The sequence below is a fragment of the Protomyctophum bolini genome (assembly GCF_963924005.1).
Source record: "Protomyctophum bolini genome assembly, chromosome: 9".
In the NCBI taxonomy this organism is placed as follows: Eukaryota; Metazoa; Chordata; class Actinopteri; order Myctophiformes; family Myctophidae; genus Protomyctophum; species Protomyctophum bolini.
This window is the reverse complement of record NC_137870.1, coordinates 7,979,726-8,051,814: the sequence shown is the minus strand read 5'-3', so window position 1 is coordinate 8,051,814 and position 72,089 is coordinate 7,979,726. Positions and strand designations below refer to the sequence as shown.

At 43.9% G+C, this 72,089-nt stretch overlaps 2 protein-coding genes across 2 annotated transcripts in view; both read left to right on the top strand.

Moving 5' to 3' along the window:
- LOC308321974 (myelin protein zero-like protein 2) overlaps positions 1–25,118 on the top strand; it is a 38,096-nt gene extending 12,978 nt beyond the window's left edge. Inside the window, exons 2-6 of the mRNA XM_080773129.1 lie at positions 11,327–11,496; positions 15,331–15,541; positions 18,155–18,335; positions 23,074–23,398; positions 23,432–25,118. Of these exons, the coding sequence (XP_080629255.1) occupies positions 11,327–11,496; positions 15,331–15,541; positions 18,155–18,335; positions 23,074–23,233 (722 nt within the window). The 3' untranslated portion in view covers positions 23,234–23,398; positions 23,432–25,118. The remainder of the gene's footprint in view (positions 1–11,326; positions 11,497–15,330; positions 15,542–18,154; positions 18,336–23,073; positions 23,399–23,431) is intronic.
- Positions 25,119–37,491: 12,373 nt separating this feature from the next.
- Positions 37,492–63,997, top strand: mpzl3 (myelin protein zero-like 3). Its single transcript, XM_080771904.1, has 6 exons — positions 37,492–37,718; positions 43,259–43,425; positions 60,532–60,745; positions 61,734–61,890; positions 62,385–62,454; positions 63,843–63,997. The coding sequence occupies exons 1-6, from the start codon at positions 37,520–37,522 to the stop codon at positions 63,921–63,923; spliced, it is 888 nt and encodes a 295-aa protein (XP_080628030.1). The 5' UTR covers positions 37,492–37,519; the 3' UTR covers positions 63,924–63,997.
- The last annotated feature ends 8,092 nt before the right edge of the window (positions 63,998–72,089 follow it).

Here is a 72,089-nt window from a genome sequence, read left to right as displayed (position 1 = left end):
ATCTCTTCTCCACTAGTCCCTCTCTAACATTTAGTTCTACTGGATCTCTTCTCCACTAGTCCCTCCCTGACATTTAGTTCTACTGTATATCTTCTCCACTAGTCCCTCCCTGACATTTAGTTCTACTGGATCTCTTCTCCACTAGTCCCTCCCTGACATTTAGTTCTACTGGATCTCTTCTCCACTTGTCCCTCCCTGACATTTAGTTCTACTGTATATCTTCTCCACTAGTCCCTCCCTGACATTTAGTTCTACTGGATCTCTTCTCCACTTGTCCCTCCCTGACATTTAGTTCTACTGTATCTCTTCTCCACTAGTCCCTCCCTGAAATGTAGTTCTACTGGATCTCTTCTCCACTTGTCCCTCCCTGACATTTAGTTCTACTGGATCTCTTCTCCACTAGTCCCTCCCTGACATTTAGTTCTACTGGATCTCTTCTCCACTAGTCCCTCCCTGAAATTTAGTTCTACTGTATCTCTTCTCCACTAGTCCCTCCCTAACATTTAGTTCTACTGGATCTCTTCTCCACTAGTCCCTCCCTAACATTTAGTTCTACTGGATCTCTTCTCCACTAGTCCCTCCCTGAAATTTAGTTCTACTGTATATCTTCTCCACTAGTCCCTCCCTAACATTTAGTTCTACTGTATATCTTCTCCACTAGTCCCTCCCTGACATTTAGTTCTACTGGATCTCTTCTCCACTAGTCCCTCCCTAACATTTAGTTCTACTGGATCTCTTCTCCACTAGTCCCTCCCTAACATTTAGGGAGGAACAAAAATTGGCTGTCAAAATGAACACTTGCGTGTGCGTGTGCTCGTGCATGTGCGTGCGTGTGCGCGAGCGCTCTTTCCCTTTCTGTTCATGAAAAGATAGGATCTTGAATAGGTCGTAAAATGTGATCTTGTGTTTTGTTCTTTGTCCACTTTGGATCGGTCCGTGCCAAATGTCTTCTGCACGCTTCTTGTAGAGCAGCAGCTATAATTTACATAATAATATGAATATTTTAGGGCTGGGACTCTATTACAAAAACATATCTAATTAATTTCAGGCATTGTAATGAATGAATCACATTTTAATCGCATATCAATATTTGAGCTGAGAAGCATTCTTTTTCAGTTAAAACATTTTGTGGAGATTCACTGAACTGTAGTCATCAATATCACATCAGATATTCTCTGGTGGAGATCTGCACTGTGGAACGCCGATTCTTTGGTGCTATAGTTTTGAAAATAGTTTTTTATAAAACAATAGTTTTGAAAATAGAATATATGAATTATGACCCAAAGAATGCAAGTTATGGTTCTGTGTTTTAGCCAACAGACCTCAGGTTCTGTAGATGTGGACACCAGTTCAGTAGAGTTCACAGACCTCAGGTCAGATTGTGTGCTGTAGATGTGGACACCAGTTCAGTAGAGTTCACAGACCTCAGGTCAGATTGTGTGCTGTAGATGTGGACACCAGTTAGAGTTCACAGACCTCAGTATAGTTCACATAGTGTAGAGTACTATGGACTGATGCCGACCATAGTAGAGAGTGTAAGGTTCAAGGTTACTGTGTATGGGTCTCCCAGGGGGGGAGAGAGAGACACACACACACACACACACACACACACACACTCTCTCTCTCATGTCCACACGGTGTATATATAGAGTACAATAGAACATAACATTTTATAACCTATTCAAGACAATCTGTAAGGTTCAAGGTTACTTTATTATGTCTCCCAGGGGAGCGATACACACACACACACAGACCCACACACACACACACACACACACACACACACACACACACACACACACAGTCACACACACACACAGTCACACACACACACACACACACACTCTCATGTCCACACGGTGTATATATAGAGTACAATAGAACATAACATTTTATAACCTATTCAAGACAATCTGTAAGGTTCAAGGTTACTTTATTATGTCTCCCAGGGGAGTGAGAGACACACACACACACACACAGACACACACACACACACACACACACACACACACACACTTCTCCAATATGTTAAATCACTTACATGTTCTCTATAACTAACATAACGGTACGCGCGCCTGAGGCCTTTTCAGACGGGGAGCGACTGACGCGCCTAGTAATTCATTCATTTTCAACGAGAGGCGTGCATTTATTTTGGACGCGCAGAGAAGTCGAGGGGGTGCCCGCCAGCGGCCATACAGTCCTCTCTTTCCTCTCCTCTGCTCATAAAGCTGTGTCTTATTAAGCCGTGAAGTGTATCTCTCTCTCCCCCCTCCCCCCCCCGCGGGTGTGTCCGCCAGGATATCCAGAAGTAAACAGACCCTCCGCTCACATAAACACTGATGGACAAGAGGAAAACAAGCAGAATGATTCGTTCACGGAGGAAACGTAAAGAAAAATAACCATAAGCCATTGAACTAAAACTATATATTTAGTCCTAAAACTAGGACTAAATATATTGACAATTCCATCAACAGATTGAAAACAAAAATAGACTCAAATGTTTATGGGGGGACAAGTGGAGTATCCAGTGGAACTAAAAGACAAGCCATTTTATATTCGGGTTTTGCACTTTGTAAAATCATTCGGCCATCACGATGCCATCAAGGCTAAAATCACTGAATATTTAGCCGATTTCAGACTAAATGACCAAATTATGACCAAAAATAAATTGAAATGTTATTCCAAAACTAAATCAAGAGGGTCGGGACTCAGAAGTAGGTCACGGGATGCTTTTAACCCTTTACAAGTTACGACTGAGGCCGATTTTTTTTTAATGTCTCAAATCCTAACATTTTCTGAAAATGTTTCTGTCAGTGGTGCCCAACCTTTTCTATGTCAAGGACCCCCGAGAATTTTCTGTATTTGGCCGCCGACCCCCATCTGAAAATATGTTTGTTCCAGGGACAAACATATTTTCAAACATATTTTCAAAAGCAAAGTTTTTAGTTAAAAACGTTGTCTCTGAAATAATATATATTCAGCAAATGGATCTCTTCTCCACTAGTCCCTCCCTGACATTTAGTTCTACTGGATCTCTTCTCCACTAGTCCCTCCCTGACATTTAGTTCTACTGGATCTCTTCTCCACTTGTCCCTCCCTGACATTTAGTTCTACTGTATCTCTTCTCCACTAGTCCCTCCCTAACATTTAGTTCTACTGGATCTCTTCTCCACTTGTCCCTCCCTGACATTTAGTTCTACTGTATCTCTTCTCCACTAGTCCCTCCCTGACATTTAGTTCTACTGTATCTCTTCTCCACTAGTCCCTCCCTGAAATGTAGTTCTACTGGATCTCTTCTCCACTTGTCCCTCCCTGACATTTAGTTCTACTGGATCTCTTCTCCACTAGTCCCTCCCTGACATTTAGTTCTACTGGATCTCTTCTCCACTAGTCCCTCCCTGAAATTTAGTTCTACTGTATCTCTTCTCCACTAGTCCCTCCCTAACATTTAGTTCTACTGGATCTCTTCTCCACTAGTCCCTCCCTGAAATTTAGTTCTACTGTATATCTTCTCCACTAGTCCCTCCCTAACATTTAGTTCTACTGTATATCTTCTCCACTAGTCCCTCCCTGACATGTAGTTCTACTGGATCTCTTCTCCACTAGTCCCTCCCTGAAATTTAGTTCTACTGTATATCTTCTCCACTAGTCCCTCCCTAACATTTAGTTCTATACTGTATCTCTTCTCCACTAGTCCCTCCCTGACATGTAGTTCTACTGGATCTCTTCTCCACTAGTCCCTCCCTAACATTTAGTTCTACTGGATCTCTTCTCCACTAGTCCCTCCCTAACATTTAGGGAGGGACAAAAATTGGCTGTCAAAATGAACACTTGCGTGTGCGTGTGCTCGTGCATGTGCGTGCGTGTGCGCGAGCGCTCTTTCCCTTTCTGTTCATGAAAAGATAGGATCTTGAATAGGTCGTAAAATGTGATCTTGTGTTTTGTTCTTTGTCCACTTTGGATCGGTCCGTGCCAAATGTCTTCTGCACGCTTCTTGTAGAGCAGCAGCTATAATTTACATAATAATATGAATATTTTATGGCTGGGACTCTATTACAAAAACATATCTAATTAATTTCAGGCATTGTAATGAATGAATCACATTTTAATCGCATATCAATATTTGAGCTGAGAAGCATTCTTTTTCAGTTAAAACATTTTGTGGAGATTCACTGAACTGTAGTCATCAATATCACATCAGATATTCTCTGGTGGAGATCTGCACTGTGGAACGCCGATTCTTTGGTGCTATAGTTTTGAAAATAGTTTTTTATAAAACAATAGTTTTGAAAATAGAATATATGAATTATGACCCAAAGAATGCAAGTTATGGTTCTGTGTTTTAGCCAACAGACCTCAGGTTCTGTAGATGTGGACACCAGTTCAGTAGAGTTCACAGACCTCAGGTCAGATTGTGTGCTGTAGATGTGGACACCAGTTAGAGTTCACAGACCTCAGTATAGTTCACATAGTGTAGAGTACTATGGACTGATGCCGACCATAGTAGAGAGTGTAAGGTTCAAGGTTACTGTGTATGGGTCTCCCAGGGGGGGAGAGAGAGACACACACACACACACACTCTCTCTCTCATGTCCACACGGTGTATATATAGAGTACAATAGAACATAACATTTTATAACCTATTCAAGACAATCTGTAAGGTTCAAGGTTACTTTATTATGTCTCCCAGGGGAGCGATACACACACACACACAGACCCACACACACACACACACACACACACACACACACACACACACACACACACACACACACACACACACACACACACAGTCACACACACACACAGTCACACACACACACACACACACACACTCTCATGTCCACACGGTGTATATATAGAGTACAATAGAACATAACATTTTATAACCTATTCAAGACAATCTGTAAGGTTCAAGGTTACTTTATTATGTCTCCCAGGGGAGTGAGAGACACACACACACACACACAGACACACACACACACACACACACACACACACACACACTTCTCCAATATGTTAAATCACTTACATGTTCTCTATAACTAACATAACGGTACGCGCGCCTGAGGCCTTTTCAGACGGGGAGCGACTGACGCGCCTAGTAATTCATTCATTTTCAACGAGAGGCGTGCATTTATTTTGGACGCGCAGAGAAGTCGAGGGGGTGCCCGCCAGCGGCCATACAGTCCTCTCTTTCCTCTCCTCTGCTCATAAAGCTGTGTCTTATTAAGCCGTGAAGTGTATCTCTCTCTCCCCCCTCCCCCCCCCGCGGGTGTGTCCGCCAGGATATCCAGAAGTAAACAGACCCTCCGCTCACATAAACACTGATGGACAAGAGGAAAACAAGCAGAATGATTCGTTCACGGAGGAAACGTAAAGAAAAATAACCATAAGCCATTGAACTAAAACTATATATTTAGTCCTAAAACTAGGACTAAATATATTGACAATTCCATCAACAGATTGAAAACAAAAATAGACTCAAATGTTTATGGGGGGACAAGTGGAGTATCCAGTGGAACTAAAAGACAAGCCATTTTATATTCGGGTTTTGCACTTTGTAAAATCATTCGGCCATCACGATGCCATCAAGGCTAAAATCACTGAATATTTAGCCGATTTCAGACTAAATGACCAAATTATGACCAAAAATAAATTGAAATGTTATTCCAAAACTAAATCAAGAGGGTCGGGACTCAGAAGTAGGTCACGGGATGCTTTTAACCCTTTACAAGTTACGACTGAGGCCGATTTTTTTTTAATGTCTCAAATCCTAACATTTTCTGAAAATGTTTCTGTCAGTGGTGCCCAACCTTTTCTATGTCAAGGACCCCCGAGAATTTTCTGTATTTGGCCGCCGACCCCCATCTGAAAATATGTTTGTTCCAGGGACAAACATATTTTCAAACATATTTTCAAAAGCAAAGTTTTTAGTTAAAAACGTTGTCTCTGAAATAATATATATTCAAGCTCGTATGAGCTTGTACTGTACATCTGCTGTTTTTCAATAGCTAAAGTATAGCATAATGCTTGAAACGCCAAAAGGAGTGTCCCGTCCTGAATGCGTTCAACAGGGACAAAGAATGCCCCAACAGAAGGGGAGTGATGGTTGTGTGTTGGATTCTTTCAGAGCTCTTGAGCAACGCTATCTCGTGTCGTTTGTTGAGACTATCTCAGCGCTCCAGTGTTGTCCCGTCCCGTCGCTGTGCTTTGGTTTGGTTTTACAACCACAATCAGGCTGCCTGGAATGTCCCTCATTTTAGGAGCAAGGAGGACACTTTTTGGCCTTTAGTGTTGGTGATGGTTCAGGGTCTTCTGAACACGTGAACGTGTGTGGACACGAAAGACAACGATCCCATCACATCGTGGCCAAATTTGACTGGGGGGGGTTTTGTTTTTTTAGTTAACCTTTTTACCTTTGGAAAACAATATTGAAGAAACTGTTACCTTTAATATGTGTACAGTGAAGTCACTTTAAAAGTAGCCTCGGAAACCCAGACATTTCTATTTCCAGGGAGAACATTTCAATTCGGCATAGAGTAGCGCAAACGTCGCTCACTCTCTGCTGATTTCTGATCGTATACTGCCGGGAGCTGCCTATGCCATAAAAAGCATAGGTGAGTTCCAGTCTACTTTAAAAGTGTAATTTGGTTTATCCGGAGAGCCGCTGGTTGGCAGGAATCAATACACTTTTAGAGACGACATCTTTGTGCCAGCATGGATTACATTTATGTCTTGATCGCCTCTTGTCTTGATTGTTTATACAGTACATGACGTCATGGGCCGCTATGCTCCATAACAGGCTTGATAAGCCCAAAGTTTCAATAAGCTCGTTATCTATTTATTTTTTCGTAGCGTGGCACCAAGTGCCGAGTGTTTTTCAGAAAACTCTTTCGATTTAGAAGACATTCTGGTCTTTTTATGTTAGCACCAACTCAATTCAATACAGTTGGTTTTAAAAGCCAAACCCACGTCTGTTTCCCAGAAGTTACGACATTTTTACTCCCAGAAACAAACAAGTAGAAACAAGAAACGGGAAGGAAAGATTAGTCATCTGAAGGTCATCTGATGCCAGCGAGTCTGACAGAAAACAGATCAGTCCAGGTCAGATCTTTAACTCTGTTGTGGTCAGTAGAATATCAGCCACCAGGGACCTCCAGGGACCATGCAGTGATGCTTTCTCTCTACAGACCATAGCTTTGAGTTCACTTAAACGTTCAGATTATTATTCTCCAATGATATGACAGCACATATCCCCCCCCCCCCCCACTCACTCACTCACTCACTCACATTTGAACTGGGGACCCCCTAAAATAATCATATTTGAACTGGGGACCCCGACGAGCACTTTGAATGTAAGAGTTTAAGATTTAGTTTGAATCAGATATACTTTGTGAAAATAGCGGATCTTTAAGTTTGCGTGTGTGTGTGTGTGTGTGTGTGCGTGCGCGCTGTGTGTGAGTGCATGTTCTCAGCTTGTGTCACATGTAAGAAGGGGCGGAAATGAAGGAATGTGTGTTTTCTTTTTCTTGTTGACATCTCATGTAATGACATCCTTCCTCCACCAATTAACAGCCGTTAACCAGCACTTAGGAGTCGGGACCAATTAACACCTGCTAACGAGCACTTTGTGTATATAAGACACGCTAAGAGTGTTTGGTTTTTATCAGACTGTCTCTGCTCAAATGAATAACTGAACTGAACTGTTTATTTATTTATTTATTTGACAGGGACAAAGCTTATTAATCAACATGTCAGTTTTCACTTCAATGTAAACGGGCCAGAGTTAGCAAAAGCTAAATTTCATCTGTAGTCATCTGTAGTCCCATGTAAACGCATGTTGTCTCATGCCAATAAAGCTCCATTGAATTGAATTGAATTGAATTGAAACCATGGACACTATTGTAACCCTTTGCACTGAAAACGCTCTGTTGAAAAGTGAAAAGGTGTTTGTGCCTCTGTTTTCTTTCTTTCTTTCTTTCACCCATGCACTCTCAACCACATCAAGTGTTATTAGGAAAATAAACCATTATACCATGCGGAATAAATACAGGAATCTCTCTCACAATGTGAAAGTCTCATTCGTTAACAATATTTGTGTTAGATCTGCTTTCCCAAAATACAGATAACGAGAGAGAGAGAGAGAGAGAGAGAGAGAGAGAGAATTTCATAACAAAATGAGAGAAACGGGTTAATGGGTCATTAACATGAGATGTACACGTCCGTGATGTTATCTGTCATCTGTACATCCTAAATACGTGAATACCACTCATTCACCACTCCCTGAAAAAACATAATTTCCTTACATACATAACACACACAACCAGTCTGACTGGAACTGAACACACACACACACACACACACCCACCCACACACACACACAAACAAACACTTGTTCCACCCCTCAAAAAAAACATGGTTTATACTGTGATTGCAAAAAAAACAAAAAAGGCAGATCTGTAAGCTCACAGGTCGTCGCGTTTGCGACACCCTGTGAGCTTACAGATCTGCCTTTTTTTCCTTATTTTTCTGGTGCGTGACAACGTCATATGATGGAGCGGGTAATTAGGCATTACTCACTCTAGTCAGTCAGTCAGTCAGTCACACACACACACACACACACACACACACACACACACACACATACACACAGATTTCATCAGGATCATTTAAAAGGCATTAGGCTGATGGGACTCTGTCAGAACACCATGAGAGAGTAGCCTGTCTGTCTCTCTGTCAGAACACCACACTGCCATGAGAGAGTAGCCTGTCTGTCTCTCTGTCAGAACACCACACTGCCATGAGAGAGTAGCCTGTCTGTCTCTCTCTCAGAATACCACACTGCCACGAGAGAGTAGCCTGTCTGTCTCTCTCTCAGAATACCACACTGCCATGAGAGAGTAGCCTGTCTGTCTCTCTCTCAGAATACCACACTGCCATGAGAGAGTAGCCTGTCTGTCTCTCTCTGTCAGAACACCACACTGCCATGAGAGAGTAGCCTGTCTGTCTCTCTGTCAGAACACCACACTGCCATGAGAGAGTAGCCTGTCTGTCTCTCTCTCAGAATACCACACTGCCACGAGAGAGTAGCCTGTCTGTCTCTCTCTCAGAATACCACACTGCCATGAGAGAGTAGCCTGTCTGTCTCTCTGCTATAGCTCCCCGGCCCACAGGAAACCCACTGCACTCCTGATAAGAACCCCAAACCCCTCTGTCTCCGTCTAGAGCCAAGATTCCCCGCCCCGGCCCGGCCCGGATCCTGTTGCTCCTGTTTTCTCAGCTATAACAGTAGTTAGCCTCCATGCTAACTCCTGTAGGTTCACAGTTTAAATGACCTCACCACGCCACGCCCACCCAAAAGCCTTTCTAGCCTGGCCAGAACGTTGCAGGTGTGTGTGTGCGTGCATGCGTGTGTGCATTGGCGTTGGATGCTGGCATGCTCTCTAGCTCATTCAGTGCAGAGCTATTAGGCTTTTCTTCGATGACATTAAATGTCAGCGATCTCATTGTTTGGAATGAATTAACCCTCAGAGGTCAGGGATGCAGGTGAGGTGAGGTCGTTGGATAAATGTTCATCCTACGATAAATTGCGTCGCAAGTGATTCAATTTAAAGGAGCTTTATTGGCATGAGAAAACGCTAGTTTCCTGTGTGTGTGTGTGTGTGTGTGTGTGTGTGTGTGTGTGTGTGTGTGTTACGAGCAGTTTTGCTTCAAAATACTAAATGTCATCAAATGGAGGTCCGTGGCTCAAATGCTGAGTAAATAATGGGCCTTGACAGGTTAACTGCTGACAATGTACAGCCGTCTTTCAGGCTAGACTGCTTATGTTTAAAGTTACCTTTGAGAACAGCCAGTGCACCGACCGCTGAGTTGGTTAAAGTTACCTTTGAGAACAGCCAGTGCACCGACCGCTGAGTTGGTTAAAGTTACCTTTGAGAACAGCCAGTGCACCGACCGCTGAGTTGCTTCGTCATGAAAATCCACTTTAAAATAGAGTTGTCCCGATACCTGTGAGACTTGAGGGTGGTGTCGGACCGAGTAACCTGTACCAGTAACGGTATCGGACCGAGTAACCTGTAACGGTATCGGCCCGAGTAACCTATACCAGTATCGGTATGTTTTGACAAGCGTATTTTCACAGTCCCGTGCAATTGTCGTGCGTGTGCTGTGTGTGCTCAAGGCCCTCATGAGCAGACCTGTCGCTGATCCAGGCGACAATGCATGCGTCACTCGCTGCCCGTCTGATGAAACACACACACACACACACACACACACAGCTGATCTTAACAAGGAAACGTGACAGGGTTATGGCAGGACATAAAATACACCATCATATTTAATCAGCTGATGGGCGTGAGAGATATATCTTCGGGGCCCCCTGGTGGCCGTTCCATTTGAAACATAATGTGCAGACATTATGGATTGTGTGTGTGTGCAGTGCACGCCTCAGTGTTCTCTCTTTTCTATGTCTATCTGTGTGTGTGTGTGTGTGCGTGCACGTGTGTGTGCGCGTGCGTGTTATATTCAGTGTTGGGAAAGTTCACTTTCTACCTGAACTAGTTCAGTTCATAGTTCATCATTCAATTGATGTTTCCATTCATTTCCATTCGTCTGTTACATGCCTAATGTGTTGTGGACGCGACGCGTTGTGAGCTTGCAGATCGGCTATTTTCAGTGTTTTTGTTGGCCGAGGCGATCATGCATTGTACACACAGCGCTCCTCCATGCAAAATGACAAGCTATTGGAAGCTATATTTCAGTGGCAACATGTTTACCTCCGTGTTTTGGATCGGGACATGTTCTGTGCCTGGCTGTCTGTGTTTGTGTAGCCTGGCGTCCACCTATGCTTTCTATGGCATAGGCAGCTCCCGGCAGGATCCGCCGAATCTAGACACAGCTGTGCGACATGAGACTAATTAATTAGAGTGAAAGAGAGAAAGAGAGAGGAGTGTATGTACGGGTGTGCGTCAATTTAACAAAGGTGCAGACGATCAGAAATCAGCAGGGAGTGATCAACGTTTGCGCTACTCTATGCCAAATTGAAGTGGACTCGTTCACAGTGGGTTTTGTTTCTCCCTGGAAATAAAAAGCAGGAATGCAGTACGTTCTGGTTATGGTTATATGTATTGTACCCTATGTGTACTGCCGTACTACTTGTATTCTTTACATTTTCTAGTAAACATGTTGGCTTTGTTGCAGCATTCATGTGTATTTCAGCGGTGCTGCCAGTAGGGGGCGATACTAAACGTGTTGATTCATGTGTATTTCAGCGGTTCTACCAGCAGGGGGCGGTAATAAACGTGTTGATTCATGTGTATTTCAGTGGTGCTGCCAGCAGGGGGCATGCGCGTCTACACGTCGGGCGAGCTGGAGGCGGTGAACGGGACAGACGTGCGTCTGAAGTGCACCTTCCAGAGCTCCTCCGCCATCAACCCGTCTGCGCTGACCGTTTCCTGGAACTTCAGACCGCTGGGGAGCGGACGAGAAGAGTCTGTGAGTATAAATACTATAAAACCTTTAGACCGCTGGGGAGCGGACGAGAAGAGTCTGTGAGTATAAATACTATAAAACCTTCCGTTGCTGTCGGGAGGCAACCTCATCATTTTGTTTGCTTTGGACAAAACCTCTTAACTCCATTGGACCCTCAAACTGTCTGCTAAAGCAACTAACTCCACCACCGCTTCCCCTCTCATGCAAGTAATTGACAACATATAAACTCGCAACGCCAACTTTGATGGGGCAGTATTGCTTTGTTTTGAAAATATAAGGTTTCCTTAATTACCTGAAAAACGTATAATTTAAGTTTACTGCAAAATTAACAATTTGGTCTTTAGACCGCTGGGGAGCGGGCGAGAAGAGTCTAAATATAAATACTAGAGTATAAATACTATAACTACTATAAAGCCTTTAGATATTATGTAAGGCAAGGGTGCCCAAAAGGTAGATGGTGATCTACCAATAGATCATGACATGGCCCTAAAAATATATTATTAAAAAAGGAACAAACTAGGGGCATCTGCCACTTGAATTATGGTGACTTCATTGATTGACAGACATCAAATAGGGCCTGTCAGCTCAAACCCACAATGAAATACTTTGTTTTCTAGAGTGTTGCGCACAAACATTACATGAGTTATACATAACAAAACAAATCTGTACCAATTACAATTTCCCTCCCTCTATATCTCATTCCGAGTGTGCTTGTCTTATATGTAACGCCAGCACTGCTATTCAAAAGCCCCTTCAGGTACATTTTTAAACTATTTTCAGCAATGGGATAATCTTTTGGTGGGTATATATTGTTTTGCTGGTCATTTCTAAAGTAGCTCTCAAGTCTTTTAGTGTGGGCACCCCTGATGTAAGGGATAATATATGGCTGAGTGGTTATTGTTTATATAGACTAGTCCTTACCCGTTGTGAGATATTCGCCCCCCCCCCCCCCCCCCTTGTGGCCGCGGGGGGTACTGCGCCCGGGCGCATTTTTAATTCACTAATAAATTCATTATTAATCATTAATGTGTGAAAAGTGGGAGTGATTGGTGCAGGCAATGATGAGAACGCGCTGTTTCTGACATTCATTCAGACATTCATTCATTCAGACATTGTTAGAATTATAGTATGATACAGACTTTTGAGCGCATAACACGCCATACACGACATTTATTCCATTGTCTTTCCACGCGCAATATTGTTTAATTGGCCGTTGTTGGATGGTTATTCTGAAGGTCTGGTTTTGTCGCGGACATTGTGAGTGACGAGGCGGACGCGCTATGATGACCTAACCAACTGCCGGTTCGTTAGGTCATCATAACGCGTCCACTCAACCAACCGCCGCGTTGCAAGGGCTTCTGGGAAACTGGCTCCAATGCAAACCCCGGAACTCCCACAAGGACCCCTGGGGGTCCCCGGACCCCACTTTGGGAACCACTGGCGTAACGGGTGTGCCAACGGGCGTACAAATCATTTGAAAACTCTGAGTTAAGGGGGTCCTTGCAAATAAAACGTTTGAGAACCACCAGTACTCCTAATGTGGCATAATGTCATCGTAAATCAGTGTCATACACATTCTGAAGAAAACATTTAGTAATTTGCTCGTTACGACATTATTTTGTATGTAAAGAAAATCTAAAGTTTCCCCACGTGTCTGTGCATGGGCATGTTGATGATGGGTCAAAGGTCAAAGTGTTCCAGAGCATCAGCTGGGCGAAGCTGAAACATAATTAACCCCTGCACCTCTTAGCTCTCATTAGCTATGAAATAAACTGTGAAATAAAATCAGCCACTTTAAACGTGGCGTTCCATGATTTGGGCATCTCGTCGTTATAGGTGAACATAGATGTTGCATCACAATGCGTCGTGAGCTTGTAGATCTGATATTGTTTTTTTCTTTTGTGTGCTATTTTTTATTATTATTATTTTTTTTAATACTGTTTTTATTAGGCATTTTTGTAAGACAATTTCAGATTTAGACAATGATAATAAGTAATTCAGTTAAATAAAAATGAAAAAAATAACAGGCAATGTAAATGTTCCACATACAGTATAATAAAAAAGACATAAGTGTAAAACAAAAAAACAGTTAAACAATGACAAGTGTGAACAGACAAACAAAACAGACAACAGGACAGACACTCTTGCTCTCAAACTTCCAACATGTTGTGAATTAAGTAAGTTAGACATTCTTTTTTAAATAATAAAAAATAAGATAAAGAAAAAACACTCAGTTCCTTTTCTTTCAGTTCCTTTTCTTTCTTTCCAATTTTATATTGTGCTATCTATTGTGTAGGAGGGGTTAGCGTGCACCTATTAAAATATTCAATGAAGGGTTGCCATGTCTGGTAGAACCTATCTTCACTCCCTCTCAATTCAAATTTAATCTTTTCCAATTGTAAGTAATGCATAACATCCTTCATAAGTGAAGTGTGAGTTGGAACCTGTGCTTGTTTCCAATTCAACAGTATCAGTCTGCGAGCCAGTAGAGTCACATACTTTACCATGTTATATTGGAAAGTAGACAGTTTGACCCCGGGCCCTGTGACTCCCATAATTGCTGTTAGTGGATCCGGGTCAAAAGGTCTTTCCTCTTTTTTATTTTCAACTCTAAAGTAGCGGAACACCAACCCAACTGACAACAAGTTGTATACAGCAAGTTTGTGGGTCTGCGTGCGTGCGTGCGTGCGTGCTTGCTTGCGTGACTGCTTGTGTGAGTGCGTGCGTAAGTGCGTTCGTGTGAGCTTGCGTGCGTGCATGCTTGTGTGACTGCGTGCATGCTTGTGTGAGTGCATGACTGCGTGCAAGCTTGCGTGCGTCGTCGTGTGTGTGTGTGTGTGTGCGCCGCAGAATAACCGCCCCCACAGCGGTGCCAGAAGCTGGTGACTCATAGAATTATCTGGGGAACATCTTATGACAGCTGTGTGTGTCTGTGTGTGTGTGCGTGTGTGTGGGAGAAAGGGAGGAACAGAAAGTGTTGTCTATCTAGTATCTGCAGTATTCTCTGAGGTAAACTCAGGTCTCTCCCTAGGCGCTCCCAGACATGTTTTGCGCATCATCCGCGCAGCCGTTCAAATCTTGCTATTCTCTCTGAATCTACGTCGCTTTTTTCATATAGCAGACCTACACGCTTGTAGCGAGCCACTCTGTGGCACACTATGAGCTTCCCGATACCGTGTTAGCCGATACCGATACCGAATACCGACACCAGTGTTGTGATCTCGTGTTGTGTTTATAGCTATATATCTCGTGTTGTGTTTATAGCAGACTCCTCACTCAAATGTGCACTTGTAGTTTGGGAAACTCGAAAGCAAACTCCACATGCCCACAACATTTTATTTACTTGCCATAGTGTCAACCCCTTACCCCCTGTGTCAGATCGGTGGTTAGACTGCCATAGTGTCAACCCCTTACCCCTGTGTCAGATCGGTGGTTAGACTGGCATATTCGCCGATACCGATATGACAAATAAGGGCCGTTACTGATACTACAGTGTCGCGACATCTCTACTAACAACATTAACAACTATATTAATGTTGTTTTTTGTTGTGTTCTTCTACCAGGACCGGCCCTACGATAACAGATAACTACATTTATATTTATATTAAAGATAATAACTATATTAAGTTATTAACGTTGTTTATTCCAGGTGTTCTTCTACCAGGACCGGCCCTACGATAACAGATAACTACATTTATATTTATATTAAAGATAGTAACTATATTAAGTTATTAACGTTGTTTATTCCAGGTGTTCTTCTACCAGGACCGGCCCTACGATAACAGATAACTACATTTATATCAAAGATAATAACTATATTAACGTTGTTTATTCCAGGTGTTCTTCTACCAGGACCGGCCCTACCCTCCCCCAGAGGGCCGCTTCAGGAAGCGCGTCATGTGGGCCGGCGACATCATGGGCCGCGACGCCTCCATCATCATACGGGAGGTGAAGTTCACGTACAACGGAACGTTCAGCTGTCAGATCAAGAACCCGCCCGACGTGCACGGGAACGCCGGGGAGATCCGCCTGCGCGTCGTCACCACAGGTCAGAGGTCACAGCGTAGCCACGTAGACGTTTATTGGACGTCTCCTAATAGAGCACGACTTACTGGTGTCTGTTACACGGCTCGGTTGAGTGGTTGATTCTGATTGGTCAGTCGCTGAATGCAGCGGTGTGTTATTTTTTGATCACAGACCGCTCGGCTCTATAACAGACCGCTGTCTAATCAAAGGCTCAGAGCACCTGATTGGCTCATATCAATCTGTCTAATAAAAGGCTCAGAGCACCCGATTGGCTCATATCAATCTGTCTAATCAAAGGCTCAGAGCACCCGATTGGCTCATATCAATCTGTCTAATCAAAGCCTCAGAGCACCTGATTGGCTGCACTGCTTGGATTTTATGCCGTATCCAACATGACAGCCATTGTAAACAAGCCCACAATGTCATTTACAGCTAAACGTTGCTCTCAAGAATGTTATTAATTTTTAAACATTTGAAGCGAGAAATAGACGACACTGTACCTGAAAATTGATTCCAGTTGATCAACACTCACTGTCAATCAGATAGGACTTTTCTGTGTGGATGTATGGGGCTGTCAATCAGATAGGACTTTTCTGTTTGGATGTATGGGGCTGTCAATCAGATAGCACTTTTCTGTGTGGATGTATGGGGCTGTCAAGGCCAGAAAGTAGTTTTTGCCACTCTCATAACTTCCAGTTATGGTGATGATGTCGCGCGCATAGCCTCTATAATGTCACTAGGGTCAGTGTCATGCAGTTCAAATCATTAATTAATTGCAGCCGACTGTAGAGACAGGTGGCCTTTCTGTGTGCGAGGACAGTTCATAATGCCACCTGTACGCCTGCTTTATTTTTCTCCTACGGAAATATCTCTCATAAGGCGGCTCTGTCGCAGAGTTGCAGTAATATATATATATATATATATATATATATATATATATATATATATTGTTTTAATTAACTCTCAAACTTGCCGACCCCCATTTTAAAATAGGTTCATCAACATATTGTCATTGCCAGGCTTGCAATTAGTAAAAGCTGGAGGTTAGGTTTAGGTTGGGTTGGGTTGTGGTTGGAGTTATCACTAGGGATGGAGCTCGTTAACCCATTCTGAACGGGAACCCATTTTGGTGTTCAGCATCATGTTGTGCTTTAGCTATTGAAAAATAGCAGATCTACAAGCTCGTAGCGCGCCACCGAGTGGCGCGCTACGAGCTTGTAGGTCTGCTATTTTTGGAAAATCGAAGAACGACGGACATTTTTTAGAATCTGATCTCAGGTCAGAATGGGTTGATCGGACCAGTGTGTGTCCCAGTGGAAACCTCGTATGAATCTGATCTCAGGTCAGAATGGGTTAATGTTTATTGATAACGAGCACCTTATCGATCAGGCTTATCGAGCCGCGTTCTCATCGAGACCACTATCGAGCATTTTATGTTGTTTTGTGGAAAGACAATCGACTCTGAACAGAGCCAGTATCTTTTACTAGGGCCTTCAAAATACAGTACTTTTCTAACAGACGAAAGGCAATTGACGTTTTGACCAATAAAATAATAAAGAAACTGGTTAACTGGTTAAAAAGCGTAATTTTGTTTACCCTTGACAGCGCTGGGTGGCAGGTATCGATACACTTTTAGACCGACATGTTTGTGCCAGCATGGATGATTACATTTATTTCTTGATCGCCTCTTCGTCTTGTTTGTTTAAACATGACGTCATGGGCCGCTATGCTCCATAACAGGCTTGATAAGCCCAAAGCGTATTGATACCGGGTACTCAATAAGCTTGTTGCTGATTACTTGGTTGAATGTCGGCGTCACGTATTGTGAGCTTGTAGATCGGCTATTTTGGGCTTTAGGCTTATAATGTCCACTGGCCAGAATGTGAACCCAGGCATGTTGAGTACACCAACGTTATATGTTAGAAATGTTGAGTATGGGTCCCCACTCCCCAGCATGTAGAACCTGCCGGATTCTAACTTGCATATGTTCATGATTGGCATAATATGTGACCATGACTAAGAAAGGATAGAGGCCGCACAGCTCGTAGTCACGATGCTAGAAACTTTATTAAATAATATGTGACCATATAACCTACTGTATAAGGGGGAAAAATAAATCTAAATTTCATCATGCTTTAAGTACCATGTGACGTGTCAAACTAGGGGGTTTTCATGATGCTGAATCCAATCCAAGCATTAATTATGCACAAAAAACACTCCTTGGGCTGAAACGGCCATATTATTTCCTTCAGGAATGAAGAAGATCCCAGTGATTGAAACATTGATTTAATAAACCAGTGGAGCCGAGTTATTCCTTACCAGTGTTGGTTGGACTTCATTTATTTCTCTTGTACTGCCATTTTGTCCTGCAGCACCTGGGCTAGAGAGGATGTGCATACTCCATTACCTTTTCTACACAAATAAAAACCTCACCTTGCCCGCTAAATGCATACATCATGGTAAATTGTAATTCAAACGTGTGTTCGTGTGTGTTTGTCCGTGTGTGTGTCCGTGTTCGTGTGTGTGTCCGTGTGTGTGCATGTGTGTGTCCGTGTGTGTGTGCGTGTGTGTGTCCGTGTGTGTGTGTGTGTGTCCGTGTGTGTGCATGTGTGTGTCCGTGTGTGTGTGCGTCCAGCCTCCTTCTCAGAGCTGCTGATCCTCGCCCTGGCCATCGGAGCGGCCATCGCCCTGGTGGTCATCCTCCTGGTCATCATCCTGTCGTGCAGGAAGTGTCGGAAGAACCGCCAGAGGGGTCACGAGGTCAACACGGACGAGGAACAAGCCCCCCGCCGGGAGCGGAAAGACCCCACCGCCTGGTAAGATAGGGGCCGCCCGCGGGGGATCGAACCGCCACCACCAACCACCACCGCCACCGTGCGCGCGGTGAGAGAGGGGCCGCGGCGAGGGATGGAAGCACCACCGTGCTCGGTGGTGGTGGTGGTGGTGGTGAGAGAGGGGCTGATGTGAGGGGATACCAACTGCACCGAGAGGAGGAGGAGGAGAGGGGAACCAATCAGGAGGAGGAGGAATGCAAATCGGACCTTTTTTTTTGTTTTGTTTTTCTCTCACGTGGACTTTGGAATGGGCTCTGGGATGTTGTTCTGGTGTCTGGCGGCCTTTCACACATGGTAGCGACGAAACGGCAAAGCAAATTTATCCTTATATATAAATTGAAGCGTATTCTAGCTTGCTGCTTGGAACGCACGGATTTCGTAGTAGTTCCACATCTATAAAACATGTGTGAAAGGCCCCATGCTCACTCTCTGTCTTACCCCCCACCTCTGCCGCCGACCGGTACCCCCCCCCCCCCCCCCACCTATGGGACCGGTGGACCCCCCCACCTATGGGACCATGGTCACTGAATTAAGTGCTCTTTTGCTATTGGATGTTTCACTTCCCCGCCTCCTCCTCCTTCACAAACCTGGACCAATCACTGGGCAGCTGTTTCTATTTTTTTATTTTTATTTTTCAGAACAGAATCTTTATAACAAATACGTGCCTTAGAATTCCACTGATACTTAGCCAGACTGATAGAACATAGGCCTATATACAGTATGTATACAGTGTGTGTATATATATATATATACACACACTATATATACATATATGTATATATACATATATGTATATATATATATATATACACGTAATTTATGATGCCACTAAAACACTTTTTATTCCGGAGGGAAACAGCTTGTGTTTTCTGTCCACGATTTCAAAACACATTTCTTGTATGAAGTAGAAGAATTATTAATTGACATACTGTAGATTAGAACGTGGGCTGAATTCACGCTGTTTACTTAATTACCTACTAATTCATTTCAGACTCTGATCACAGCCAAGCGCTTGATCAGTTGTTATTTCACCAAACCATAGAAGCAAATGTTTTTAATTTCAGGGAAACTCTGAGAGTGTACGCATTCCCATTTGTACACAGACCCGTAAGGTTCCATTTGGTTCCATATGTTACACTCTCAGAGTTACAGACCCGTAAGGTTCCATTTGGTTCCATATGTTACACTCTCAGAGTTACAGACCCGTAAGGGTCCATTTGGTTCCATATGTTACACTCTCAGAGTTACAGACCCGTAAGGGTCCATTTGGTTCCATATGTTACACTCTCAGAGTTACAGACCCGTAAGGGTCCATTTGGTTCCATATGTTACACTCTCAGAGTTACAGACCCGTAAGGGTCCATTTGGTTCCATATGTTACACTCTCAGAGTTACAGACCCGTAAGGGTCCATTTGGTTCCATATGTTACACTCTCAGAGTTACAGACCCGTAAGGGTCCATTTGGTTCCATATGTTACACTCTCAGAGTTACAGACCCGTAAGGGTCCATTTGGTTCCATATGTTACACTCTCAGAGTTACAGACCCGTAAGGGTCCATTTGGTTCCATATGTTACACTCTCAGAGTTACAGACCCGTAAGGGTCCATTTGGTTCCATATGTTACACTCTCAGAGTTACAGACCCGTAAGGGTCCATTTGGTTCCATATGTTACACTCTCAGAGTTACAGACCCGTAAGGGTCCATTTGGTTCCATATGTTACACTCTCAGAGTTACAGACCCGTAAGGGTCCATTTGGTTCCATATGTTACACTCTCAGAGTTACAGACCCGTAAGGGTCCATTTGGTTCCATATGTTACACTCTCAGAGTTACAGACCCGTAAAGGGTCCATTTGGTTCCATATGTTACACTCTCAGAGTTACAGACCCGTAAGGGTCCATTTGGTTCCATATGTTACACTCTCAGAGTTACAGACCCGTAAGGGTCCATTTGGTTCCATATGTTACACTCTCAGAGTTACAGACCCGTAAGGGTCCATTTGGAAGGAAACCCACTCATGAACCCCTTTGCATTACACAGGACCACCACTTTCAATACCGCTGAAATGGAGGCAAAACAATAAAAAAAAATCTAACGTGGTTGTAATTTTACGTTAAAGGCAGAGCCAACAGATCTTTTTAAACGCTGCACTTTTCAAATAATATGGATGGGGGAAAAAAAACAACGGCAGCAGCATTACTTATGCATTTCTATTTTGGCATTCTCATAAACATATGAATGTTGTTTAGCTAAGTCTGCCCCGCGCCCCCCAATATACTGGTCAGCAGTTCTGTGATGTCATTAGTGGAGGAAGTGCAGCCTGCTAAACTAGGCTATGAACAAATATCACAATATTCTCGATATGCGTTCAATTTAACCTGCCACCATTTAACTCTGCACCTAAAATCCCTGTAAATACATACAGGGAAACTTGTATCACCAATTTACCACGTTATACAGTAGAGCGGCATTTTAAATGGAAGACATTTTCCATGTTCATTTACTTATCTGCCGATAACGCATGCACGCACGCATTGCATTGCAAATATCAAAAGTTGATCCATATCTGTGGCTCTACCTTTTCAGAGTAAAATTATATTTAACCCATTTAGGACTGAGGCCGATTCTAAAAACAAATGCCTTCTAAATCCTAAACGTTTTATGAAAACCCTATGTTTCTATGTCAGTGGTGCTCAAACCAAGGAACCCCCAGACATATCTGTAGTTGGCCGCGGACCCCCATCTGAACATAATGTTGTTCCAGGGACCCCCCCCCCCCCAAGGAAGCAAAGATTTGAGTTAAAAAACGTTCGCTCTAAAAGAATATATATTCAAAGATTTGCGCCACATTTTCAAGACATTTCAAAAATAGCAGATCTTGTGTAGATCTGCTGTTTTTCAATAGCTTAAATAATATATATATATAATAATAACTTGTTATTATTATTATATGAATAAGTATATTCAATAATAATGCTTAAACGGCTGAATGGGTTACAGTGTATAATTTACTGTACACTGTGTGAAACTCTGAGCACTTACTGTACCCTATCGTCCATGGTTGCGTACTGTACTGTACTGTACTGTACTGTACTGTACTGTACTGTACATACTCTCGGTACCATTGGTCCAATCATTTCTGCTGTACATATCATTACTGATCTCCATGAGGCTACTGTATTTCTGTTTGGTTTTGCTTTCGTGTTTTTGTTTTTGTTTTTGAGGAGAGGATGGTGTTTTAAGTTTAGTTTTTTTTTAGTTTTTTTTTTTCTGCTTTTATAATGTGACTTGCTGGAGAAATATTCAAAGACTTGCTGCCTTAATAATCATGTTGATAAGATAACGAGCACACTGATTATACTGATTTTTTTTTTTAGTTTATCATGCAAACACAACAGCAGGGGCACAGATCTGGACATGTACCCCCCCCCCCCCCCACACACACACACACACACACACACACACACACACACACACAACTTCAGAAAAACATTAACCTGTCTGCCAACTTTTTTCTTTTTAGAATAGCCTACCTTTTGTAGTTTAATATGTACATATTCAATAGAGGTGACTCCACATTTGTAGTCATTTGACATTTACACATAACCGTAAAACGTAACCAACCCATTCAGACCTTTTCGTTGTTATGCCTTTCAATCCGAGAACCTTTGTTTTTGGTAGCATTAGCTGTTGCTTTATTATCCAGTATATCAACATAATCTTTTTTGTAATTTTTTTATAAATATTTGAAGGTTTTTCATTTCTCCCCAGAAAACTAACATGGGGATTCAGAAGGCGTTTTTAGAATGGGCCCTCAGGTCTAAATGGGTTCATGGAGATTCTGTTTATCCATGTTTCATACTCGATAATGATTGGATCCATTTTGAGGGGAAAAAACAAAATATCCTTGAGAAAAGGGCTTTGTTTGCCCCCCCACCCCACCCCACCCCCCCTCCAAATCTCCCCCAAGTTGCAATGAGATCTGTGCCCCTTTGTCACCAGACATTTGGGTCTATATCTATCATCATACTGGGTCACTCATTTCAATGGGTCACATTGTACCGTGTGTCTGTTTTTAAACGGTGTTCTAGCTGGGCTGATGATGTGTCCGTCTTTTCTCTCCCTGGGTATCGTGGGACGTCTTGTGGCTTCTCTGCTGGGTTTTCAGATCTGTCTCGTCGCCGCTGCTCCAGGGTGCTTCGGCTGTTTAGGTCTAGACGCAGATGAGGCTGAGATCCCTCCGCCAGACCTCCAGAACACAATCTCTGAAATAAAACTCTTGCAACTCGACTTTGTCTTCTCGGTTTACCGGAGTTGGTCAGACATCAATCAAAACAAGGGCAAAATTTAACGAGCAAAGGGAACAATTACCCCCACCACACACCATACACAATCGCTCAGAGGCAGATTTGTAATCACAGATTGCGATCTAAGATGGCTTCTCTTTTAAGATCCAGTTCCCGCTCATCTCTGGTGTGAATCAAGACTCCTGCTACCGTCTCTGATAAGCTAAGCCCTGTTTGTTTTACATGACCAAGCTCACAACGTGTTGCATTGCGAGCTTGTGGATCGCCTTTTTTGTTTTGTTTTTTTGCTATTTAAAAAAATCTTACCAGTTATTCTAACCGATGAAAACGATGTTCCCATTAACTGCTTATTATTATTTACTCCCTTTAACTTTTTAACCCCCCCCCCCCTCCCCCCATGTCCGTCCCAGCGACCCAGCCCTGGCCTTGCATCTGTACATGTCCCAGACATCCATAGAGATTGACAGTTCGGATGGAATGATTTCGGACCCGAGCACCGGAGACCCTAGCTCCGAGGAGGAGGAAGGCTCGGACGGCTCAGACGATGACGCAGGCGGAGACTCAGACTGAGGATCAACGCGGTGCGCTTGGAGACGTAGTCTAAAGACCATGAGGGAGGTGGAGACTGGAGACATAGTCTAAAGACCATGAGGGAGGTGGAGACTGGAGACGTAGTCTAAAGACCATGAGGGAGGTGGAGACATATAGTCTGAAGACCGTGAGGGAGGTGGAGACGTAGTCTAAAGACTACGCGGTGCGTTTGGAGAGACACGTTTGGATTTATGCGTGCGGCGGGGAATGTGCTCCGTTTTTTGGAGCGTGCTGGGCAACTTGTCGCATCACAGAGTGCACCGAGCGTGGCTTGTATACGAACGACCGGTTAAAACTGGTCGTGTTTTAACCAGTGCGGGCGCTCGGCACCACCCGGGGTGCACGCAGCGCACTATATTTTCGAACGACAACGCACCGAATGAACGAACGACAAGAATTGGGAATTTCGGAACGCACACATGATTCTGCTGCAGTGGCAGAACAAGTAGGATGAAGATAATTGTAACAGTGTTAAAACAGCAGAGAGGAACTGAAGAGGAACGCACCGTGCCGCTGCGACTCGTTTTAAGACAGAGTTGTTCTCAGGACCTACTTTGGGCCTCCTTCGCTCAGGAGAAGTTATACTTCTCAAAATGTTTCTAAAATAGATCTACCAGCGCACACTGAGCTTGTAGCTTTTTTTTATCCCCCTTCAGTGGTGGTTTTGTTTATAACCGTGAATTAAAAATTAAAAGTAAGTTTGAGCAGGAGGTGGAAGAGAGAAAACCTGACTCCGCCAGATTGCGGCAGTATTGAGTTCACCAGTTCCCTCCTCTTGCCTGGATCTGGTCTCTCTCAAGCAGAAACGATAAACCGGAAGCAGCGGGACAAAAATGATTGTATCTCCATAATAATTTGGAGTTGTAGTCTTGTTAGGTTGTTTACATTTGCACTGTGGCAGCGCTTCAATACATCAGTATCCGTATCAACGCGTTGATTCCGCCTCTAACCATACGGCCGCATATCTCTCAGTACATCGTCTACATCGAGGAGTTAGAAGAGAGAACACCTTTATTGTTTTTAACAAATCCCTCTGAGACGAGCTTTTTGATGCACGGCCCACGGCTGGAAGCAGAACGCCAGGAGATCATGTGACGTGCACAGCAGACCAGACTAGACTAGCAGGACAGTCCCGCTCCGCAACGCTTCAACGCGGCCATGAGAAGGAAGCAGAAAACTCTGCTTGACACCCGAGTGACGCTGAAGGGCCGTGTGAAGACAGAGGCCTCTCCCTCCCTCTCTCTCTCTCCCTCTCTCTCTCTCTCTCTCTCTGCTCGTTAAAAACTAAAAACATGCAGGCGTGACTCTGGGCCCGATGGGGGAAACACCACAGCGTCAGTCACTTCGCGCTCCAGAAGAGTTTCTGCTGCCTCGGCCGTGGATCAGATGCTGCGTTCACACGAGGCATGGGCAAAGCAAAAAAGATCACGGCATAGTTGTCGCTTTGTTAAAATTCTGCGTCGTGGAGCGTGCTTCCGTAGTGACGTAGTGTGACGGAGGGGCGGTGGTGGAAATTGAGAGGGAAAAAAAACATCATTGCAGCTACAGCTGCTTTGCTTTGTAGCTTCAATGTGTGACAGTTTCACTCATACAGCTGTCACAATGCAAAAAGATATTTGGAAAAAATAAAGTGTCCTTCCTAGGACAGCTATCGTGCATTTGGCCTTGGAACAAGAACCGCCCCGGCCGGCACAGTCAAATCCTTGTTGTTGATTTATTATGAAACTGTAACTCTGCGAGCTTACAAGACGACACTGCTCTGGGACTGACGTTAACTCCAGGACAAGGAGCACATTATCTCAACACTTCCACGTTATCTGTAGCTAGTCGGGACGAAGGACAGCGCGTCGATTAGAGCGAGGAGGAACAGGTGGGGGGGGGGGGGGGGGGGGGATTAGATTACAGATCTGAAAACCCATTGATTGGCTGATGTCTCTGGGACTCCGAAAGGTCCCGCCCGACCTATACTAAGTCAGCGGTTCCCAAACATTTTCGGCCATGCACCCCCTGTTGATTGATAGATTTATTACCAGTTTGCAGAATTACAGTACATTTCAAGTACAACTCGATACAAAAAACTGTTAACTGTGAGTGGACGACACCATAAAGCATTGCACTTGTTTACAATAAGGCCCACCATTTTCAATTCAACAAAACCTCTCGACCTATATGCACCCTCCCCACCACCACCACCACCACCACACACACGTGGAAATATAAATGGCCTAATATAGAGAGACATATATTTCCTATTTATCCACATATATGCACATATATGAACCTGAATATGGCATATATATGCAGCATAGGCTTTATTCTGCATATACTTGCCATATATTGGCATAATATGTTAATATATTTAAAATAAAACCACAGCACCACCATTAGCCTTTTCATGGCCGCGCACCCCCTAGAAGGCGCCCGCGCACCACAGTTTGGGAACCAATCAATGTCCCTGAGACTCGGAAACGTCTTGACCTACTAACCAATGAATGTCCCTGTTGTTGTTGTTCCCGTGTTTCTTCTCCTCTCCGCAGAAAGTGTAATGTTTCGTTGTTTGTTCTCTAAAACTGTTATTTTTGGTATGACTGTCTTTTTGTTTGTTTGTTTTTTTTTCGTCTTTATTATGCGAGAAGTATTTTAAATCCTGTCTTTTCAAAAGGACAAAGTGTTGTTTGATATAGAAGTTTTATAAGAAGATTTTATAATAAAATCACTTTTAAATGAGATGCAAGCCGTCCTCCCTGTCCTGTTTTGTCTCGTCTCTGTGTCGGGGTAATTAGGGAAGTGCACACATAGACATCAAAGGGGGGCTTCAGCCCCTGCCCTTTTACCCGTCTGTAAAACAACTGCCCTCTCCAGACCACGAATGCAGCATTTCCTATGGTGAAAGAAATGCAAATGCCTCTCCTCTCCTTTCCATGCCATGCCGGAAGGCAGCATTCAGGAGAATTCCTTTTTTTCCCGAAGTCTCCTGAACTTGAACATTTTGCGTTGAACAAATTTATTTAGAAATCCTAAAGGGTGCTGGGTTTGCGCCCCGAAAGTAGCTGATCTACAAGCTCTCAACACGTTGCAGCCCGACACGTTGTGAGCTTGCAAAGATCTGCTATTTTCGCTATTTTCGTCTAAAAGTGCCCTCTTACGTCAGCACCTGCCTCTCTATAACACTCTCTGCACGTCCCTGAGTGTAATGTTATAATATCCACCGTCTAGCAGCGTCCCTGTCGCTAGGCAACACTTTGCTCGGCCAATAGGAGCCCCAACCCGACCAAGTTGGCATGCGTGCCATTAATGACAGTAAACCACAAGCTCTCTCATGTAATATTGCTTAAAGCTGGGGTGCCGTGATTTCTTTCCACCCTAAAACATGATCATCAGGTATTTTTGTGATATAAGGAGGAAGAATTGTTTCAAAAATAGTGTACAGTATTTGTGGACCAGTTAATTTATACCAAACGTTACGCCAGCATTTATTGATAACTGATATAATTCACGTCAGCATTTTTCCCTGTTCAAAGCTCTTATTTTGAAAAGTCCACATTTCCAGACTGCTAAAATATAATGGAGGGGCTTCACAGAGTCTGCTCTGGGCCGTGGAATAAACCTAGTTTTTTTTTTTTGTTATTCGTTTTTTTCAACATATAATTAAAACAATCCCTTAGTACAATAACATACATGTCAACGTAATATAATAATGACAATAATAAACAAAATCAACAACATGCGTAACAAAAACAAAAACGGACAAACGGCACCGCCATACATTGTGCATTTCTTTCTTGTACATTCATGTTTGTTTTCACCTATCTTTTTAGGTAATATGTGAAGGGAGTCCATATTGTTTTCACTGTATCTTTTTAGGTAATATGTGAAGGGAGTCCATATTGTTTTCACTGTATCTTTTTAGGTAATCTGTGAAGGGGAGTCCATGTTTTTTATGAATGTCTTGTGGGATCTGATTCTCTCCATTTGTACGATTACAGTCATCTCATTAAGCCACTTCATGAAGCAATTAAGGAGGAGAGGAGGATTTCCAGTCCAACAAAATTATTTTCTTTGCTGCAAACCATTCCGAGCATCAAAGCTTTTTGTTCTTTTTTTAAAGCATTCTCTGAGCATCCAAATAAAGCCACTTGAGTGTCAATTATTATAATTAAACCTTGTTTTGACCAAGAATGCCATCTGGGACAAGGAATGGGTGATACAGGCGATTGAAAGAAACGGATAGAGTGGGTGTGTGTGTGTGTGTGTGTGTGTGTGTGTGGGCACGACAGATCAAGATGCGCAATCCTGTGTTATTGACAACACCAGCTAGCACCCCGATGCTAATGTGAGTAGCGTTAGGACTTGTCTTGATCAATCAAAAGCGCTATAAAACACCAATGGCCGTTGATCTATGGTTTATTGATTGGCGGATATCTATACGCTAATGGTATGCTTGGTTTGCCAGGTGGGTGGTGATGGATGGTGATCCACCTGAACTGAAGCCGCTGCAGCCACAGCTGTTGTTGTATTATAAAGGGGGAGGGGATGATATTGTGATCTCAATATATCTCTGTTTTTAGCCTTGCACTGATAACCACACCAAGGGCTCTAATGAAGTACTGTCACCTCATGAACACATGGAAAAACTAAATACAGAAATCACAGCACTCCATCTTTAAATATAAAACACTGTAGGCCTATGTACAAAGTAGAAAAGGGGAGAACAGATCATTTTTCCGTTTCCTTTGACCTACTGAAAGGTGTGTTTTCAGGCCTGTTTGAGAGGAAGCATTCTTTTCAGCCTTTAAGGGAAGGAGTCGTGGCATTCCACACGTGGGTGTCAGTGCTGTAGAAGGAGAATTTACCCATGTTTGTTCACCCATGCATGGGCGGTACCAGATCATCGTTCTCCCTCCCTCTATAACCTCGCCTCACCAGGCTTTCCAGCACCTCGGAGGAAAGCCTGGTCTCTGTTTCAAAACTCTGTAGGCTATGATCCGGTCGGGAGTGGATGATATCGTTATGTCATGTTGTAGTATTGTTTTGTAGTCGACAGGCAGGAACAACGGGGCGGCAACTTCCTTTTCCCTCAAACCGATTTTTCTCAATAAAAGCTCTTGCTGTATGTATAGCTATCATACAGTTTTTTAAATTAATAGATCAGTTAACTAATTTTAGCTTCCGTTATTGTAATAACAATGCAATGTTTTACAGGTGTTTGTACTCATCAGTTGTTTACCTGTGAGAGTTAGAGACTTGAGTATGGCTGCTGTGCACGTGTGTGCACACACACACACACACACACACACACACACACACACACACACACACACACACACACACCTTGGACAGTTAGAGCCTTGAGTATGGCTGCTGTTGTGCACACACACACACACACACACACACACACACACACACATACACACACACTCTCTCTCTCTCTCTCTCTGTCAGTCAATAACTAGCATCGGGCCCAGAGGAAGAGACTTTGCTCAACACACACTCCGCTGCGCATGACACACAGCTAACTTATTCATGCCCATGGACACAGTGATTGAACAAACAGGCTGTGTTCAGAGCAGGCATGTGTGAGCATTATTTAACGTGTGTGTGTGTGTGTGTGTGTGTGTGTGTGTCTCCAGACATGTGTGGCAGGTTAAAACGAACCCGTGGGTAAACCCGTTGGGTTTTGGGATAGGATGTCAGTCTCGTCTCGTGACTGTTATAGTACGTCGGACCAAACGCATGCACATGTGTGTCCGTGCACGTGTGTGTGTGTGTGCGTGTGTTCTTGCTCATAACACATCCTTCTCTACAGGACAGATCTGACACGCTGGTGACACATTTCACCAAACAATAGTGTACATGTCTCCATGGCAACACAAGGGAAAGAATGTTGGCATAGCACTGAGAGTCTCTCTCTCTCTGTCTCTATGTCTCTTTCTCAGTTCTCACTCTGTCTGTCTGCATGTCTCTCTGTCTGTCTGCATGTCTCTCTGTCTGTCTGCAATCTCTGCATGTCTCTGTCTCTCTCTCTTCTCTCTCTCTCTCTCTCTTCTCTGTCTCTCTCTCTCTCTTCTCTCTCTCTCTCTGTCTCTCTCTCTTCTCTCTCTCTCTCTCTTCTCTCTCTCTCTCTCTCTCTCTCTCTCTCTCTCTCTCTCTCTCTCTCTGCCGAGTGCATTCCACACCTCTGCGCCATGCATGTGGCTGTACCTGGCACAGACGTGTGGTAAAGTTAATATTTCACCACACCCTCCCTAACACGCACACACACACGTCACACACACGCACAATACACGGCACACACACACACACACACACACACACACACACACACATGCACACACGCAGAGGGGTGGGGCTTGGCTCAACCGGTATACTTAAAAGCAGCAGACACCTGGCATTGGAATGCTACTAAACACCTGAGTGTCAGACAGAGTAAACTCTGAAGGCCTCTCCCGAGTCCCAATATGCACGCACACACACACACACACACACACACACACACACACACACACACACACACACACACATGCATGCACCGGCGCTTCCCGTACGGAAAGCCAACATCTTAAACCACTACACTAAAGGGATCTCCCTGTGTTTCGGGGGAGATATTAGACTCTTAGGTCATCAGGCTGACGGTTGTGACTGAGCCACTCTGCTACATACGCACACACATACTGTAGGCTACACACACACACACACACACACACATACTGTAGGCTACACACACACACATACTGTAGGCTACACACACACACACACATACTGTAGGCTACACACACACATACTGTAGGCTACACACACACATACTGTAGGCTACACACACACATACTGTAGGCTACACACACACATACTGTAGGCTACACACACACATACTGTAGGCTACACACACACATACTGTAGGCTGCACACACACATACTGTAGGCTACACACACACATACTGTAGGCTGCACACACACACACACATACACATACTGTAGGCTGCACACACACATACTGTAGGCTACACACACACATACTGTAGGCTACACACACACATACTGTAGGCTGCACACACACACACACACACACATACTGTAGGCTGCACACACACACACACACACATACTGTAGGCTGCACACACACATACTGTAGGCTACACACACACATACTGTAGGCTACACACACACACATACTGTAGGCTACACACACACACACACATACTGTAGGCTACACACACACACATACTGTAGGCTACACACACACACACACATACTGTAGGCTGCACACACACATACTGTAGGCTACACACACACACATACTGTAGGCTACACACACACACATACTGTAGGCTACACACACACACACACATACTGTAGGCTACACACACACACACACATACTGTAGGCTACACACACACACACACATACTGTAGGCTACACACACACACATACTGTAGGCTACACACACACACACATACTGTAGGCTACACACACACACATACTGTAGGCTACACACACACACATACTGTAGGCTACACACACATACTGTAGGCTACACACACACATACTGTAGGCTACACACACACACATACTGTAGGCTACACACACACACACACATACTGTAGGCTACACACACACACATACTGTAGGCTACACACACACACATACTGTAGGCTACACACACACACATACTGTAGGCTACACACACACATACATACTGTAGGCTACACACACACACATACTGTAGGCTACACACACACACATACTGTAGGCTACACACACACACACACATACTGTAGGCTACACACACACACATACTGTAGGCTACACACACACACATACTGTAGGCTACACACACACACATACTGTAGGCTACACACAAACACACACACATACTGTAGGCTACACACACACATACTGTAGGTGTAGGCCAGTGATACTCAACCTCAGGCCCGCGGGCCTTTATGACTGGCCCACCAATGAAAATCTAAAAAAAAGAAGAAAAGAAAATCTGGAAAATGAAATAAAAATAAATAAATCTGAATGAAGTTATCTTTAATTACATTATTATAAGTAATACTATTAGAGTTGTACTACTCGAACGAAAATAAAAGCTTGGGGGGGGGGGGGAGATGCAATGCAAATGAAAGACATATACTGTGTATCCCTATTCCCTGACATAATTTTATAGCTAAACGGACAGAATTCTATTTTATTTGAATGATGAAACCCAGCTGCCATTAATAGTTGGAAATGGAAATGGAAATTGCGAAAATTGCGGAAATGGAAATTGCGGAAATGGTGGAAATGGAAATTGAGGAAATTGCGGAAATGGAAATTGCGGAAATGGTAATTGCGGAAATTGCTCTTCACTTATAGCTATCTATTTTCAGGTAGATTGTTTTATTTTACTCAGTCAGCCATATCACTACTCATTTTTTTTCATGAAAAAGGTCATAGCTGGGTAATCTATTTTCAGGCAAATTGTGTTTATTGTATTTTATTTTACTCAGCCATAACAATTTATTTTCTGTTAACCAACTTGCTGGCTGGCAGGCAGGCAGACAGCTACTCATAGACAGGCAGACAGACAGACAGCTACTCATGGAGAATTGGACAGGCAGGCAGTCAGACAGCTACTCATAGACAGGCAGACAGACAGCTACTCATGGAGAATTGGACAGGCAGGCAGACAGCTACTCATAGAGATACAAGATACACAACAAAAAACAGGGGAGACGCTGTGGAAGGACTGGGGAAGCAGGCATTTGTAGGGCGTCGACACCCGGGCCCAGGTGCGAGCCACTTAGGCTGAACATGAGTAGCTCTGCTCCCCAATCCTATTGGATACAAAGAACAGAAGTTACTATAGGTCAAACAGTAAACACAACATATACCTAAACCAGAGAACCTAAGAGTAATATACATATAACACAATAGGGAACCGTCACACGCACGCACATACTAGGCTACACACACACACACACACACACACACACACACACACACACACACACACGTACTGTAGGCTCATGCACACACACACATACTGTAGGCTGCACACACACACACATACTGCACACGCACACACATACCCCCCTATAGTAGCGAGTAAAGTTCTGGGAACTCAGATTACTCTGAACCAGGCCGATTACAGTTGAGACGGTGATGCAATACCTGTTAATAGAGATGTTCTTTCTTTTCATAATAAATCTAATAACCACAGATGTTTTCCACAGCGGTGGAATTTGGAGGCCAGGTTATTGACATCAACAGTGGGACAATGCCATTGACCATCCCTGTTCATCATGTCAACATAACGCAGATTAACACATTGATTGACTATATTGATATTGCATTGATTGACTTCTCTCTCTGCACAATTTGATTCGATTTTTGATTAGATTAATGGAATGGCTGCTCGGAACATTAACATACATAGAAGTTTACATTGAAGGTTTAAAATGACAATACATTGAGGAAAAAACACATGCACAGTTGCACACGTGCACTTGTGCACGCACGCACGCGTGCACATGCACGCACACACACACACACACACACACACACACACACACACACACACACACACACACACACACACACACACACACACACACACACAGGCTAGATATAGTGTAGGAGGTGACTGATGCTGTCGTACTGAAGAGCAACAGCTGTTCAAACATCATCTTCCCACAGAATTCTCTATGTGTGACACATGCAGAGAATTCTGTAGAATTCTGAGAAATCTCTCAGAATATAAAATAGTTTTACTCTCACACAGCTATGGCTCTTCAACAGACAGGGGCTCCTCAGAACATGGGGTCCTCAGAACAGACAGGGGGTCCTCAGAACAGACAGGAGGTCCTCAGAACACAGGGTCCTCAGAACATGAGGGGGTCCTCAGAACACAGGGTCCTCAGAACAGGTCTTCAGAACAGGGTCCTCAGAACAGGGGGTCCTCAGAACAGGGGATCCTCAGACCCCTAGAATCCTTATTATGGGACAAACATTAGATGAAAATAGCAGATCTACAAGCAAAAAGTCAAACAAACAAATGTTAGTATTGTTGTAGTAGTCATTGACTCGTTTCGAGTTCGGTCTCTGGTCCACATTTTTAATTTACTCTCCCTTCATTTGACTTGGACTTGACTCGTCTCGGGACTCTCCCCCACCGAGTCACGAGTCTCTACAATGCAATGGAATAAATATTATATTATACTGTATTATGAGGAGTCCATTCACATTATCACTATCAGATATATATTATGAGGAGTACATTAACATTCACGTTATAAGATATGTTCACATTAACTATAGCCTCAGTCCTAAATGGGTTAAATGTCTGAGAAAAACTAAGCCTTAATTTTAGGGATGTCCGGATACACTTTTCTCGTTCCCGATCCAATCCCAATGCCACAATTTCTGCGTTAGCCAATACCGATACCGAATAGAGCACCGAAGTCTGACGTCAATCGGTAGAGGGCGCAAATCCACAGGTTCATGTACTTTTTATTTGCATTATAATCCCCATAGGGGGATTTTAAATCGCCTCATATAAGAACTGTGTTTGTAAAGTAAACATGTCACCCCGGCCGTTTCACTCATGGATATGAAGAATCAACTGACTGAGAGAAAACGCTAATGTTACTGATACTGAATTAGTTACATTTTCGCTATAGAAACAGACTGTACGAGTTACGCCAGGACTTCGGTGCTCTATACCGATACTCGTGTTGCTACACTCGCACGCACATAGTGGCGAGTAAAGTTCTGGGAACTCGGATTACTCCGAACCAGGCCGATTCCAGTTGGGAAGGTGATGCAATACCTGTTAATAGAGATGTTTTCTGATTAGAAACACGTTGAAGCCCCCCTGCTCTAAAACGTGCTGCAGAATGCGGCGCCCAGATGACACAGAGATGGTTCCTATCTTTCATCAACTGTGTGTGGGGGTATACAAAAAAAACCAACACAAACGAAATGTTCAGAAAAATGAATGCATGGATAATACCTGTGAGCTCTATCTGCATGGGACCCCCCCACGCCCACCCAGTGGGTGCTGACGACAGACAGGAGAACAGGGGTGCCGTTGAGCGATGCCGGGAGGGGGGGGGGCTCTATTCACCGAGACATGGGAAGATTTTGAGCTGAAACACACACTACTGTAGTGTAGTGTAGGCAGACAGAAGACCCTCTATACACAAATGCACGCACGCACGCATGCATGTGCACACACACACACACACACACACACACACACACACACACACACACACACACACACACACACACACACACACACACACACACACACACACACACGCACACACGCAATACAACGAGACTCTGTGTTACCTCTGTGTGAGTTGGACCGACCCGGACAGGTATTGTTGTTGCAGGGATGGAGACGGATGAAACCATTATGAAACCCCAGGCAGGTATTGTTTTCCTTCAACCCTTTTCACATCAAGGTCCATTATTTCAGTGCATTTGAGCCACAGACCAACATTTGATGACATTTTATAGCCTCTCGGGCCTAAAACTAAATAATATTTTGTCATTATTGGATATGATTTTGTCCTCAATTCCATGCTGTATTGATGTTGGTAGAGACAACAGACAAACGATCAAAATAACACTACTTCGGTATTCTCTAATTGTGTGGACTTATTGTAAATTGACTGATGCAGATGTTTAACAACAATTGATCTCTCTTTCTCTCTCTATCTATATATATATATATATATATATATATATATTATGAAAGATGATCAATGTTATCCCGGATCTTTCCCCAAAATAGTTTAGGACAACAACTAGCTTACATAACTTGAAGCCCTCTTCCTCTCAAACACCAGATTGCCACTTTGGTTGTGATGTTCTGACTCGAGACCAAATACAGGCATACACAAATTCATTAAATAAATCAAACAGACAAGACATCAAAGGCTCAGGAGAGAGAGAGAGGGAGCTGAGATAAACACGGTCACGTTTAAGCAGTGAAGCCTAGAAAAACAAATATCTTGTCCCATTAGAGGTAATTACGGCAGGCTAAACACATCAGGGGGGCTAAACGCCGGGGCTTAGGGAGACGGATTGGTCCAGAAATAAAAGGCCTGGTCCATCAGAGGAGCGTTGGAGGATGGCTGCACAGATAACGCGCTCTGCTGGACCGTGGACGTGTATGCACTGCAGACACGTAGTAGTAAAAGGATAGGAATGCGTAGCTGCCTGCAATGCAGAAATACTCGTACGTTTTGTTTGGGTGAAAGTGCAAAAGTATTGCCCTTGAAATGTATACATGCAGAGGTTTCAAAATGTGTCAAGATCTTAATTTTTCGAAAATAGGGAGTAGTTGGTTAGAGTAATATGTTTTGTAATAATAATAATAATCAAAATGTTCAAAGTAACTTGTAACTAAAGTTTTCAAATTTGTAGTGGAGTAAAGAAAAAGTATAAAAGTTGCCTCTTTGCTGTAGTAGTTGCGAAAGGGAGTATTAAAATATTTAAAAATGGAACTACTCGAGTAAATAATCAGATAGTGGCCCTGTCCACTCAGAGCAGTGGGTTGATCCAGATGATGGTTTACACTGATACTCTGTCTGCCTGCCTGCCTGCCTGCCTGCCTGCCTGCCTGCCTGCCTGCCTGCCTGCCTGCCTGTCTGTCTGTCTGTCTGTCTGTCTGTCTGTCTGTCTGTCTGTCTGTCTGTCTGTCTGTCTGTCTGTCTGACACACTCAGAGTGAGTGTGTCAGACAGACAGACTGAGGGCCGATTCATACTCCTATTTTACCGCTGTTTCGGCGCTGTAGTGCCGAAATGATTTCGGCTCGTCAGATATTTTCAGTAGCACCGAAGAGGCGACTTTAGGGCGGTACCCGCCCCCCCCCGAACCTCAAATGACGTCACATTGTAGGCTCTACAGAGCCGAACCGACTTTTATTCGGCTCTAAAATAGGAGTATGAATCGGCCCTGAGGGCAGAGTGACGGATGAACCCTGCTAGAGCCGGTGGCCCTACACCAAATCAAAAGGCCACATCATGCGCGTCGTGAGCGTGTGATTAGTGTTCCGTTTATACGTGGAAGGCAATCAAGAAGTCCCAATACTTGATTCTAATTGGCTGGTTGCCATGGTACATCTCACGATAATCCACACCTTCAATCACTTTATATCATTCCCAGCTGCGTTACATTGATCCCGAAGCTTAAGACTGCACAGCAAGATCAGATGATATCAACAGACTATGATATGATATGCTGCTGCATGTGTGTGAGCCAATGCCATATTGGCCCAATGAATGAAAGAATGAATGGATAAGAATTACCATTGCATTATACATTTTCATTCAAATGTTAAATATGTGTAACTCAGGGGTTCTCAATGCGTGGGTCCCCAAATTATTTTCAATTCCATTTTTGTTTTTGCAACTGAATGGCTGAAAATGGAATTAAGCATTTCCGGGGGTACCCAGCCAAAAACGTTGATAACCTGGTGTAACCTATCCTATTGTAATGTACACTGTTAGGTAGGCCATAGGCCTATAGCAAACCTACAGAATCTATACATGTGCTGTAAGACCTTGTAGCCCGATATTTTTAATTAAATATGTATTCGTTCGGATCATAAGGGTCCATTTGATTTGGTTACACGCAGCATTAAAACAAATACAATTTAAACAAATACTACAGTGTATTTACATAAGGATATATTAAAAGTGCAGTAGCCTACGTGGTCCGGGAACCCCCAGGGGTCCTTGAGGGAGTTCCAGGGGGTCCCCAGCTAAATGATAGATAGGAACCAAATGGACCCACATTGTTTCCATTTGTACACTCTCAGATGATTTTACCATATTGGGGGTCTCAGTCTCTCAGAGATAGAAATGCCATTAAATGGGAGTCCATAGACTAATGCATGTCAAACTGCATGGGTGGGGGGGGGGGGGGGGAGGTCCTTGAAATTAAACTGATTGAGAATCACTGCTAAACATACCGTATATTATGTGGGTCCCTGCGGCATCATCTCTTCAAATGGGGGTCCGCGGGGCTAATTATAGTGTCAATGTGGGGGTCCTTCACATGAAACGGTTTGGGAACCACTGCTGTGGTGTAGCCTATAGCCAGGGGTTTATAATCATACTAATAGTATAGTAATCTGTCCCATTCACACCACACAACGCAGCTGTAGGCGAATACTCCACTTCCTGATCCACCTGTTTGTCAGGTAGTTGATCCGTCCCACACACACACACACACACACACACACACACACGGAGAGACTCAGATCATGACAATACGATCACAACAACAACATGGACCGAACCACAGTTTAACTCAAGAACAACAACTGGATTCTATGGTCGTTCGTCGTCGGAACCATTCAGGAGTCACAACAATGCGACGAACAACAACAACAACAACACCAACAACGAGCAGAACCTCCACGCCGCTGAACACAGTGCTGCTGCTCTATCTGACGCTATGGGGTGAGTAGTTAGTGGGAACCGATTAACCGAACCGAACCTATTATAGTTCCAAACACACTGAAGTGAACAGTAAAAGTTGCTGCTGTTTGTTTGTAGCCCCTTATTATCGGGAGCCTGAAGTCTGTTATTAGTTACCGACGTCCCAAATACAGAGAAGGTAAACTAATAAAGGGGCAAATAAAGGCTGCTGTTATCTGACGCTGTGGCCGGGGCGAGTGAACCGAACCTAACCGATACTAACACTACAGGCCGCTAAAATGGCAGCATGTATACGGACCCCCTGGGGGACTATAGTGTATCTGTCTACTCTTCTACGGACCCCCCTTCCCCCCTGTTTGATAAATAGGCTTTGATTGATTGATTGATTGATTGAAGTATGTATTAACTGTTTGCAGAATTACAGTAGCTACATTTCAAGCACAACTCAATACAAAAACTGTGAGGGTCGACACCATAAAGCATTACACTTGTTGTTTACAAGAGGGTCCACCTTGTTCAATTCATCATAAGAGATGTAGGCCTACAAATATACACTTCTATATATAGCCAATATACAGTGGGTGGGTGGGTAGGTGGGATACTATGTAACACTACAGGCAACATATCTATGGACCCCCTGGGGGGGATTATAGTGTATCTGTCTACTCTACGGACAAACCTATGTACAAAATAGATTGATTGATTGAAGTATTTATTAATAGTTTGCAGAATTACAGTACATTTCAAGCACAACTCAACCTACACAAAAACCTAACTGTGAGTGGACGACCCAATAAAGCATTACACTTGTTTACAAGAGGGTCCACCTTGTTCAATTCATCATAAGATAGGTTATAGTCAGGCACTCATCTACCGGTATTCTATAAATATGGTGTAGCTAAGCCTACTGTAGGCCACTTTATTTTATACTATAGCAGTTGAGTCCCTTGGCTAGTTGGCTCCTATAGTTGCACAACATAATTATTTTCAGATGGGGGTCCGGGCCGGCGGTCAAATACATTTACTATTTGGGGTCCTTGACATGAAAAGGTTTTGGTTTGACCACCACTGATATAGAAACATGGGGTTTTCAGGTCTTGAAGACATTTGTAGAATCTGGTCTCATGGTCTTAGTGTACAGCCTAGGGCAGGGCTGTGTGTTGAAAGGACAGACTGACATGTGGCATACTTACATATAGATATAGGTTATAGTCAGACACCCATTAAAAATGTGGAACGCCCTACCAACAGTCATTAAGACGTGCAAATCCCTTGACTCCTTCAAAACCGCTCTCAAAGGGCACCTACGGACGGGCACCTATGGACTGGCCCCTGTAAAATCTGAATCCCCCACCAACCCCTTTTCCCCCTCACTGTATATGTTTTTATATATAAGTGTATAATTTGTACGTCTCTAAATGTTAGGATGAATTGAAAACGGTGGACCCTGTTGTAAACAAGGGTAATGCTTTATGGTGTCGTCCACAAACAGTTTTTGTATTGAGTTGTGCTTGAAATGTACTGTAATTCTGCAAACTGTTAATGCATACTTCAATCAGTTCTGTTTTGGAAGCATTCAGCCTACCCCAGGGCTGTGCTGGTTAACGGTGTGTGTTGAAATGAGGTTAGAGTCGGACATGTAAAGTAAATAAAGTAAAAGTACAGGTCAGAACAGGACCAGAGGCGTCTGGGCTGGCATTGTTCTGCCAACTGGAATGTGCTCTGATACGACTGACTGACTCAGTCTGTGCCAAGGAGAGAGTTCAAACTATACCTGCTGCAACCGCATGCAAACTGTGCTCTCTCTCTCTCTCTCTCTCTCTCTCTTTATCCCCCCCAAAATTGTGGAAGCTAATTTTGACCATTTTGGGACACACAAAAAAGTCGGTGCGTCCCAAAACTAGCAGTTACTGAACTTTGCCCTTTGCCCTTTGGAGTAGGCCTGCCCATATCAGTGGTGTGCGTGTTCGACCACTATGCGCTATTTACATAGCATGCTGGGGTCAGTGGGGTGACGTTTTAGGAGGTGGGAAAAAATGCATATACCCATCTCCCTTCTGCTAATCATGTGATCCATTGACCACGCATGAGCGTCTAGCCCATACGTAGATACATGTCGTGCAGGGAATAGTTGTTATGCTATACAAGTGTAGCAGAGTGGCTCACAGACTCGTGCTGCACAATTAATCACAAAAAGATCCAGATTCAGACGCCCTGCATACGATCTCATTTTGTGAAGAATCGTGCAGCACTACAGTTGGCTGTCCAATAGATTTTTAGTTACTCTTATGTTTTTTTTATATGCATATTTTCAGGGGAAAAAAATGTGAATCATATAGTCTCAATTCTTGTGGAGGTAAATCGAGATTCACATTTGATTTTGTCGTGCAGCACTATCGCAGTCTCTGCCTAATGGCCTCAAAAGTCTTAATATCTCCCCTGAGCCACAGGCACAGCCTTTGGCTTAGTGGTTAAGATGTTAGCTTTCCACGCAGGAGACCTATAGGTTCGAATCCCGGGTGTTACACACATCTGATCATTTGATTTGTTCCAAACATTTAGCTGCCTGGCTGAGTCATACGTACGTTTGTCTGTGAGGACCCTGTTGAGCCCGCAGGCTGGTGTTCTGCGTCTGCACATCAACACTGTGTGTTCACTGCAATCATGGTTCTCAAAGCGTGCTCTGCAGACCCCCAGGCTAGCCCAGGGGTCCCTGAGGGCCTTCCAGGTGGTCCCTAGCACAACGAGTTGGCCGGTCTACAAGCTCGTATGTTTACGTGTGGCATTGCTACTCGCCGAGGGGTTGACGCTAAGGTCTCAGAGGCACTTGCCGGTCGGGCAAGAACAGGTCATGTTCATGTTCCCACTCTCCCAAAAAGTACATTGTCCATCATAAAATTATAGATAGAATTTTAATTACCATTGAATTTAACACTTATTTAAATTTATATTTTGCTTTCTCGGGCTGTGATAAATGTCTAATTTCTTATTTTCTTTATTAATACATTGTTATGATTATAACTATGGGTTCATTTTTGAGTATACAGACAGTGAAAAAAGCACATTCTAGGTAAACCGTGCTCTTATTTTACGTTCCGCAGACCAGAAGACAGAGAGCGCTTTGGCCACGTTCAGGTGTTTAGACACTAGACAGATATCTGGTCTTGTTGTGTTTATAGACGGCGCGAATATTGAATAAGGTTGTGTGTTTGTGTGGTCTAAAGCAGGGGTTTTCAACCAGTGGTCCGGGAGGGGGTTCCAGGTGGTCCCCAGCTAAATTATGGAGTTTGTAACCAAATGTACCCTTATAGATCCTTTAACTCTTGAGAGCGTGAAATTAAACCAAATGGACCCATATGGGTCCATTAATGTTGTTTCATTTTACGCTCTCGAGTTATGTTTTTGTTAAACATCTGCATCACTTAATTTACAAGAAGTTTACGCAATTAGAGAATGTAGAATAATTGTTACTTTGATCAGCGTGCGTCTGTTATTTCTCCTAATGGTACCAACATCAATTCAATACAGCATGGAATGAATTGTGGACAAAATGTTATCCAACGATAACAAAATATTCTTTGGTTTTCGCGTCTGAGAGACCGAATCTCATCAAATGCTGGTCCATAAATAATGGACCTTGATATGAAAAGGGTGAAAACCACTCGTCTAAAGCACACAAGACACAGTGAAGCTTCTCTCTCTCTCTCTCTCTCTCTCTCTCTCTCTCTGTGGCGGCCGGGCTGTTCGTGCGACCTTTCTCTCACAGGAGGGATCTAGGGTCATGAGAAGGAGTCAGACAAACACAGAGAAACGCAGAGGCACGTGTTCTGTCGGACATTCTGCCGCAGGGGTACGTGTGAAACACGCTATCTGTACGACGGTGACGCCTGGACGTGAAATGCCTCTCGGGCCGTACCGTACCCGGGCTTTAGAGAAAACACTGGCCCTCTTATAGAGGCCTGGAGGAGGAGGTGAACTCTGATGGAGAAAACTCTGTTCCTCGTAGAGAGGCCAGGAGGAGGAGGTGAACTCTGATGGAGAAAACTCTGGTCCTCCTAAAGAGGCCAGGAGGAGGAGGTGAACTCTGATGGAGAAAACTCTGTTCCTCTTAGAGAGGCCTGGAGGAGGAGGTGCACTCTGGTTCTCTGGCCAGGAGGGGTTCCGTTTAGACTTTCAAATTCGTACCACAGCTGTTTGTTGTGAGATTTACATACACCTCTCTCTCTCTCTTGGTATCGCTTGTCGTGTGTGTGTGGGTTGTAATGAACACACATGCCTGTGGCTGAGGAGAGAAGGGTATTTATATATTTATTGACTAGTAATGCAGCCCCTCATCCGTCAATGCTTGTTTCGTTAATCATTGTGTTCATGTGAGCCTGCAGCACCCTCCATCCTTGTTTGTCTACAGTTCTAATTTAGCCTCATTTACAAACTCCTTGTTCTTAGTATACCATTTAAAATGTAGGCATTCATCAGACGCTCCTAATCCAGAGTGATTTACAGTAAGCAAGAACAAAACATGGTAATACATCACATACATAGAAATAGTCATCAAGGATCATAAGTAAGATAAAAACCTAACATCCGTCTAACAGTAAATTATCTGTACAGTACTATGAGTATACACTATAGAGTCATGCATAATCTACATAATTATTAATTATTAATTAATTAATTAATATGTTATCTAAATTACATAATTTAGTTTTTGCAATGCGCCTGTAAGTTCGTCCAGGCTACGGAAAGTGCTACGGGCCAAGATGGAGTCTGAAGCGGTGGGTTTTCAGACTACGGCGGAAGATGGGGAGTGAGTCTGCAGTTCTGACTGCAGTGGGAAGTTCATTCCATATAGTTTTGGGCCAGAAACAAAAGAAGAAAGGCATTGTTTACAACCTGTTCTCCCGTTCTCCTCCCATCGCTGTGTCATCCATCCCCCCCCTCTGTTATTTCTGCTTTCTCTCACTCTCTCACTCCTGTTCTGCACCGGGGTGTAACCGCTTCGCTTTTTTTTAACCATCTAATATTGAACCAGTTCAGAGTGTTTTCACTGAAAATGGACTGGAACTGGAACTTGCATCTTGTCTATGTACAGTAAGTACCTAGCAAATAACGTCCCATAGCTGGGGGGTACGACTATGTACAGTAAGTACCTAGCAAATAATGTCCCATAGATGGGGGGGGGGGCCAGGGAGGTCCACATATATACGTACCTAGCAAAAACAAAAGAGTTAAGTGTATGTGGATTCCCCTTGTGTGGACTAGTATATGCCACCTGTACGTGAGGTTATATATTTTAGCATGAAGGCCTGTGTGACGTGATATCTGTTCACCACACCGTTGACGTAGATTAACATCAAGTCCAATCCACCGGTTAAGCGCAGATGACGTACATTTACGTACCTAGTGGTTTACCGTATGATCGATCACGATCGTATGAATAGCTCTGAGTTTTTACTGCAAGAAAAGCGCTGGTCTGGAATTCTCCTTTAACCTTCTCAGTGTCCTCCATCACAGTAACATCTGCATGTCTCTCTCTCTCTCTCTCTCTCTCTGTCCTCCAGGCATCTCCTCGGTGTCCTCCATCACGGTAACATCTCCCCCAGAGCTCCACGCCTCCAAGGGGGACTCGGTCAGCCTGTCCTGCACCTTCGTCTCCACCAGCAGACCCACCAGTAAGATGTCCGTGGACTGGTCCTACCGCCCGCCCAGCGGGGGGCCTCCGGAGATCGTGAGTACAGCGCGCTGCTTCCCCGACGTCTAGAGCTCCAGCTCGAGGCCCAAATAGTGACAATAAGCCGATCTACAAGCTACGAGCTTGCAGAAGATCGGCTTATTGTCGAGCTTGGCGAATGTGGCGATTTAAAAGTCATCAGACTTTCATCAGGCGTAATGTTCCCATAGCCTAGAGGGGGGTCATAATGATCCCATAGCCTACGGGTGGGGGGGGGGTTGTAATGTTCCCATAGCCTATGGGGGGGGGGGGGTGTCGTAATGTTCCCATAGCCTATGGGGGGGGGGGGTCATAATGATCCCATAGCCTACGGGTGGGGGGGGGGGTTGTAATGTTCCCATAGCCTACAGGTGGGGGGGTTGTAATGTTCCCATAGCCTATGGGGGGGGGGGGGGGGGGTTGTAATGTTCCCATAGCCTACGGGGGGGGGGGGGGGTTGTAATGTTCCCATAGCCTACGGGGGGGGGGTCGTAATGTTCCCATAGCCTACGGGGGGGGGACGTGGATTAGAATTAGCATTGCTATGGCAACCGGGTGGATTCTCCGGTCGATTCACAGTGGTCGTTTCAGCATGTGTGGACGTTTACATCAATGACAATGTACAATTTAAACATTTAGCAGACACTCTTATCCAGAGCCACTTGTGTGAGATCGACATAAACACAGTAAACATTAACTCTGGTCAATACAGTCACACAAATAGAGTCTGGGACGTGTGGAGCGTTGTCCAGGGTGTTTTAGAGAAGGGCCAAGAGTCTAGGACACGTGGAACATTGTCCAGGGTGTTTTCGGGAAGGGAGAATAGTCTAGGACGTGTGGATTGTTGTCCAAGGTGTTTTAGAGAAGGGACAAGAGTCTGGGACGTGTGGAGTGTTGTCCAGGGTGTTTTAGACAAGGGAGAAGAGTCTAGGATGTGTGGATTGTTGTCCAGGGTGTTTTAGAGAAGGGAGAAGAGTCTGGGACGTGTGGAGCGTTGTCCAGGGTGTTTTAGAGAAGGGAGAAGAGTCTGGACGTGTGGAGCGTTGTCCAGGATGTTTTAGATAAGGGAGAAGAGTCTGGGACGTGTGGAGCGTTGTCCAGGGTGTTTTAGAGAAGACACATGACCATGAGTAAGAATAACGGAGATATTCTTATGGCAGAGTTTAATAGCAGTATTCATTGTAGTGTAAACATGTGTAGAAAGCCACGATCTAAAGGCTTGTGTGCAACACTGATAAAGCAGCTGTGTCACACAGAAGTATTTTCTTTTGTCCTGCTATGACAAACACAGCACAGTGTGTAGCTGAGTTTCCAGGCGTAGAGTTTGCTCTAGATTTCATCACAGCTGCCCTGCCCTCTCAACGCCTACTGGGAGTGGGAACGCACGGCGGTTGTCACGGGCGTGTCTGCTCTGACGTCACGGTTTTCCCACGTCCGTCTTTGTGCAAAGAGTGAACCACTCCTCCTGCATGAGTCCTGAGTCCTGAAACCGCTCTTCTTCCTCGCTCACAACTCCGTCTAGATTCTGTGTCAATTATTATATAAATTGCCTAATTGCAATTATTTTAGATAATAACAATTATTTGGCATGATCTCCTGAATTGTTCTCATTCATCTATGTTCATTATTCTGTTGAAAACAGAGTGTCAAGATGCTGTGAGCGTGTAGATTGTGGACAATTTACATAATTTTATTTTAATGATGGTCTAATTATGGCCTACCCCCTCATTTCCAAGTGTTTTATTCCAGCCAGGGACCCTCATTAAAAATTAAATTAAAACTGTTCACATTAAAAACAATTTTTACACATTTTCAAAATTACAAGCAGATCTACAAGCTCGTAGCACGACACACAGTGCAGTGATATTGAACTTGTAGATCTGCTATTTTTGAATATTTAAAGTATAAGTATATAGGTATAGGAGAATCATTTAAGATGTAAAATAACACCGATACGTTCCAAATAGGGACGCCCTCTGTCTGGGTTTGGGCCTTCTGGTCTGATGACATCATCATAGGTCTGATGTCATCAAAGGTCTGATGACATCACAGGGTCTGATGACCTCATAGGTCTGGTGACATCATAGGTCTGATGACATATATCCGATGTCATCATAGCTATATTAGCATGCAGCATGCAGTGATGTAATGCCAGGTCAAGTTCAGACACCGGTGGGCCTGCCCATGCACCTCGCCTCTGGGGCCCACCGTTGCTCCGAGATCCCCTCCAATTCACCGGTGGGCCTGCCCATGCACCTCGCCTCTGGGGCCCACTTTTTGATGGAGGGATTTTTGATTTGATTTGATTTATTTAGAAAAGCAATCATAATACAACATTCCAAAGACTTATTTCCACTGGGGTCCTCTCACACTGAACTGAACAATACTTTAAAATACTTCACAAATACATAACAGTACATATACATTACATACACAACACAACACAACAAGTACATCCCTATCCATCCCTTTATAGGGGAACCTTTTCCAGTAGCCATTTTTTAGTCTTCTGTTTAAATGTCCTCAAATTGGAGGTCAGTTTATTATGGATTCCAGGCTATTCCACTGTGTGGCTCCTATATAAATGAATGAGCCTTTGCTCACTTTACTTTTAAAAGCAGGGAGCACCACATCTGCAATACTGCCCCCCTCCTCTCTCTCTCTCTCTCTCTCTCTCTCTCTCTCTCTCTCTCTCTCTCTCTCTATATGTATATTTTGAGATGTAATTGCTAGTCACATTGTTGATTGCTAACAGAGACTTTATTACACAGTTTACCCAGATTACCCACCGGGTGTGATGTGAGGTGATTAGCGGTGATTTTATGCACCTGCACTATGTCACCACTCCTTTAAAAGCCGAAACGTTTGTCCCCTGTTCAAAATGAAATAAATGTTTTGAACTGCAGTCTTGGTGTGTGCGACCCACTACCGTTATTTATTTGATATGTTTTGAATGGGTAACGCACCTAAAGTCAGAGCGCGGTGGTCACATGAAGAGTAATAATAACACATTTTGACAATAAGAAAAGAAAGCCTTTCTGACTGAGGAGCACTGCAACGCGCACGCACGCACACACACACACACACGCACACGTACACACACAGTGTACATTTCAAACTGTGAGAATTGTTATTGTCACAGACAGAAGTGATTCTTTCTTTGCTTTGCGTGCGTTGGGAGTGCAGTCAGATGAGCCAGCAGCTCTGTACAGCTGTGAGACTCTGCCTTTGATGTGGCCTTCGCAGATCACTGAGACAATAGCACTGCGTGCTATTGTCTCACTGATTGACTGGCTGAAGCGCAAACATTATCCCCAAACGATCCCCCCCACCCCCACATCCCCCGTCAATGCTGCATAGAGAGAGAGAGAGAGAGAGAGACGCTTGCAGCTACTCTACTCCTTACTTACAACAGGATTTAGCTGTTAAATAAATACATAATTAGCGCGGGGCCGTGACTGCGCACGTCTGTAGGAACCGATAGTTAGAACCGAAATTTAATTATTGTAATGGGTGGGCCGGTACCCATGCGTGTTCGGTTCGGTACCTGCTTGGTCCAGAGTTTCGGGACCCACCCCTAGTACCATCCACAACCTATATAAGGCTAAATGTTCTGCATTTCATTATGCTTTAAGTAGCATGTGTCATGTCAAACTAGGGGGTTTTCATGATTCTGAATGCATTCCAAGCATTAGTTTTGCATGAAAAACACGCCTTGGGCTAAATTCAACCATATAGCCACTATGGCCGTTTGTAACCCAAGGAGTTTTTTTTCGTGCAAAACTAATGCTTGGAATGGATTCAGAATCATGAAAAAAACCCTAGTTTGACATGTCACATGAATAATGAAATTTAGAAAATGTTGCCTTATATTGCTTCTTGATGGTACCCCAACTTTCAGCAGCTGTCAAAAAAAATCCCCTAGGGTATAATCCCCTAGGGTGGAATATAGAAACCAATGTGGGATATGTTAGTAGACACCCTTACAAACACATTGGTGAAGAAAGTTCTCGGTAAGAAATGTATTCCCAGATTGTATTAATATCCTCTGACTAAGTACCCACAGTTAGCACGTGTGTCCACAAGGAGGCACTGCAGGTGTCTTGTGTGGGGGAGAGGCTGTGCTCCTCTTTTCACCCCCCACAGGGAGGGCTAGCCGGGGGCAGTACAGCTGAAAGCAGAGAGTAGCAGGAGCAGCATGTGACATACAGCTGAAAGTAGACAGTAGCAGGAGCAGCATGTAACATACAGCTGAAAGTAGACAGTAGCAGGAGCAGCATGTAACATACAGCTGAAAGTAGACAGTAGCAGGAGCAGCATGTAACATACAGCTGAAAGCAGAGAGTAGCAGGAGCAGCATGCAACATACAGCTGAAAGTAGAGAGTAGCAGGAGCAGCATGTAACATACAGCTGAAAGTAGACAGTAGCAGGAGCAGCATGTAACATACAGCTGAAAGCAGAGAGTAGCAGGAGCAGCATGTAACATACACTAACTAAAAGCACTGCAGCACACAGTAAGGGGTAAATGGTGCATTTATATATAGCACCTTTATCCAAGGTGCTTTACATAGATTGTGCATTACATTCACCCATTCACAGACACATTCACATGCCTTTACATAGATTGTGCATTACATTCACCCATTCACACACACATGCACACGCACACGCACACGCACACATTCACACACCTTTACATAGATTGTGCATTACATTCACCCATTCACACACACACACACACACGCACGCACGCACGCACGCACGCACGCACGCACGCACGCACACACACACATTCACACACCTTTACATAGATTGTGCATTACATTTACCCATTCACACACACACAACCCTAGTACATAGATTGTGCATTACATTCACCCATTCACAGTCACACACACACACACACACACACACACTTCCGGTGCACAGAGGCTGCACGCCGCACGCCAGTGCTCCGAATTGTTTGTTCGTTTGGAAAAAGTTTAATAGTTACAACTTCGATTTGCTTTTTCAGTTAACTTGTTTGCAATATTATGCTGTCGGTGCCGTGAGGCATTCGGTCTATGGACAGAGTCAGAACGCTAAGAAGCAGCGGGGACTCAATCACCGCAGATATGGCCAAAGATAAAGACAAAGACAATGTTGCACAAGAGCTCAGAAAGCTTACCGCAAAAATAGATGAGATGAATGGAAACATCAGAAAAGAACTCAACAGCAAAGTGGATCAACTTCAATCAACTATTCAGAAAAATCAGGACCAGGTTCTGGCCGAGATGTCTAAACAAAGCAGAGAGATACGCGCTCACATGGATTTAGAGATCGGGCGCCTGGAAACACGCATTGACGTCTTGGAAGGAAAGATAGAGAGAGGATCCGACATCGCATGCAAGCCACGGTTTAATCCAGACGTGTCGATTGTCATAACGGGTCTCTCCGAGGACGACGGGGAAGATCTCCAGCTGAAGGTGTTGCGGCTTGTTTCGAAGGGCCTCGACAGTGAGGCCGTGCCTGTTGCGGTGGAGAGAATGCGCAGCCGCGGAAGGGCTCCGGGGCTGGTGAAGGCCGAGTTCAGCTCACTGGAGGAGAAGATTGCTCTACTAAGGAAAAAGCAGGGACTACGGGATCAACCGGAATTCGCCAAAGTGTTTATGAGATCAGCAAAATCTCACACTAACAGGCTGATCGAAATCAACTTTAAAACGCTGCTCAAGGAGATCCCGGGAGGCGCAGACTTCTTTGTTGCTGGAAATGGACGCCTACGGAGGAGAGAGAATCGGTCGGGGGGGTCGGAGTTTGCTGAGACGGTTCGGGTTCACGTTCACGATGAACCTGGGCCGAGCGAGACGGCTCAAGCCTACGAGGAAAGTCATCAGGACTGAGGCGCTACCCGTCCCCTACCGGAGACACTAACACTGGCTCACTGGAACATTAATGCCTGGACTGATCTGAACAGTAGGTTACGCACCACCGTACTAATATCTTTATCACCTGATTTAATTTCTTTAAACGAAACTCATTTATCTGGAGAGCAAAATATTTATTTAGAGGGTTATGTTTGGTATGGACATAATAGAAAGACACACGTTAAAGCACCAAGAGGTTCAGGAGGTGTGGGTGTATTTATCAAGTCATACCTTTTCAGTATATTCGAAATAGAAATAGTTGATAAATTAGTGGATGGAATTATAGGGATCCGTTTTACGCACAAACCCTCTGATTATAGCTTTGTTTTGTTTTCATGTTATTTACCACCAGAAATGTCCCATTGGGGTAGAGATGCGTCTTCCTTCTTTGCCCATTTATTAAGCCAAATGTATTTATTTTCACACCTTGATGCGATATACGTCTGCGGAGATGTCAACAGCCGTATTGGGGGACACTCAGACTATTTAAATGAAGTGGATAATATCCCCTTACGTCACTCTATTGATGACTGTATAAATCGACACGGTGAAGCCTTTTTGGAATTTCTGCTTGACTCTAAAATGTGTGTTCTAAACGGTCGTATAAATCCCCTTGATGACAACTTTACCTCAATTTCAACAAAAGGACGGGCTGTAGTTGATTATATTGCAGTACCATTTGACTGTCTGGGCTCCTGTTTAGACTTTAAGGTATTACCCTCAACTAAACTCATTTCGGACTGTCAATGTTTTGATTTAATTAGTAATAGGTGCCGTGTACCAGACCATTCATTATTATTTTTAAAATTTGCCACACGGCCCCTGCAAGCAGATATATGTAGTGAGGAAATTAACCACGAACCAAATAAAGTGAACATGACATTTAAACGTAGATTGTGTAGATGTGTACCAAATCAAATTTGTTCTGACAAAATGGAAAAATGTTTAAAAGAGCAGGTTGATAAGATGCAGACAATTAAAAAAACACAACATGAACTTGATAACTGGTATAGTGGAGTCTGTAATCTGTTATATGGGGAGTTGGGAAATGGTCAAAGGAATAAGGGTCAGTCTAACTTCAAAAATAAGAGTCACAGACCAAATAAACCATTTTGGAACGAGGAGTTGAATGATCTATGGAAGGCAATGCGAAATGCAGAACATACCTATTTAAAATACAAAGGAGATAAGACTCAGAGAGAACATTATAGAGTTAATTATAAGTTAAGTCAAAATATGTTTGATAAAAGACTACGTTATTTTAAAAGGCAGTATAATAAAGGATATATCTTGCATCTGGAAGAAACGCATGCAGCCAATCCACAACGTTTTTGGGATCAGATCAACAAACTCGGACCAAAAAGGCATAAGAAAATACCAATGGAGGTATATGATGATAAAGGACAACTCATTTCTGACATTCCACAGGTGTTAAATGAATGGGAAAGATGCTTTAGGGACTTGTTTTCAGGGAAACAAGAGGGAGAGAATTTTGACGCAGCTTTTGCTGAACACATTTGTTTACTTAAATCCCAGCTGGAAAAACAGTCACCTCACCCCACTCTTGATCGGGGAAATGTTCTAAATGAGATGATTAATATTGAGGAGGTGAAAACTGCTATTGCGGCCCTGAAGGTGGGCAAAGCATCTGGTTTTGATGAAATAACAAATGAAATACTTAAGAATACCTGGTTCACAGAGGCACTTTATGTTCTATTTGGTTTTTGTTTCGAAACAGGTACTATTCCCTCAGTTTGGTATAAATCTATTGTAAGCCCAATACCGAAGTCTTCCAAAAATGACCCCAGAATACCCTTAAACTACAGAGGCATTAGTCTTTTGAGCACAGTATATAAAGTTTATACCTCAATTCTTAATTCAAGACTTACAAATTACCTAGAACAAAATAACCTTCTTGTTGAAGAGCAGAATGGATTTAGAAAGGCTAGAGCCTGTATTGATCATGTATTTTCCATTACTACAGTAGTTAATGATAGGATAATGCAAAACAAGTCCTCCTTTGCTTGTTATATCGATTTTCAGAAGGCTTTTGATTTTGTCAACCGTGATTTACTAGCTTATCGCCTACTGGAAGTGGGTATCCATGGAACGTTTTATTGGGCAATACAGTCCCTGTATAAAGAACCTCAGGCTTGTGTCAGAGTAAATGAATACAGCTCAGGGTGGTTTCCAACGCCATCTGGTGTCAAGCAGGGGGATTGTCTCTCCCCGACCCTCTTCGCAATATTCATTAATAATCTAGCAAAGGAAATTAAACAACTGGAATTGGGTTTAAACTATGATGGCAGTAATAAACTAGATATCTTGATGTACGCAGATGACATTATTCTAGTAGCAGAAAATGAAAATGAATTGCAGACAATGCTGATGTGTACAGCAAAGTGGTGTAAAAAGTGGAAACTGACAGTTAATCATAGTAAAACCCAGATCATGCATTTCAGACAAATCAGAACAAAGAGGAGTGATTTTCAGTTCCAGCTAGGAGAACACAAATTACAGTATGTTGAAAATTACAAATATTTGGGTCTTAACTTGGATGAACATTTACTTTATGAATATGGTACATCGGTATTGGCAGGATCTGCAGGTAGGGCCCTAGGTGGCATAATAGCCAAAACTAAACAGCTGGGTGATTTAGGATATGCTGCCTACTCCAAACTGTTTCACACGTGTGTCTGCCCTGTCATGGATTATATGGCGGGAATATGGGGCTCAAACATGAATATGAAGGGACAAATGGTTCAGAATAGAGCCATACGGTACTTTTTAGGAGTGCACAAATTTGCGCCTGTATTAGCAATAACAGGAGACATGGGTTGGGAGCCGTGTGAGATAAGGTGGAGAGGCAGCATGATGGCCTTATGGAACCGACTAATCAGAATGCCAGAGAACAGAGTTGCTAGGAAGATTTTCAACTGGGATGTATCAGTAAAAGGTGCATGGGCAAGTGCAATAGAGGACACTCTTGTACGTACTGGGTTACATGACAGTTTTCTAAATAACAGGGTTGTAAACATCTCAATGGTTAAAGACACACTTTATAGTTTATTTCAGAACAAATGGTCACAGGACATATTGTACAAACCAAAGTTGAGAACATTTGTTACGATAAAAAGCTGTTATGCTAGTGAAAAGTACGTCTGTGCCCCATTATCCAAAAGACAAAGATCCCTATGTGCCCAACTTCGTTCTGGGATCTTGCCCTTGCACCTTGAGACTGGGAGGTATAGAGGAGTTACAGAAGAAGAACGTATTTGCACCTACTGTGACATAAATGATATTGAGAATGAGTTCCATTTTCTTTTCTACTGCCCGTTGTATCATGAGCTACGTCAAAAGTTATTTAACAGATGTAAAAATATAGATTTGATGTGGTTAAGTGATGCAGAGCGACTGAGATGGATTTTTGAACAAAAGATATTTGCATTAGCAGAATATATAGAGAAAGCTTGGGACATAAGGACAAAGAAAACTTATATGTGATGTATTATTTATTATATTATTTTATTTTATGATAATGTATATTTCTGTTCTTTGTTTTGATCAATTGTGTAACTTCTGTGTGAGAAGTGAACGTGATATTGTTTATTTATGTTGTTGGTGTCTTATAATCCCGTAAGGGATGGGTCTTAATTGACAAGACACGAAAATAAAAATTCATTCATTCATTCATTCATTCATTCATTCATTCATTCATTCATTCACACACACACACACACACACACACACACACACACATTCACACACCTTTACATAGATTGTACATTACATTCACGGGGCCAGGGCCCGGGGTGCCCTAAAGGTATACCAGATCTACCAGTAGATCACATAGGCTGTGCAAGTAGACCACATGACGTGCCCCTAAAATATTTATAATAAAAAACAATCTTTGGCATCTGCCTCTTGAATTCAGGTGATTGATTGATTGACATAAAAAAGACCTGTCAGCTCAAACCCACAAAGCAATACATTGTTTTTAAGAGCGTTGCAGACAAACATTACAAAGTTATAATATATATATATATATATATATATATATATATATATAAACTTTTGCTCTTCTATTTGCTTATTCTAAGTGTGTTTGTCTTATATCTAACGCCTCAGGTAACTGTTTAAAACTATTTTCAGCAATGGGATAATATTTTTTGGGGTGGGTAGATCTTGTTGAGCTGGTCAGTTTAAAAGTAGTTCTTGAGTCAAAAAAGTGTGGGCACCCCTGATTCACCCATTCACACACACATTCACACACCTTTACATAGATTGTGCATTACATTCACCCATTCACACACACATTCACACACCTTTACATAGATTGTGCATTACATTCACCCATTCACACACACATTCACACACCTTTACATAGATTGTGCATTCCATTCACACACACATTCACACACCTTTACATAGATTGTGCATTGCATTCACCCATTCACAAAAACATTCACACACCTTTACATAGATTGTGCATTACATTCACCCATTCACACAAACATTCACACACCTTTACATAGATTGTGCATTACATTCACCCATTCACACAAACATTCACCCACCGATGCCGGAGGAAACCATGCAAGGCACAAATCTGCACATCGGGAGCAATTAGGGGTTCAGAGTCTTGCTCAAGGACACGTCTTCGACACTAACTCTGGGGGAGCCCACAGGGATCGAACTGGTTCCCATCCGGTCACTCTACCCCTTAGAGTATATATTAATGGAGACGACACCGGGAGGAAACCCTGAGGCGAAATCGACATAGTGGCCAAATTTGGAATTTGCAGCTCGAGCCAGCGATGGCCCATTGACTGTCATTGCGCACGTTCATGTTATTGGGCCCATGACATGTGAACGATATGTTTCATACGTGAACGCGCCCAAACGGCGCAATGATAGCCAACGGCCCGCGCGTTCATGTTATTGGGGCAATCCATCCCAGAATGCACTCTGTTCCTACCCGGAAGGAGGAGTGAAATCGTCTCATGCGCTTTTGAGAAACTTAATGCAAGTGGATGTGGACGTCTCTATTAATATATATACTCTAAGCTCTACCTCTGAGCCACTGTCGCCGCACTGCACTGCACTGACGCAACGCACGCACACACACACACACACACACACACACACACACACACACACACACACACACACCCCCATTTGCTCAACACTATCTTGAGCAAATACTTAGTTACTTTCTCCACCACTGCTGATAATGTGGATGGCTTCCTCCAGCCCTGCTCTATAAGTGCATTCGGCGGTGTGTGTAACCCCACACGTCTCGACGCACGCCGAGCGGACCGCGCTCTCTCTCTCTCTCTCTCTCTCTCTCTCTCTCTCTCTCTCTCTCTCTCTCTCCATTTGCAGCCAGCAGCAGCAATAGGGCCATAACCCACTCTGACCTGAGATCAGATTCTAAAAATGTCTTCTATACATCCCGACAGTTTTCTGTTAAAGCTATGTTTCTATGTCAGTTGTTCTTCGATTTAAATAAATAAATAGCAGACCTACAAGCTCGTAGCGCGCCACTCGGTGGCGCGCTATGAGCTTGTAGATCTGCTATTTTTCAATAGCTAAAGCATATAGCATAATGCTAGCACCAAAAGGGGTTCGCGTCCAAAATGGGATAAAGTGCGGGCTGCGTGGTAATTCCATTTGGACCGCGGGCTGGCTGCGTGACGTTCCAGAATCCATAGATTGCGGTCTTGCTCCTAACCGTGTGTGCATACAGTATATTATTTCCTATAGGAGCACTCACTGCTAACCCATTAACCCATTCTGACCGGGAACCCATTTTGGTGTTTTGCATCATGTTATGCTTTAGGTATTGAAAAATAGCAGATCTACAAGCTCATAGCGCGCCACCGAGTGGCGCGCTACAAGCTTGTAGGTCTGCTATTTTAGAAAAATCGAAGAACGACTGACATTTTTTGAATCTGATCTCAGGTCAGAATGGGTTAATCAGACCAGTGTGTGTCTATAGTGGAAACCTCGTATGAATCTGATCTCAGGTCAGAATGGGTTAAGGACCGGGAACGCATCTGTGTCACTTTATAGCTCTTAACCAGTGTAACCATTGTTTTCATACTTTTAGCTGTTGGAAAAAATAGCAGACCTACAAACTCATAGCGTGGCACGAGCTTGTAGATCTGCTATTTTTTTTGCAAAAACGTGTTCACATTTTTGGAATATAATATTCTTTCCAATGAATGTTTTGAACTCATATCTTTGCTTATGGGGGGGGGTCCCTGGGGGGGGGGGGGGGGGGTCCCTGGAACAACAATTTTCAGATTGGTGGTCGGCGGCCAAATATACAGATAATTCTGGTGCTCCTTGACATGAAAACGCGTTTGGGCACCACGGATATAGAAACATATAGGGTTCTTTTTAGAAAACGTTCAAGATGTGTATAGAACCGGGTCTCAATGGACTAAGTGGAGGAGAGGCTAATGCAGTTGTGGCTCTTTGACCGACATATGGAGTGCTGTTGGGTTTGGTCATTAACCCATTCTGACCTGAGATCAGATTCACACGATGTTTCCACTGGACACACACTGGTCTGATGAACCCATTCTGACCTGAGATCAGATTCTAAAAATGTCAGTCGTTCAGTCGATTTTCAAAAATAGCAGACCTACAAGCTCATAGCGCGCCACTCGGTGGCGCGCTATGAGCTTGTAGATCTGCTATTTTTCAATAGCTAAAGCATAACATGATGCTAGCACCAAAATGGGTTCCCGGTCAGAATGGGTTAAAATGTACTAGTTCTGGTTAGCCCTCAAAGTGGATGTGGGAGAGCGATAGACAGAGAGAGAGAGAGAGAGAGCATTATGACTGAGGACCGCATGGAGTCAAGTTTCTCAGTCGCCACCACGACTAACTTGACTTGTGCGGAAGACAGTCGTGCAACGGGAAAAGCTCACACCACTTCGCATTCTTTGTTGTTTGGAAAAAACAAAACAAAAACATGAAGACAAAAGAAACGCACATTCATATACACCGATGCCGGAGGAAACCACGCAAGGCACCAACCTGCGTATCGGGAGCAATCAGGGGTTCTGAGTCTTGCTCGATCAACAATATTAACTATGAACACCCCTATAGTTTAATTCTTATATAGTCTTTGGTATGACCCAGCCGTGGAAATGGAACCCCAAACCGCTCAACCAGATACGCTTGACAACAACAACAAGGCCACTGAGCCGCTTATATTTTATTTGTGCAAATTTTCAATTCAGGCATTCATCAGACGCTCTTAATCCAGAGTGATTTACAGTAAGCAAGAGCAACAGACGCTCTTAATCCAGAGTGATTTACAGTAAGCAAGAACAACACAGGGTAATACACCAATTGCATATAGCGTCTAACAGTAGAATATACGTAGGGGGTGTGCCATACCTTTTTTATTATCATCTTCATCGTACGACAGAGTTCAGTTGCTTAGTTGCTCTACAAGCTCACAATGTGGTGCAGATGCCACGCGGCGTGAACTTGTAGATCGGCTATTTCGAGCGCCCGACTCCGTCGTAAGACAAAGTAGTGCGTGTGTAGACATAGCATTCTTTTTTTTTAATATATATATATATATTTTTTATCCCACGATTTTGTAACCCATTTTTCACCCCTGTGCCAATCATCTACTGTGATCCTGGGCTCTACACACCCTCCGCCAACCTGGGGAGAGAAACGGACTTGAACTCATGCTTCCTTCATGCCTGAGTGTCCAAGTTGCTCCTTTACACCTGACAGGGGGGAGTTTCCCTGGTTGGACGTAGCGCGTGGAAGGAACACGTTATTCCAACCAGTTCCTTTCCCCTCCATCAGGCGCCCCGGCTGGCCAGGGGGAGGCAGTTTAGTGACCAGGATTACTGCATGTTTTTGTGAGGGTACTAGCATAGCATTCTACATAGTGTACACAGGAATACACACAGTTTAATTTTGTATTTTTATTAATATTATTGTAACCCTTATTTAACCAGTACAGATATTCTACTGTTAGACGGATGTTATGTTCTTGGCTTATACTTATAACCCTTGACGACTATTTCTATGTATATTTGATGTATTACCATGTGGTGTTCTTGATTACCGCAAGTCACTCTGGATTAAGAGCGTCTGCTAAATGCCTAAATTGTGCTCAGCTGTGTGTGTGTGTGTGTGTGTGTGTGTGTGTGTGCACATCAGAAACGAGGGGCAGACGGAACGAACCCGTTGCCCTGGACTGTGGCAAAGCCCCTCCCCTTCCCCCCTCCCCCAGTGTTGGAAAAAAAAACTTGCATTATTTTCTTAAGTAAAAGTATCAATACTAGTACTGCTAATGTACGCACGCACGCACACACACACACACACACACACACACACACACACACACACACACACACACACACACACACTTCTCTCTCTCTCTCTCTGTCACTCTCACTCCCTCTGTTTGCACAAACAAGCTCACAGACACAACACAATAATGTGAATGTATCGTTTTTTCTTTTTTTTCCTTTTCCTTAACCCATTCTGAACGGGAACCCATTTTGGTGTTCAGCATCATGTTATGCTTTAGCTATTGAAAAATAGCAGATCTACAAGCTCATAGCGCGCCACCGAGTGGCGCGCTACGAGCTTGTAGGTCTGCTATTTTTGAAAAATCGAAGAACGACTGACATTTTTAGAATCTGATCTCAGGTCAGAATGGGTTAATCAGACCAGTGTGTGTCCAGTAGAAACCTCGTATGAATCTGATCTCAGGTCAGAATGGGTTAAGGGCGTTTGATTCGCTCCTCGGTCCAATTTCATTAGCGGCTTTGGCCCGGTGCTTATTTTTATTTTATTTATTTTTATGGGTACCTCCTAGCCGGTCGTATATCAGCAGGGGAGAGGGAAGAAAAACAGAGCATGAATACCCATTTGAAAAGCTCAATCACAATAAATGTCATTATATATTATGCCGTTTTAGTGGCGGCACTCTGCCACTCTGCCACCACTACAGCCCTCTGCGCAGTGACATGGGTGGCATGGCTAGCGCTGTGTGTTAAAACCATTGCAGGTCTACAAGCTCACAGCTTGTAGAATTGCAGATCTACAAGCTCACAGCGTGGCACTAAGCTTTTTGTTTTTGCTTATCGTAAATCGCTCTGGATTAAGAGCGTCTGCTAAATGCCTAAATTGTAATTGTAAATTGTGATGCGCTGAGAGCTCGTAGATCTGCTATTTTTGATTAGATAGAGAGAGAGAAAGAGAGAGAGAGACTCAGAGAGGATGATACCTGAATAATCCACCCATCCATCTTCAACCGCTTATCCGTAGTCGGATACAGCTCCACACCAGAGAGCTCCAGACTTCCCTCTCCAGAGCAACATTAGTGACTTACTCCTGGGGGATCCCGAGACGTTCCAAGGCCTTTGAGTCCATGTGTTTCCTCCAACTGCGCCGGGGACTACTCTTCATTTTGGGGTTCTGTACAGTATGTACATTATTAAAAAAATAAAAAGATGTGATGCTGCTATATAAATATTTGAAGTTTTTCAGAAAACTTAGGTCAGAACATTGCCGTTTTGATCAAAACCATGGAGAGTGACGTAGATTTAGAGCAAAGAGTAAAGTCCTTAGCACAAGAGGTGTTAAGTGACAGGCAGGCGGACGGACGGACGGACGGCTCTATAAAACCAGGAAGCAGTAAAGCTTCAGTTTTGTATTTTATGAAGCCATCATATACTAGCTAACGGCCACTAGCAACGACGTGCGAGTACTGTGTAAACATGGTAGCAATAAATGCAACAATAATCTCTTCAAGGTGACGCTGGCCACGCGTGTGTGTGTGTGTTTGCTGTAGTACGAGTCTCCTCCATGAAGTGTGCACGCAGCTTGGGCTGCTCGTTGGTCACATGACACCCACAGCCTGATGTATTCTAAAACGCAGCGAGAAAAGTGGAAATAATGTGGATTGAAAAGATTTCTGTCGCCAAAACGACTGCCCTATATGGTGAATGAAATGTGGTGGAGAGGGAGTTGGACAGAACTTCATCCAGCTTCTCCATTAACCAAATGGCACCCAGCATCTTTATTCTGATGGGATCGTTTCACCAAAGAATAGCAAATCTACAAGCTTACGTAGATCTGCTATTTTTTTTATTTTTTTTTTGCGAATCCATTTGTGTAGAGTGAAATTAGAGAATAACACATTTCACCCTGCACTCTTTTAGTCTGTGATGTGACAATAAAGCTGCTTCTGATTGGCACATGTTCCTGTAAGGGCCGATTCATGCTCCTATTTTACCGCTGTTTCAGCGCTGTAGTGCCGAAATGATTTCGGCTCGTCAGATATTTTCAGTAGCACCGAAGAGACGACTTTAGGACGGTACCCGCCCCCCCGAACCTCAAATGACGTCACATTGTACTCTTGTGCTCTACAGCGCCGAACCGACTTTTATTCGGCTCTAAAATAGGAGTATGAATCGGCCCTTAGTCTGTGATGCCCTTAGTCTGATTGGCACATGTTCCTGTTGTGTTGTGCAGTTCTTACACTAAAAGCTAAGGTCATACAGAATGCGTTCCAGGTCGGGTTGCCTTACGTTACACGATTAATGAGACTTCAAAATCGTTTTACGATCGTTACAAACTGTTTAACTGTGTGGTTCAGTGCCGGTTCTAGGCCTTTTGAGGCCCTAGGCAACATATTATACAGAGCCCAAAATGTTTATAAACAAATCACAAATGTTTATAAACAAATCACAAATGTTTATAAACAAATACCAAAATGTTTATAAACAAATCCCAAATCCCTTGGTCCTACCCCCCCGACCATGAGACTTACTACAGGTAAACTGGTAGTGGTCCTACCCCCTCCATGAGACTTACAAATCCCAAATGTTTATAAACAAATCCCAAATGTTTGTAAACAAATCCCAAATGTTTATAAACAAATCCCAAATGTTTATAAACAAACCCCAAATTGTTTATAAACAAATCACAAATGTTTATAAACAAATCACAAATGTTTATAAACAAATACCAAAATGTTTATAAACAAATCCCAAATCCCTTGGTCCTACCCCCCCGACCACTGTGGTTGTTCCACTTCTCTAGTTTAACTGTGTGTCTGTGTGTCTGTGTGTGTGTCTGTGTGTGTGTGTGTGTCTGTGTGTGTCTGTGTCTGTGTCTGTGTCTGTCTGTCTGTGTGTGTCTGTGTGTGTGTGTGTGTGTGTCCAGTTCTTCCACTTCTCGTCCAGGGCCTTCCCAGCGACAGAGGGTCAGTTTAAGGACCGTGTCCAGTGGCATGGGGGCCCCGCGCGGGGCGACGCCTCCGTGGCCCTTATCAACGCCACGCTCAGCGACAACGGGACCTACACCTGCTCCGTCAGGAACCCCCCCGACGTGCACGGGGCCCCCTCCTCTCACACGGTGCTCACTGTCACCCCTAAAGGTACACATTTAACCCTGTCACCCCTAAAGGTACACATTTAACCCTGTCATCCCTAAAGGTACACATTTAACCCCCTCCTCTCACACGGTGCTCACTGTCACCCCTAAAGGTAGATATTTAACCCCCTCCTCCCACACGGTGCTCACTGTCACCCCTAAAGGTAGATATTTAACCCCCCCCTCCTCTCACATGGTGCTCACTGTCACCCCTAAAGGTACACATTTAACCCTGTCGTCCCTAAAGGTACACATTTAACCCATCCTCTTCCCTCATGGTGCTCACTGTCACCCCGAAAGGTACACTTTTAACCCCCCTTCCTCCCACATGGTGCTCACTGTCACCCCTAAAGGTAGATATTGAACCCCTTCCTCCCACATGGTGCTCACTGTCACCCCTAAAGGTAGATATTGAACCCCTTCCTCCCACATGGTGCTCACTGTCACCCCTAAAGGTACACTTTTAACCCCCCCTTCCTCCCACAGACAGGCAGTGTTAACCTGCCTGTCTGTCTCTCTGCCTGTCTCACCCCCAGCCCCCTCTGTCAGGTCCAGTGTTAACCTGTCTGTCTCTCTGCCTGTCTCACCCCCAGCCCCCTCCGTCAGGTCCAGTGTTAACCTGTCTGTCTCTCTGCCTGTCTCACCCCCAGCCCCCTCCGTCAGGTCCAGTGTTAACCTGTCTGTCTCCCTGCCTGTCTCACCCCCAGCCCCCTCCGTCAGGTCCAGTGTTAACCTGTCTGTCTCTCTGCCTGTCTCACCCCCAGCCCCCTCCGTCAGGTCCAGTGTTAACCTGTCTGTCTCTCTGCCTGTCTCACCCCCAGCCCCCTCCGTCAGGTCCAGTGTTAACCTGTCTGTCTCTCTGCCTGTCTCACCCCCAGCCCCCTCCGTCAGGTCCAGTGTTAACCTGTCTGTCTCTCTGCCTGTCTCACCCCCAGCCCCCTCCGTCAGGTCCAGTGTTAACCTGTCTGTCTCTCTGCCTGTCTCACCCCCAGCCCCCTCCGTCAGGTTCAGCGACGTGGCGGTTCTCCTGGCGTTCGTGCTGCTTCCCTCGGCTCTCATCACGTTGGGCCTGATTGGACGCATGCTCTGCTCGTCACCGCAGCGTGGCCAATCCAAAGCCTACAGGTCGCCCATAGAGGTCACCGAGGGGTGAGTCTGAGCCAATCAGTGGCCGGGGGTGGTGTCATAAACGAGGTTGAAGGCTGAGTTAAGGCAGAATAATCAACTGAACACAGATAGACAAAGAGACATTATTTTTTTTAACCCATTCTGACCTGAGATCAGATTCATACAAGGTTTCCACTGGGGACACACTGGTCTGATTAACCCATTCTGACCTGAGATCAGATTCTAAAAAATGTCAGTCGTTCTTCGATTTTTCAAAAATAGCAGACCTACAAGCTTGTAGCGCGCCACTTGGTGGCGCGCTATGAGCTTGTAGATCTGCTATTTTTCAATAGCTAAAGCATAACATGATGCTAACACCAAAAGGGGTTCCCGGTCAGAATGGGTTAAAGTAAAATCTATGGCAGCTGCCATATCCTGCCATACCCAGCTCTGGATTAAGAGCGTCTGCTAAATGCCTACATTGTGTTGATCCATGCGGCTAAATGCAGTGTCCTCTCCTCCTGTTCCTTCTCCAGGGAGGAATACGCAGTCAAGTCCATGAGAGGCAAGGAGAAGAAGATGAACTGCTGTGAGCTATATCTGATGGTAAGTGTTACAGTAGCGACTGTGGCTCAGGAGGTATAGAGCAGGTCATCCAATGATCCATGGGCCGGCGGTTAGAATCCCGGCTCCTCCTGTCTACATGTCGAAGTGTCCTTGGGCAAGACACTGAACCCCAAATTGCTCCCGATGTGCTGGTTGGTACCTTGCATGGCTTCTGCCGCAATCGGTGTATGAATGTGTGTGTGAATGGGTGAATGTAATCTATCTAAAGCGCCTTGGATAAAGGCGCTATATAAATGCACCATTTACCATCATTTACTGTTGAGCCGATTCTACTCTATGGCTCCGAGACATGGACACTTTCAAATTAATTAGAGAAACGGTTGGATGGCACTTACACCGGCCTTCTAATGAGAGCGCAAGATCTGTCTTGGAAGAGCCACCCATCGACTGATCAAATATACGGCAACCTTCCCCGTGTTTCTTCACTAGTTCGATCCAGAAGAACACAGAACACAGAGCTGACAATGAGGTTATATATCTTCCCTTCTTCTCTGGAATCCTGCCTCTAAAAGCAGACCAGAGGTAGAAAACTGTCGTTCCCTGATGTCATCGCTATAGGGACATCAGTAAGCAGGAACTGGGGATGGTAATGAAGGACCGTGAAGTCTGGCGTGGCGTTGTGAAATCCATGATCTCGACTGCCATCGAAAAGATGATGATGATGATTGAGGGCCCCTCCTACATCCAGCTTCTAGTTACCGTCCACAAACATTAAATTCCCATTGACAGTGAATGGAGAATTTTACGTCATAGTGTCTGAGCCAATCGGCAGAGTGTCTATTTCACGTCATGATGTCGGTGTCGGCCGATATGACCCTGCAAATAATCAGAGATCAGATATCGGTCACGATTTCAATATCGTGCATCGACTTTAATTTCAACCCATGAATAACTTATTGAAACATGTCTGCCAGATGCCTCTCACATGATTAATGTTACATGGTGTGTGTGTGTGTGTGTGTGTGTGTGTGTGTGTGTGTGTGTGTGTGTGTGTGTGTGTGTGTGTGTGTGTGTGTGTGTGTGTGACAGTTTGTTTATTCTCTATTCATGTGAAAGTCTGTCTGTCTGTCTGTCTGTCTATGTACAACCTGTCTGACTGCCTGTCTATGTACAACCTGTCTGTCTGCCTGCCTCTCTATGTACAACCTGTCTGTCTGCCTGTCTATGTACAACCTGTCTGTCTATGTACAACCTGTCTGTCTGCCTGTCTATGTACAACCTGTCTGACTGCCGGTCTATGTACAACCTGTCTGACTGCCTGCCTGTCTATATACAACCTGTCTGACTGCCTGTCTATGTACAACCTGTCTGTCTGCCTGTCTATATACAACCTGTCTGACTGCCAGCCTGCCTGTCTCACCCTCCAGGACTCGGACTATGAGGAGGAACTGTACAGCCTCAAACAGAGACCTCCCAACGAGGAGGACGTAGCAGAGTCCCACTGCTAGAGCTCCCCCCGGTGTCCGGGAGAGGTAACAGCGCCCACCAGCTCCCGGGGAGGCTAAGGATTGTCTGGATACAACCCCCTCCACACACACACACACACACACACACACACACACACACACACACACACACACAAAAGTCTTCTAAATCCTAAAAGTTTTCAGAAAATCCTATGTTTCTATGTCGGTGGTGCTCAACCTTTTTCATGTCAAGGACCCCCAGAATTATATGTAGTTGGCCGCGGACCCGCATCTGAAAATATGTTGTTCCAGGGACCCCCCCACACACACACACACACACACTCCAGAAGCAAAGATTTGAGTTAAAAGCGTTCACCGTGAAAGAATATAATATATATTCAAAGATTTACGCCACATTTTCACGATTTCTTTCAATAGCTAAAGTTTAAAATAAATGCTTAAAAAAACCCCCAAAAGGGCTTCCCGTCCTGAATGGGTTAAGTTCACTTTAACGCTGGTTCTCAGGGGTCGCAATCACCAAGTACAACCAAATACGCTGGAATGCTTATATCTAGTTTTTAGTATACCTTCAGTAATGACATTTTTCTTAATTATTAGTGATTAATTAATTATGACTCAATATGGCTCTGTTCCATATTATGCTACATGTTTAACCCATTCTGAACGGGAACCCATTTTGGTGTCAGCATCATGTTATGCTTTAGCTATTGAAAAATAGCAGATCTACAAGCTCATAGCGCGCCACCGAGTGGCGCGCTACGAGCTTGTAGGTCTGCTATTTTTGAAAAATCGAAGAACGACTGACATTTTTTTAATCTGATCTCAGGTCAGAATGGGTTAATCAGACCAGTGTGTGTCCCAGTGGAAACCTCGTATGAATCTGATCTCAGGTCAGAATGGGTTAAAGGGATCGTGACACATTTATTTTCTTTAGGTTTTCTGAGCTCAATTGCACCCAAAAAAAAACCCTGAACTTTTAACATAGATTTTCTTTGGTCTAGGTGGGTTTTCTGGCTCAAACAAGTGCTCTGATTGGCCTGTGGACTGTGAGGTATAAGAGTCCACAAATCCCATTATATGACATAGGAATCTGCCAGCAGATGTCACTGTTTGAGGCCTGTTTTTATTGCAGCTCAAAAGGCTTCAGAACACAGAGAAAACCCCCAGACCACGAAAAATTAATGAAACTTAATGTCATGAAACCTTTAAAACCAGGTGGTGCTCGCAAGATAATTGGGGCCCCCGTGCTCAGGACGGGTTACCGACTAGGGTCGGGACGATGTCCCAAATTATATTTACCTTTTTTACGCAGTGATTCTCAAACCCGTTTAATTTCAATGACCCCCAGTTGGACCTGCATTATAGTTTACATTCCTATCTCTGACAATGTATATTGTAAAATCAATGTTATTAATTTAGCTCCAGGAGTGTAACCACATGGAACCAAATGGACCTCAGTGCAGTGAGAGACTTCATGGCTCTCTGTCTGACCAGCAGCTTCCATTCCAACACACTGAAATCATTGTTGTCGGGCAGAAACTGTTCTTTTCATGGGAAAAGGGGAGGGGAGAGAGGAACAAAACCAATAACCCGTTTCCCAGTGGGTGGTTATTATTTAGTCACATGATCTGGTTAATACATTCAGTTACACGCTCTGGTTAATAGATTTCATTGGTTATTCATACGAACAAACGACAGACTTGAGCACTTTCACTTAAACGTGTTTTTCTTTTCTTTTTAAATATATATAAAACACAAACTATAGCAGATCAAAATTGATAAGCGCCTTGTGAGCTTGTAGATCGGCTATTTGTGTGTGACCGTAGTATGACCAAGTATAGGGCAGTGTTTCTCAACCAGTGGTCCTTGAGGGGGTCCCAGGTGGTCCCCAGCTAAATGGAGAGTTGGTAACCAAATTGACCCTTAACACAATCAGCACCGGGATTTCTTTCAAAATAGCAGTTCCGTACACAAACCGGGAGAAATAATGTTGCTTTCTTACCTCGGTAGGATTTCGATAAAGTCGCTCGATAATCCCTCACGTTCATATTGTAAACGAGAGGCATGTTGAAGTCAGAAATGAAGAGCTTAGTATATCCATCTGGTCAAAACCACAGAGAGCTCCCTAGATTAGGAGATACGTGCCTTTCTTTCTGAGCGGTAAACGGGGAAGTGAACGGGGGTGGGTCCTCTGTGCGTCAGCCGAGATGTTTATTTTTCTTCTTTCCATTCCTTTTTATAAGTTATTTGACTGCTGCTGAAGCAGCTAGATTTTGTTTAACGTTTGCTGCAAACCATCTAAAAAAACGTATCTATAGGCCTACGTGTCATTTATGTTTGTACAGGATTGCGTGTTGCCTTTATAGTTTATATAGTGTGTACAGCATATTATGGAGAGGCTATTTTTCATGATTTTGGCTATGTGTAGATTTGAGCTGTTGTTTTTGGCGGCCACATGTACATGGCATGGGAGCGGCGGCCATTTTTCTGGTTCCACCGAGCCTAGCCTTCGGTACCCGTGCAGGCTTTCATTTTCATCGGCACAAAAATGAATGAAAACCTGGAGGAACGCATTGGCCGCTCCGGTCTAGAAGTGGGAGTCAACCCTTCCGGGTGGGCGTCGCTACAAATGATGTGACGTAGCGTTGCAGTAGGGGGGGTGGGGGAAGAGGAGGGGCCGGGGCTGACTGACAGCAGAGCCATAGAGTAAGACAGAGTTACGCAAACTCCGTTCACTTCATGGGGCTTCAGTCCAATGGCGGCTCTTCTACATAGACTTCTATTGAGCGTGGGGATAACCGGAAGTTTACGGAATGCATTGGAGTCTATGGGCTCGCGCGAGTATATATATATGAACCACGTGACCGGCAGGCTGTTTTCTGCCCCTTCAATATCGCAACTCTTCTATTAGATGGCTCTGACTGACAGATCGGTGAGATGAAATCAGGGCGAGTGCAAATCTCAGCCGCGACCCGCCCCTCTAGACCAGAAACCTAACCCCATTCACCCCCCCCCCCCCATAGAGAATTTCCCAAACCTATTGATATTAATTATTCTAAGCCTAAAATCAAGTCATCCAGGATCCTGGTGAGCCATGGCCATAAAACATGTGATTCTTTTGAAAAGGAAAAGTAAACCATATTCATAATATATCATATATATATATATATATATATATATATATATCTTTTTTTATATAATCAAATGGTGACATGAATGTTTTATTTTTATATATTTAATTATATCATATACTATATTGTTTTTCGGTTTTCAATTATTATTACAATATAATAATATTTAATGCCATCAGTGCAGATGCATGGCTTGACTCTAGGCTTAAAATAATTAATATAAATAATAAATCTTTTGGGAAATCTCTGCGGGAAAAATGAACGGGGTTTGGATCGGTGGAACCAGAAAATGGCCGCCGCTGCCACGCCCACGGTATCAGGAGTTGTGCGGTACCGTTCTTTACAGCATGTGACGTGTGATCATGTGACGAGTGATCATGTGACGTGTGATCAATCTGTTTTGTAAGACGTGCATCTGTCGTCTCTCGAATGAGTTGGTTTTCTAAATCCTAGTACTGTAATTGTGCACAAATAAATGTCTACCATATGAACTGACTGTATGCTCAGCTACTTACTGTCTCTGGAGACGTGATTATTATTGTTTGTTGTACCACTTAAACCTCTCTAAACGTCCCACAGGGCTGCGTTCTAGGCCCCCCCCCTTCTGTTTTCACTCCACTCTGAATGTGAGCAGATATCACTGTTACCTCACTGCCTGCCAATGACGAGATCCCACGTTGGTGGTCCCACGTACTAACAGACTGCTTGTACGTTAGTTGCAACAGTCTGACACATGCGTGGCAGGTTAAGACTCACCAGGCAACAGCCCAGCTTCAATGATCTTAAATCCCTTTATTTTAGATTGTTTTGTAATAATCCTACAACATAAACATTACAGACACTTTAGTTGTACAATACTTTAAAACAGTTGGCATGTTGCACACATGCCTAACATAGCTCTTATTTGCGCCGCCCTCGTTGAAAACAATGTTTTTCAATCTCCAGCTTGTCCCTCTCCAGGCTGCGTGGACAGCGATCGAGCGCTCGGTTTCTGCCCCCTCAACGTCGTAACTCTTCTATTGGATGGCTCTGAGACTCACCCGTGGCTCCCGACATGCGTGTCCGGGTTAAGACACATTGGGCTGTATTTTGCGTGTCTTAAGCACCAGGTCTTATTCCCTAACTTGAGTAAACTAAAGACCTGGAGGCGTGATCAATGCCATTTGGCTATTCTGAGTGGCCAAAGAGCATTGATCACGCCTCCAGGTCTTTAGTTTACTCAAGTTAGGGAATAAGACCTGGTACTTAAGACACGCAAAATACAGCCCATTATGTGGTTTCCCTGTGAGGTTATAGGCATATAGGGTTTGAGGTATAGGGTGTTGGACCGAGGCCTGTCGGAACGGTTAGTATACGTCGGTCCAAACACATGCACCCATCTCTATTGTAGCCTATCTCTATCTCCACAGTCGTCCCACCAGAGTCACATAGCTGTCCTAAAACGCCTTGCTAATCTTACCCAGCAGGCCTCATTCTGTCAGGTTCCTGTTCTAATTCATGTTCCGTCCCAGTTTTTTTTTTTTTTTTTTACCATAACCTCCAACTTCACTCGCCGTTGATTTTAATTGGCATCTCGCCTCGCCTGGGGTGGTTGATCCTTTTACCGTAACTTTTGACTGTACTGTTAACACACACGCTAATAAAGCATGCAGTAAATATCAATCAATCCATTCATAGTAAGGTTGTACCGATCTGATCACGTGATCGGAAATCGGGGGCAGTTACGTCATTTTCAAATGATCGGAATCGGATCGGGGGCAAAAAAAGTGATCCTTATATCAATATTATATCCATATCATGATATTAGACTGGATATTGTCTGGGATGTTGTACAGCTAGGTGCCACTCGTTTCCACCCATTTAATTTAGCTGTTCTTTTTCCTTTGCGATTATTGGAAGAATATTGTAGACTACTATTGTGATATATGGCATAAGTGTTCTATAAAGAATAAAATAAATATCGGATCGGGAAGATCGGTATCGTCAGTTACTCAAAATCAAATAAAAAATCGTAATTAAAAAAAACCCTCATCAGGACATCTCTAATTCATGCGGTGACTGTTATTTCCTAGACGGGGTGTAAACTTTTGACTGTGCGTGTTGGAAGCATTAAGGTCAAAGCCAGTCTGCCAAATAGCATCAACCTCAGCCAAGAAGAGACACTTTATACCGGCTGGCAGTTATCAGAGAGATGCATCACCCTTTAACCCATTCTGACCTGAGATCAGATTCATACGAGGTTTCCACTGGACACACACTGGTCTGATTAATCCATTCTGACCCGAGATCAGATTCTAGAAAAATGTCAGTCGTTCTTCGATTTTTCAAAAATAGCAGACCTACAAGCTCGTATCGCGCCACTCGGTGGCGCGATATGAGCTTGTAGATCTGCTATTTTTCAATAGGTAAAGCATAACATGATGCTAACACCAAAATGGGTGCCCGGTCAGAATGGGTTAAATAAACATTAGTGTACAGTTATCAGAGAGATGCATCAATATCACTGCTAATCAATCACTCTTTAGATACACATTAGTGTACAAGCGTACAGCTCTGTGATATTAACCAGAGATTGAACACTACGTTGGTGCAGCTCGTACCAGTGTTGTTTTTGGCAGCACATTTCTATTTTAGTTTAGTCAGTCTTTGGAATAAAAACTAAAAACTTTCAGTCATATTTTAGTCACCCGGAATGTCTTACTGTTACTCTAGTTTTAGTCGACTAAATATAAGATTTTAGTCGACTAAATGTACAGTTGATTTAGTCGACTAAAATGTATTTTTGCGGGCCTTTATGCCGTCGTAATGACTGTTTTTACACTTGCTGAAAATAGTCGATCTACAAGCTCACAACGCGTCACAAGCCTGTAGATCGGCTATTTTCAGCATGCAACAAAGTGTAAAATGACTTATATTGGATCTCCTGTCCACTAGTTCCTTCCTAACATTTATGTCTAGTTTTTATTTGTTGGCGAAATTGTCTATGTTTAGTCTTAGTTTTAGTCGTCATAGCTTATAGTTTTCATTTCGTTTTTTATTCAGTTTTCGCCAGTGAAAAAAGGTAGTCGACGAACGTTTTTCGTCATAGTTTTAGTCGACGAAAACAACACTGGCTACAGTGGCTAGTACTACAGAAGGGAGCGGAGATCTATAAAGCCTATTTGTTCCTTGCTACTTTGACCCCTGTGTATTCTCCTTGTTCTGGTGAAATCCTATATTTAAGTTATCATATCTACCAAGCCTGTAGCTTGGTTCTATAGTGAACGAAGACGCTTTATTTCCATTTATCTACGTCTCCTTTTGGCATGTTTTGCATCTGGGTTCGCTCAATGTCTGCCCTGACAGATGCATCAATATCACTGCTAATCAATCACTCCTTAGAGACACATTAGTGCACCGTTATCAGAGAGAGATGAGCAGGTCTCTTCACAGAGCACGACCAGGGACAAATTAGCCAGTGGGGCCGTGGCCCAGGGGCCCTTGGCTCACAGGGGCCCTTCGGGGAAATTGGACCGCACAGTACTGAGTTTGACGCCCTGAAAATGGCTCCTGGGGCCCTTCATTGGCCATTGACTTTGTTAAATTTAGGTAAAAAAGATGATTAAAAACACGAAAATGTCACGCGCACGCACGTTATGGGGGCCCTGCCCTGTGGTGGTTAATCCGTCCCTGAGCACGATGTGGACTGCGAAAATGCTTCTTGCGACCCCCGCCCCCTTCCCCACCCCCAATACAAATTGACCACTACAATAACCTTATAATATTAGAGAAAATACATCATATATATATATATATATATATATATATATATATATATATATATACTGAAACCAGATATAATCATTAAGGAAAGTTTATGCATGTACTATGTACTGTAAACTCAATTTCCCCAAAAAACATTTTTTTTGAATCTGGGGAACCCTCAAAATAATGTGGGATCCCTGAGGGGTTGCAACCCACAGGTTGAGATCCCTGAGGGGTTGCAACCCACAGGTTGAGATCCCCTGCTATATTGGCCTGGCTAATAAGCCAGACTCGCCGGCAGGCGATTTCTTTTTGCCAACGGCTGATTCGGTCTGGCTTATTAGCCAGGCTACTGCTATATAGCCTACCACGTCTAATTTTATTTATTTATTCACCCTTATTCCTGCTTATTACAGTACATGGCTACCTAACATAAATTAATAAATTGACCCAAAACACAAGTATTCCCGTAAGTTTGCGCTGGCTGCGTCTGCCCAGCTGCAGGGCTGCAGCACTGTCAGAAAACAAGGAAGTGAGTTGATCAGATAGAATCTATTTTCGGCTACTGCTTTTTCCATTTCTCGCTCAAATGTTTTCAAAAACATTTTTGAGAGCAATGTTTAGCTGTAAATAACATTGTGTGTCACAATGTGTGTGTGTGTGTGTGTGTGTGTGTGTGTGTGTGTGTGTGTGTGTGTTTAAAAGTGTCACAGTGTGTGTGTGTTTACATGTGTGTCACAGTGTGTGTGTTTACATGTGTGTCACAGTGTGTGTGTGTGTTTACATGTGTGTCACAGTGTGTGTGTGTGTGTGTGTGTGTGTGTGTGTTTACATGGCTGTCATGTTGGAAAAGGCTTGAATGACATTTGTGATGATTTGATTGGTTGAGCGCAGAATGTGATGTATATGATAAGAGCGTCCCTCACTTCACACGGGTGTGATTTTATTTCAATATATCTGAGTTATTTTTTGTAGTATTATGTGAGAACAGAGAGAGAGAGGGAGTACGGACGAGGGTGCCAGGCTGCCAGCTTAGAGACCTGGGGTCCGAACCGACCCGCTTAGAGACCTGGGGTCCGAACCGACCCGCAGCGGCTCCGCTTCCGTTTACAAGAAGTGACTCGAGGGTGTCTCGGAACTCAGGTAATCACTTTACCCTGAGTGGACCTGGCGATTGGCTGTACCAGCTGTCAATCACCCCCCCCTTTTTTTCCTCCTCAGGCCAGTGGGGCCCTGCGTGGCATGCTCCCCAACACAGCCCTGGCCCGGCCCAGCCCAGCCCTTGGCCAGCTGATTGAAGGGAAGGTCTTAT

Bases quoted from the DNA above. Each gene is read 5' to 3' on its own strand.
- mpzl3 (XM_080771904.1), top strand. From the start codon at position 37,520: ATGACAATACGATCACAACAACAACATGGACCGAACCACAGTTTAACT. The intron at 43,426-60,531 runs GTGAGTACAGCG...GTGTGTGTCCAG, and splicing joins GCGGGGGGCCTCCGGAGATC to TTCTTCCACTTCTCGTCCAG. The intron at 61,891-62,384 runs GTGAGTCTGAGC...TTCCTTCTCCAG, and splicing joins CCCATAGAGGTCACCGAGGG to GGAGGAATACGCAGTCAAGT.